Source organism: Oryzias latipes, chromosome 6, assembly GCF_002234675.1.
Source record: "Oryzias latipes chromosome 6, ASM223467v1".
Lineage (NCBI taxonomy): Eukaryota > Metazoa > Chordata > Actinopteri > Beloniformes > Adrianichthyidae > Oryzias > Oryzias latipes.
In genome coordinates this window covers 2,467,666-2,539,754 of record NC_019864.2, presented here as the reverse complement: position 1 = coordinate 2,539,754, position 72,089 = coordinate 2,467,666, and the positions used below count along the sequence as shown (strand labels likewise).

Sequence of the window (72,089 nt, the reverse complement as noted above, 5' to 3'; positions counted from 1 at the left end):
AAACTAAAAACAAAAACTTACTGTGGCATGGCAAGGGACATGGACGCCAGACAAGAAGACGTGATCAACATGAGCAGAAGTTAATGGACCAGCACAGGAGGAAGGCAGAGACAAGACTTATATACAGACAGGGCAGACAAGACACAGGTGAACACGATTAGGGCAGATGGGGACCAAAGGAAGTAAAACTCAAGAAACATGACAAGACAGGAAACCTTTCAAAATAAAACAGAACCAAACAAGACAGAACAAGAACTAAAGCGAAAAAAAAGACAACAAACTGAAACCATGACAATAGAAAGGAAAAGAAGTTCAAACATTGATTATAAAAAAGGATATAAGAGATAAAAAAAAAGAAAAAGGAAAAGAAAAAAGATAAAATATTGATTTAATTGCATTTTGAATGAATAAAAAACAATGATTAATAGAATCAGAATCAGAATCAGAAATCAGAAAAAGTTTTATTGCCAGGTTCAGTAGAGCGCACTTTACAAAACGAAGAATTTGACTTGGTGTATAGTGCAATTAAGAATAAGTTAAAAATTAAGTTAACAACAACAACACACTATATACAGTAGTGTAAGGTGAATTAAAGTGGGAGCACAGATGGGCTGGGATGGTGGGGCCTGTAAGTGGCACCGACAGTCCTTTGGTGGGCGGGGGGGGGGGTCACCTGGGGGAGTTGGGGTACTGTTCAGCAGGCTGACTGCAGTGGGGAAGAAGCTGTTCTTGTGGCGCGAGGTCCTGATGGACCGGAGCCTCTTGCCAGAAGGGAGGGGCCGAAAGAGATTATGTCCTGGATGAGAGGGGTTGGCTACAATCCTGGCTGCCCGCCTCCAGGTCCTGGAGATGTGCAGCTCCTGGAGAGACGGGAGGTGGCAGCCGATCACCTTCTCTGCTGAGTGGATGACGCGTTGCAGCTTGGCCTTGTCTCTGGCCGTGGCCGCAGCGAACCAGACTGTGATGGAGGACGTGAGGGTGGATTCGATGATGGCGGTGTAAAAGTCTACCAGCATCTTTTCAGGGAGGTGAAACTTCTTCAGCTGCCTCAGGAAGTACATCCTCTGCTGGACCTTCTTAGTGATGGAGCTGATGTTCTGCTCCCACTTGAGGTCCTGGCTGATGATGGTTCCCAGGAAGCAGAAGGACTCCACAGAGGTCACCGGGGAGTCACAGAGGATGACAGGGGGGAGGGGGGCTGGGGCCTTCCTGAAGTCCACTGTCATCTCCACTGTCTTCAGAGCATTAAGCTCCAGGTTGTTAGCGCTGCACTATGACACCAGCCTGGCTATTTCACTCCTGTAGGCCGACTCATCTCCGTCAGAGATGAGGCCGATGAGTGTGGTGTCGTCAGCAAACTTCAGGAGTTTGACAGACAGGTGACCAGCTGTGCAGCTGTTTGTGTACAGGGAGAGTAACAGGGGTGAAAGGACACAGCCCTGGGGGGATCCGGTGCTTGTGGTCCGAGTATCTGAGACGAGCTTCCCCAGCCTCACATACTGCTGTCTGTCCGTCAGGAAGTCTGTGATCCACCTGCAGGTGGAGTCAGGCACATTCATCTTGGAGAGTTTTTAATACTAAAGATGTATGAAAGACATACCGAAAAAATATGTCTTTCAGTGTTTAACTGGCTGTCTTTGGATTATGCATGCCTGAGTAATGGCCATTCTTACTCCTCATCTCTCTGTTCACTGCTTGCTAATTTACATAGCAGGGGTCCCAGCAGGAGGGGGCGGGGTTGTAACACGACTCCTTCAGCAGAGCCAGGCTGAGAGAGGCTTTGACATGTAAGATGTTAGATGTTAGAATGCCAGATGTTAGAATGACCAGTTCATTTTATATCTATGAAAATATTCAGGGAGCTATGGGACATGTTCAGCTATAGGTCTGTGAAAATTGGTGTCGATTGTTGAAACATAAGTTACCATAAAAAAATGTTTGTTTGGAGTCTAGACAGATTTAACACAGGTTTTTGGATGAAAAAGGATTTTTTATAAATCATCTGTTACACTTTTAAGTCTGAAAAAAATATGGAAGGCAGCAAACACAGATCCCTACCGTTTGTAATTTTTTTGTGCTGATATTTGAAAGATAAGTTATGCAAAAAAATAGGTGTTTGCAGTTTTGCCTAAAAAGACGTTTTCGGACCTTTTTGGATCAAATGTTGTCTAAAAGTTCACCTGTAACTTCAATCATTCTGAATTTTTTTAGGAAAACTAAACCACTTCAACTGTGATCTGCAAGGCAATGGTAAAACTATATTTTTTATGGAACAGCCTGCAGTGTTTCTTGTGGGGATCTTTTCTGCCAGGGCTTGCCGGCTTGGTCGGTGGTTGTTGCTGTTACCAATCCAGTTGATATGGTTCTCCATCTGTGTCTAAGTGATAAAATCAGAATCAGAATCGTTTATTGTCATTGTACATGGGGATACAATGAAATTGCAGCAGCCTTGGAGTGAAGGAGTTACATAAAATAAAAATAAAAATAGAATAGAAAAAGAAATACTGTATTTACAACTCTTAACAAAAAATGAACAATATGGACAGAAACTGTTAAATATTAAATATTTGTGAATAAAATAGAATGGAATTACATGAGTTGCTGTGAGCACAGCTTAATAAATATCAAGTTATTGCACAGTGACCCGGTTAGACAGTCAGGATATTGCACGCATTGTAGTAAAATTAGAGTGAGGTGTGGTTGGTGGACGTATGTGCATTCCGTATGATAATTGCCTATGGAAAAAAGCTGTTTCTTAGTCTGTTTGTCCTGGTTCTGATGGACCTGTACCTCCTTCCAGAGGGCAGCAGTTCAAACAGAGGGAAAGCAGAATGGGTGGAGTTAGTGGTGATGCTAGTCACTCTGCTGATGCAGCGAGACTGGTAAATGTCCTTCAGTGAGGGGAGGGGGCAGCCGATGATCCTCTGCGCTGTCTTTACCACTCTCTGGAGACTCTGCCGTTCTGCTTCAGTGCAGTGGGAAAACCACACTGTGATGCCATAGGACAGGATGCTCTCAATGGTTGAGCGGTAGAACGTTACCAGCAGCTCCTGGCTGACGTCGTTCCTCCTAAGTTTTCTCAGGAAGTGCAGGCGTTGCTGGGCCTTCCTGATGACAGTCATGGTGTTGTTAGACCATGTGAGGTCAGCAGAGATGGTGGTGCCCAGGAGGGTGAAGCTGTGGACCCTCTCCACACAGTTTCCATCGATGTAGAGTGGGGGTGGATCTGTTCTGTTTTTTCTGAAGTCCAGGATGATCTCCTTGGTCTTGGTGGTGTTCAGGATGAGGTTATTAGCCTGACACCACCTTGAGAGTTTCAGGACTTCGTCTCTGTAGGCCGTCTCGTCGTCCCCAGAGATCAGCCCCACCACAGTAGTGTCGTCTGCAAACTTCACCACGGTGTTGCTGGTGTGGGCTGGTCTGCAGTCTGCTGTGTACAGTGTGTACAGCAGAGGACTCAGCACACATCCCTGTGTGGAGCCTGTGCTCAGCGTCCGGGTGGAGGAGAGGTGGGGGTCAAGTTTGACTGTCTGTGGTCTGTTTGTCAGGAAGTCCTTGATCCACGTGCAGGTGAGTGGGTGGAGTCCTAGTTCAGACAGTTTGTTGACCAGAATGTCAGGAATGATTGTGTTAAAGGCTGAGCTATAGTCCACAAAGAGCATCCTGGCGTAGGTGTCTCTGTGTTCCAGGTGGCTCAGCGCAGTGTGGAGGGTGATGGAAATGGCATCATCCGTTGATCTGTTTGCTTTGTAAGCAAACTGGTGGGGGACGAAGATTGGAGGGAGGGAGTCTTTGATGTGTCCCAGGAGCAGCCGCTCCAGACACTTTGTGATGACAGCAGTGAGTGCAACTGGGCGGAAGTCCGTGAGGAAGGCTGTGGATGAGGACTTTTTGGGTATCGGGATGATAGTGGATGACTTCAGGCAAGCAGGGATGAAAGCCTGAGCTAGCGACAGGTTGAAGATTTTTTTGAAGACCTGGGAGAGTTGATCGGCGCAGGCCCGCAGAACCTTTCCGGGAACTCCATCAGGTCCCGCCGCTTTCCTGGGGTTTACCCTGCTGAACATCCGTGCCACGTCCATAAAGGCATTGTTTTTATATTTAGAGCTTTAAGCAACCAAACAGTTGTCTATATAAAAGAGCTTTTACAATTGTGCACTTTTAGCAGGCTGAAAAAATTATCTTTTTAAAATTGCCATTTCAAATTTGGGTTTTAAATTTTGTGTTCCATTTTTCTGTGCTTGTATTGGAAGGATTTGTTATTATTTTGTTTAAAAGTGCTACATATTGTATATACACATAATTTATTTAGAGAAATTTGCTATAGGTTGTGTTTTTTGGTTTTGTAGTTTAATTTCATTGGATTTATATTAAGGAAAAGAAGTTGCAGCATTGATTAAAAAAGGATAAAAGAGACATTTACTGTCTAAGTCTTATGTTACATCTGTAGAACTGTACTGAGAGTTGGGTTTTGTTTTGGAGCACATTCATATGTTTTGTTTGTAAAAAAAAAAAGATAAAATATTAAGTTAATTGCATTTTACATGACTAGAAAAGCAATGATTATTCATAAAAATCTATGAAAGACATACAAAACAAATGAAAAAGCAGTCTGCCCTCCCTCTTGTGTCTAAACTATTGTCACCTCACTTCTGGGTTAGTTAGCATATGAACAGGCAGCTGGTGTGTGTGTGTGTGGTGGGGGGGGGGGTGAAATTTGACTCCAGCAACAGGGGAGATTGAGGAGCAGGCTGCAGCATGAGGAAAAGACTGAAGCATGTAAGAGGAAATGACATCCTACAGTTGACCAGTTCATTTTATATCTGTAAAGAATATTCAAGAAGCATTTAGACATGTTCAGCTATATGCGTGTGAAACTTGGTGTGGATATTTGAAGCATAAGTAATTTTAAAACACACTTGTTTGGAGTCCAGACGGAAAAAGCACAGGTTTTGGGATGAAAAAGGATTTTTTTAAAATCATCTGTTTCACCTGGACTTCTGAAAAAAATATGGAAGGCAGCAAACACAGATCCCTACATTTAAAAAAATAAATGGTGTTGATATATGATGATTAAGTTATGAAAAAAAATAGGTGTTTGCAGTTTTGCCTAAAAAGACGTTTTCGGACCTTTTTGGATGAAATGCTGTCTAAAAGTTCACCTGTAACTTCAATCATTCTGAATTTTTTTAGGAAGCAGTAGCACATAAATGCCTATGAAAGTTGAATTCTTGGTGCTGATAACCTAAACAGAATTTATGCTAAAAATCTTTGTTCAGTCCAAAATTGCATAGGAAAAACACCGGTATGAAGTTTCTCGTAGACCCTATAGTGCTATCTATCAAAGTTGGAGATTTGTAAGAGGCATCTAACTCTGAAATCTCAGCTTCCTGAGACAAACGGCTGATTTGCTATGAAGCTTTGTTTTATGAGTAAGTGCAATTGACCACTTCCTGTTTGGGGGGGCCTTATGAAGGCACAGTCAGATGTACACCCATGAAATTTTAGATGATGAGAGAGGACCTTTCTGAGTATCTCCAGTTTTAATTTCATGCACGTCGGACGAAGCGCAGAGAAAAGATAGGTCAGAATGTGACATAAAATGTATTTGTCAATATCTAGGTGGCGCTGTGGAGTTCGTCCAAGATTGTCATATCCATTGGTTCAGAATGGAAGCCTCATTACCTCCATTGAATTTCAGTGAGATTGGACAAGGAATGTGCACGTGAGAGCAACTTTTGTGTGCACGGCGAGACGCCCAACTTCGCCGCTCTGTCACGACCACACCCCTGCGTTGAAAGTTATGGCTTTTTATCAGAGTAAACTTCAATGGCTTTTCAACAGGTGGACATCATTTTGAGGTGTGTCGGCTCATCCTACTTGGAGCAGTGATGCTCCAAGTCAAACATGTCATTTCCTGCTGCCAGCAGGTGGCGCTACACTTGTTCCAGATTCTTCCACTGCAGATGTGTTCAGAGTCAGACTACAATCATGCATATCAACTTTGGATCAGATTGGATTTTGCATGGCTGAGTAATGGCCATTTTTCTTTTCATGGCGTGTTTTCAAAATGACCTCCAAGTTCGACGCGCCGCCACGGTCACAAACATCCGTAATACCTTTAAAGCTTCACAATTTAACATCGGACATGGGTCTAGTTTACAAAACCAAAGTTTGGAGTCATTATTCATAAATCTCTAGGAGGAGTTCGTTCTAGAAGGAGGCCTACAAATGTCCAAAATAGAGCAAAAATGACATATTGACACCAATATAGCAGACTTCCTGTGCGACTGACAGCTTGGTACCAAGAGACTTTTTTGTAGGTTTCCATCTGATGAACATGTCCTGAAAAAATCAAGCTTGTATGTTAAAGCATATGCGGGGGCTCGGGACAAATGTCACTGTAGGTGGCGCTGTCGAGCCGTTTTTGTGCGCCCATGCCAATCTCCTGTAAAATACGAAATTTTTCGCGACTCCTGATGTGTGTGCCAAATTTGGTGAGTTTTGGGGTATGTTAAAGGCCTCAAAAAGGCGACTCTTCCGTCGGAAGAAAAAGAATAATAATAATAACTCTTACAGATACAATAGGGTCCTTGCACTCCGTGCTCGGGCCCTAATAATAATAATAATAAACATTCGAATTACAATAGGGTCCTTGCACTCCGTGCTCGGGCCCTAAATACCAAACAATAATTTAGTATCATCAAGTACATTTTTGACATTTTTATCAATGACTGTTTATCCCTTGTGCTATCCTAGGCACTTTAACATTGAGAGTTGGGTCATCTAGACCCACTAGACAGTGCTCTGAACCTTTTTTCTTCAATGATTTGTGATCTTCACTGGTGTCCATGGATTACAAGAAATCTTTCCACCTTTATCCACCTTTGTCATGGTAGGAAGAACACGTCAATGTAAGGGTGGGGTCATCTAAGATAGCACAAGGGTTATAGAGCAATGTGTTAAATGTTAAAGGATCGATGACTTAAAAAAAATTGCCATTCAGTGATAAAAAACAACCAAAAAACACCTTTTCTTTCAACTTTAAATAATTTCTAAATGTATTTTTCTTAATGTTTGAAATTTTTTTTTTTATCGAGACTACAATATTCAAACTACTTCACATATGCTTTCTAACTGGTCTAGTTCTTTTGTGATGTAAAAAACCTACACTTTCAAAACTTTTTGTACAGATTTAGCATCCACCTTCTTTAGCTGTTTACCCCTGTGCAGAGCCAGGGGGTCTTGGTGAACCTTGGACAGTGGTCCATCAGATGTCCACACATGCTCACACCTGAGCGAAAAATAGTTTAACACCAATCAACAAATAAGACATGTTTCTGGACAGAGGGTGGAAGCTGGAGAGCCTGGAAAAAGAAAAAAAACTTGCATGCAAGGCAAGTCCAGAGGGCCTTCTTGCTGTAAGGCATTACACTACGCCAGGCAGCCCACTAAATGGACACCTCTCACCAGAAACAATGAAATAGTGTAACAGTCACCTTGAGGCTGTTTTTTTAAAACCCAAAAGTAAGGTCAGAAATGGTGGTGGAGACTTTCTTATTGGGCAGCAGTGGCTCAGGCGGTTGAGCAGGTCGATGATCGGCAGTTCGATCCCCGCTCCCCCCAGCCAACTGGTGTTGTATCCTTGGGCAAGACACTTCACCCTCACTGCCTCCAGTGTGGCTCCACTGGTGTGTGAATGTGCATGAATGTCCCGATGTGATAGTCAGAGGGGAACTGGCAGCCATGCCCCTGTCATCAGCAAGTATGAATGAGGAGGGAATGAATAATGGACACATTGTAAGCGCTTTGAGCGTCTGGAAAAGCGCTGAAAAATATTGTAAGAATACTGTCAGAATCACAGGTATGCTGCCTACACTAGACATAGAAAGATTCAATAACACTTGCGATAGATCAAACAACTGGAACAATTGGACTTGCTAAACGTGCTGTAATGAAGCTGGAGTTCGTCCAGACTGCTGCTGCTCTGGTACAACCATATCAGTCCTGTCTCACGCTAGGTGTGCATTTGAGTGTGGCAAACTGGCAAGTTGTTCAGGGTGCACCCCGCCTTGGCCCAACAGTAGCTGGGATGGGCTTCAGAAACCCTGTGACCCCAAAAGGGATTCAGTGGGTTCTGAAAATGGATGAATGAATGCATGATCCCATGACAGGGAGGTTGATATGATATGCTATTGATCATGTCAGTACAAACATGATCGAGGAACTTCTGTACTAGTCAACTTTGCTGATTAATGTCAGGTGTAGTCAAATGTTTTTCAATAAGACAAGAGCTCAAGAGTAAAAGCTACTGTTGGAATACTATAAATCAAAAAAACGGACTTAAATTGTATAAATAAGCTTTAGCTTTGACAGACCTCCAGACCAGATTGTTTTTTACATCCCAAGGCAGATTCTGTAATGGCTCATATGAAATGTTTTTTCATCTGATGTAACATCTTCTAGAGTTCTGGGCCAGATAAACATCGCACACAGCAGTTGTTGAACAGTTGGCTGTGAGTTTCTCTTTATGTTGAAAATGGGGTGAGTTGAACACAGTACATGATGTCATCAGTACAGTTATTGGCAAGCCACAAAAATAACCCCCAATGCACCAATGGGATATCAACCACACCTCTCTCCTGCTGTGCTTTCCAGCAAGTATTATTTAGTCCAACTTAACATCAACTAGGAGTGTGATGCATCCAGTAAAAACATGTTTCTCTGGTTGCTTCTTACCAAACAGATGGATGTCTACAGAAGAAGATGCATGGAAAAAACCCATTGTGGAATATTTCTAAGAGTTAGTAACGGTCAAACTGACTGCTGAACATAAGGCATTTCTCCTTGTTAATTTGAAACTTAGTTAATGGCATATTTCAACAAACTCAGGTGAAAAAATGTAACTCACACTGAGATATAAATGTAGTGAGTATTGTTTTCTTCAAAGTTAAAGTGCAATTTTATTGCTGTTTTAAGGAGCTGGTTTTGATCTGCCACAAACCACTGGCTTTGATTCAGCAGCCAAGCAAAACTGAGCTCCCAAAGCTCAATTGATAAGATGAGATGAGATGGGATGAGAAAAAACTGCATTCATACCTGAAAAGGAGAAATAAATGTTAAAATAAATGTTAATTTCAGTCAATAAGTTTCCAGATACATTATAAAAGATAAATACAACCGTCCATGACACTGTACATGCACAGTCCATAAAATATTAGATATATAGTTAAAACAGCATCTTAAGTAAGGTCACTCCTCCGTCCTTAGGCTTTAGTCGCATTTACCAATATCAGTGAATAGGGGCTGTATGCAGGGAAGAAATAGTCAAACCTGTATTGGAAATGCAGGTTTCCCATAGGAAATATCATGGTCGTAGACTACTCAGTGAGCATGTAGAGATCTAAGTAAAGGAGAAGTAGCATGTATGAATCTTTCATTTTTTTAGCCCCTCCAACCCCTGCAGATTGTGCAAGAGGCCCGTTAGAATGCCTTTAGTGTCACTATACACATGTACAATTCGCATCACACGCGCATACAGTGAAATGAGACATACAGTGCTGTTCAAGTGATACATGTGTGCTCCTTACATGTGGCCTGCCTGACAGAAATGTCCTACGGACACTTATGTATTACGTGCACATCCCGTGAATGCAGCTTTGGCACGCAATCCGTAAGGAGCCAACTCACACCTTATTAACGACTAAAGAGTGGCGTAAGGACGCTACATGACAGCATCCCCTGCATGTTATAAGTCGACATTTACGATACATTTGCCACAAGCAGGACAATGGTACACTCCATTTTCATGACATCTCTTAAGGTGGCCACAGGGAAACTGTAAGACACACCTGCACTCCCTTTAACTCCTCTCTGAGCCTCGATGGGCCTGGATGACCCAACCCATAGCTCAGCATACAGGTCCATGTGACTAAGGCATTAGGTTGCCACATTCCACAGCCTAACTGCAGCAGAAGACCTCCTAAAACATTTCTACATCTCAAAGAAAGGAGATACTCTCTCCTCACTTTTCTGAGCAGTAACTGTCCCAAACATGTAGTTGTGGAGTTAGATAAGTTAAGTCTTCTCTAGGCGTTCTTGTACATCGCCTGTCCATTCAGGGAGAGGATTTCTCCTTCATTCGGATATCCCTGAGGTTTCTTCTTTTCTTTCCTGGAATCTGGGTTTTTTTCCTTACAGAGAAGGAGCGTCTAAGGGCAGGGATGCCCAGTTTAGCTTAGTCTGTTTAGTTTTGTTTAGTTGAGCAATCAGCTGTTATATTTCATAACTGAAATTTATGTTTTGTAATTGTGAAGCCTGTTGGGACCACTGTATTGTAACATTGGTCTGTATAAATAAAATTGAATTGAATTTAAAGAATGGTCCCTGTTGGTAATGATGACCTGCATTTTTTTGTTTTATAAACCTCTCCAGTACAGTCCGTTTAGAGTCCACATTAAGTAGACAGCACATTAAGTATTTTTATTAGTGTAGTGTAGTCCTCTCCCGGGATGGACAGGTGATGCAGCAGGACTGTTAACTGTGTTTTCAGGACAAATTAAGTGATCTCAGTTTAGTTCTTGAAAAGAAATGTTTAAAATGGAATTTTCAAAGCACAGTTAAAATTGAAGTAGTTTTCACACACCTTGATATGTCAAACTGGTTCACTGCATTTGACCCATCTGTTGGGGTAGTAGTAAGATGCAGAAACAGCCACACTTGGTATTCATCTGGTGGTTTAACCCCCCAAATCCAAGCATCTTGGCGTCTTGGGTTTGACCTAACCACAGTTTTGAACCCACAACCTACCAGTCTCAGGGCACTGTTCCACTAGGCCACTGAAAGTTTAAATTGCTCAAATCCCGCTGATTGGTTAGATTACATTGTATTCATCTTTTAACCTAACAACATAACCAATTTCTTTAGAGATTTTCAAGCTTCATTGCTTCACTAATGAGAATTTTGAGCAATAGATACGTGTTATCATAAGGTTGTTATTCATTTTAGACAAAAGCAATCTGTTTGCTTGCAATCCCAGCTCAGCCTTTAAATCCTTAAAACCTGTACAAAGGAGTTGAACTTAACCTTTATGGCCTCTCCATTTAAACGGATCTCAACTGAAAGGTTCATGAACTCAAAGTTCATGACCCTAAAATGTGGTCGTCGCATACCCAACCCCACTTGCAGCAACGTACTGCTGCTCCAATGGTAATCTCCCCAATGACCCTCTGACAAAGGGTTAAAATAAAGCTCAAATTCTTTCAACGTAGGGGAAACATAAGGTCCTCTACTGTTCTGTCAATGATATTTTCAGTCTTTACAATTATTCAAAATTCATTACTTCTTTGGCTGTTCCCTCTCCTACAGTGATTGACAGGTGGGTAGAAGGGACAAACCAACTTTACCACATGACAAACCAAAAAAGTTTATTTACACTTAAACCTTTTTTTTATTGTATTTGAATCATGCATTTTTTTTCTTGGATAAAGTTGAGACAGAAGAGGACGTGGATGCAGGTGGAGTTGGCAGACGCTTGCGGTCAATTAGAGTCCAAGTTGGAATTGGTGAGCGGGTATAAAGTAGGTGATGATCAGTGCAGAAGGTCATTTGGAGCTTAATTTAGTTGGCAGAGAGTTAGTCATTAGGCTACAGAAGAGACAGAGCTGGCAGGCCGGCTGGTGAGCTAAAAACAGGTCACTTCTCAGCAGTAACTAGCAACTAATGAGCAACATTCAAGCCCTTCTGTAGAATCTTCTCAACAAAACTAATGTAAACAATGGGATTCTGGCAACACGTGTTTGTTTTGTCAGTTTTTTCAACATTTTAAAGAATTCTACATTTTCCATCCAGGTTTCTGTGTAACATGTAATACCAGAATGTGCAATAACTCTCTTAGCAAACATGATGAAACTATTTAAACATATGAAAGTGGCACTTTTGTCACTCTAGCACCTCAGTTTAGCTGAGATATTGGAGAGAAGAAAGGGCACTTTGTCTGTTAAATATAAGCATTCTAGACATAGGTCATCTAAATAACAGTTGATCAACCCTCAGTGATACCCTCCACCTGCTTTATTAAAAAAAATATGGTAAATGGCATGGCATGTTACTACCTTAGAAGGCCCAAAGTGCTTTATAGTCAGTCCCATTCACCTATACACACATACAGTGGTGGACAAAATTGTGGGTACCCTTCAGTTAAAGAAAGAAAGCCCACAATGCTCACTGAAATTACTTGAAACGTTCAAAAGTAAAAATAAATTAAAATTTATTGAAATTAAATAATCAAAATCAGCCATTACTTTTGATTTTTTGATTAACAGAATTATTTCAAAAAACAAACTAATGAAATAGGGCTGGACTAAAATGATGGTACCCATAACTAAATATTTTATTACACAACCTTTTAAGGCAATCACTCCAGTCTGTCTTTTTTAGGATTTCCTTTCAACAGTGGTGTCCTCCTTGGTCGTCTCCCATGAAGTCCACTCTGACTCAAACAACCACGAATGGTGCGATCTGACACTGATGTACCTTGATCTAGGAGTTCACCTTTAATGTCTTTGGAGGTTGTTCTGGGCTCTTTGGATTCAGTTCCAACTATCTGTCTCCTCAGTTTGTCATCAATGTTCCTCTTCCATCGTCCAGGGAGGTTGGCTACTGTCCCGTGGGTCTTAAACTTCTGAATAATATCTGCCACTGTCGTCACAGGAACTTCAAGCTGCTTAGAGATGGTTTTACAGCCTTTACCTTTACGATGTTTGTCTATAATTTTGTTTCTAATGTCCTGGGACAATTCTCTCCTTGGCTTTCTGTTGTCCATGTTCAGTGTGGTTCACACCTTTTCACCAAACAGCAGCATGACTATTTGTCTCCCTTTAAATAGGCAGACTGACTGATTATGGGTTTGAAAAAAGCTGTGATGTCAATTAAAGGATGTACCTGAGTTCATCATGACCCTCTGGGCAACTAGTTCTCAGTCTTTTATGGAGGTACCATGATTTTTGTCCAGCCCTATTTCGTTCATTTTTTTTTTTTAATAATTCTTTTAAGCAACAACTCAAAAGTAATGGCTGATTTTGATTATTTAATTTTCAATACATTTTTATTGATTGTTACTTTTGAACGTTTCAAGTCATTTCAGTGAGCATTGTGGAGTTTCTTTCTTTAATTGAGGGGTACCGACAATTTTGTCCACCACTGTACAATTAAACAATGATGGTGCCTGCTCATGTGTCAAAGTGTCTTTGGGCAAAACAGTGAACCCCACAGTGCTCCTGTTGGTCATAGGTTGGTGTCGGTGTTGGGCAGTGGAACCTCAGTCAGTGTGTGTGTGTGTATGTGTGAATGGGACTGTGATTGGACTGCACCTAAGGCTTATGAGGAAGGTAGTAAAGCATTATTTAAGTTTTACTATTTAATATGTGTTGTGTTAATCTGCTCTTTCCAGAAAACTACAGGGGTTTACTGCTAATAAACAGTGTTTTTTATTTATTTTCTGCAAAAAATGATAGAAGGGGGCTTTGCCTCACAGCGAGAATCCCAGCTGTGACCCTTCTGTGTGGAGTTTGCATGTTCTACTTGTGCATGCGTGGATTTTCTTCGGGTACCCCGGCTTCCTCTCGCAGGTGTACCCTGCCTTTACCCAACAGTAGCCAAGTCAGTTTATGGCAGCCCAGTGACCCCGACAGGAATAAAGTGGGTTAAGAAAATGGATGGATGGATAGATGGAATGATAAAAGTGGTATGAGGTTTCCATGTTATGACTCATTTATAATTATAAGTACAGAATGTTGATTTTAAGTTTTGTCCCAATGCGACTTTCCAATTAACCCTTGTGCTATCTTAGATGACCCCCCCCCCCCCCCGTACATTGACGTGTTCTCCCTACCATGACAAAGGTGGATAAAGGTGGAAAGATTTCATGTAATCCATGGACACCAGTGAAGATCACAAATCATTGAAGAAAAAAGGTTCAGAGCACTGTCTAGTGGGTCTAGATGACCCAACTCCCAATGTTAAAGTGCCTAGCACAAGGGTTACACTTAATTTATTGACCCTGTTAGTATTTGCTGCCCAATGACTCTCTTTAATTCACTTTGTCCTGGTCTCCTGGTTACTCTGAACTTCAGAACCATTTCCAGCTTTTTTATTGCAACAAAAATAAAGAAAATAGTATTTTGGCAAAATTTCAAAAGACTTAACACAAACTAGGCCTGTCAGGTTTTTGTTCTCATCAAACATTATTTAGCAAAGTATTAATTGAAGGGGTAACTAGTAATCAAATTCTTTATCTCATATTTTGTGGAACAACAAACAGAAGTCTGGATTTGCAAGGGCTACTTATTTGCAATCTAAGAACAAATCCAACATAGAAAAGCAGACATCCTTAGATTTCTTAGGCTTGACACAGTAGTTACCAAAGTTGCATGTGAAAAACCTAAAGCCAAATAATTTTATATAAAAGTATCTCTCTTTTGTGTGTTCTTTTAAAATCAAACTCCCGAATAAAAAGTTAAGGGAGCAGGAAATTCTAATAAATTAAAGACATAACGGGCGGGATAATGTTTTTTTTCTGTAAGCCCTTCTGGGTCAGAAGAGGAAAGTCTAAATACACCCCCCACCCCCATTTAAAGGACCACACATTTTTCTAAAACTTTTAATAGAGATTCATGAGACCACTTTCAATCTGTTACATAACACTAACACTGGTGGTATAAAAGGTGTTAAGTTTTTGGTAGTTCATTGATAAAAATAAAAATAAATATAAAATACTGCTTGATTATAGGTTTCATACATTAAAAAAACTGCATTTTTGAGTCTTAATTGTTTAAGGTTTTATTTTCAGAATTAAACAAAAACCTCCAAAAATGGCTTCTGTCAATGAATATAAATTGGGGTTCATATGAAAAAAAAACACAAAACAAAACCAATCAATATTGCTCTTGCACTATCAAACATTCTTGTAAACAACTAACTGTAACCATCGGCGTATGAACCGGGGTGAGACGTCAGATCAAAACAATGATAGGAAGCCTGATCCAAAAAAAGCAAAAAAAATAGTTGGACTTGTGCATAACATGTGCATAACATCTGTTTTATGTGAGTTGTTTTCTTGGTAAACCTGGAAAAGGTTACTTCTCAAAGGATTAAGATGATTATCTGTTTTTAGCTTGAAAAATTCTATTCAAATTAAATTTAACCTTCTTGATCCTTCAGGGGGAACATTAAGCAAATTAAGACATTGCAGTCACTGTCTGGCAGACAGTGACTGCATTGAATTATGGCTGAAGAAAGAAAAAAACCTCCTCTACCAGTCTTTGTTGTCTGCAGAAGTCTATAAGACTCTCTCCGGTCTTACCCGCACATTATAAAAGACATGGCTATCAACCTGCATTCTTCAAAACTGTTTGTACAATTAGCTCTAGAGTTTAGAGAGGTTCTACAGCACAATGTCAGCCTGGCCATCTCTCTTGCCTCTGTTTGAAAACCCTTATTTATGATTGTAGTAGGTTTAGGGGTTGTCTTTTGGACTTAGTTTTTAAAGTTAGAAGACGTTTCACCTCTTATCCAAAAGGCTTTGTCAATTATTTATTATTTATTTATGATGTGACACTTTCATGATTCAGCTGGCAGCTGCACCCTCCTCCTCCTCCTTCTGTGCGTTCACCTGTTTTTCTCAGCTGTTTTTAGTTTCCTGATTATGTGGTTAGGTATTTAAGTTTCTGTGCTTGTCGTTTTTTAGTGTCGCAGAGTCCTGTTTGTTTGTACAACTGGATGTTTGACTTCCTTGAGTATTCGAGTAAACCTGTGAAGTTCTACTTTGAGTTTCGAGTCCTTCCTTCCTGCGTTTGGGTTCCTTCGGTCACGAGTCATTACAGACACAAGGACAGCACTGCAAACTGTAACTACGCTGAACTTTATTTACTTTCACCTAAGACAAAAAATTAGTTGTAGGTATCTCTGATAATAGGGTCGTAGGGTCAGTTTCCAGTATGCCCGCCCATGTATCAAAGGGTCTGTGCAAGACACTGAACCCCACATGAATCCAAATGCTCCGCCAAGCGCACGGCTGCCATCAGTGTGTGAATGGTTGGACAAAGGGTTATGGGACATGTGATTATGAAGCCTTTTGGGCCCTTATAAGGATAGAAAAGCACAATAAAAATAAATGCCAACAGTCCATCTCACTGTCGGATGTATTCGTTGCTAAAAATAGATGGTAAATGGCAAGAAAATTGTTAGGTTTTAATAAAGTAGTTCCAGTGCCGATTTCTTTAAGCTATTAAAACAACACTGTTAGGATTGAAAAGATCATTTAGGAAAAAGCCTGCCAGCCTTTGGTTTTGGTTTTAAACCTAGATTAAAGTGCTCTATCTAAGGCAATGGGCAGCAGTTCGCAGAATTTTTTATTTGATGTTTTTTCTTCTTTTTCTCTTTTTTATTTAGACACAGCTCTTTCCAAGGACACTCACTGTTTACACTGATGATGGCCTACTTTGTGGAAGCCAATTACAGCAACAGTAAGGACCATTCAGTAGATTAAAAAAAATGTTTGTGACAGACATAATTAACACTTTAACAATAATATTTAATGTAGAAGTTATTATGTAACACTCCCCCTCTAAATCATGCATTCTTCTCTTTGTATTTTAGGGCATGGAAGAAGTTTTATTGTCAGTTGTTTGTAAAGATACATTGCACCAAATCCTGCTGTTAAAAATGAGTTATATGCTAGCTTTAGGTTACATCTGAAGGGCTTCCCTCCCCTATGACTACTTATTGCTCCAAATTTAGGAGTATTTAAAGCTGTAGTGGTGTCCAAAGGTGTTTTTTAATAAGCGGTCGTAGCAACTGTGGGCTGGCTATCCCTCCACTAGTAGTGTGATCCACGTCACGCTGGCACAGAGGAGAAAAACATCACTTCTTGTGGGTGTGCTCTGAAGCGCAGAAGTTTAAATTTAAATTTAAGCATTTATTTTTACATGACTTTTTAAAGATATAAAACCAATGTTATACATTTTCTGAACGCCCGGAAGCTACGTGCTAACATAGTTGACTGGCGACTATTGATGACATCATCAAGTGGTTAGTGACATCCAAATTTGAGGACGCTATTCTCTCCACATCTAACCGCTTGAAGGGTAAAATATAGGGATAGGGAGATGCCGTAAGGGTATGGAAGCAATTTGGATTCAGCCTTAGTGTTTAGCTGGGTTTGGCCAAAATGGCATAAAAGATAGAAAAAAGACAAATGATTTTGGTTTTAGTTGCCCAGTTTGGCTGCATTTCATCAGAAGTCTGTGGAAGTGACTGACACAAAAATTACAATGGCATCCCCAATCACCACAACCTTCAGGAAGCCATTTTTGAAAAAAAAAAATCCCTGTTCATTTTAAAATGGCTTCCATTAGTCCAAATTTGTTGCAGTACGACTGGTTCAGTTTCACAGCAAAACTGAACCTGTGTCAAAAAGGAAATGTTTGAGTCTGAAAGACAAACAGAGATTTCGAAACACAGCAAGGATTATAAACTTTAAAGGTTCTAGCCCCCTATTTTATCATTAGAAATGCTGGGAACCACAAGATATTCTGAAAACTGGTAAGAAAAATGCTCAGCTTAAACCTTCTACCAGTTCTGATCAAAACCTTGACTGCAGCCCAAGGCTTTTTTTTATTTTAAAAGTTTGGAATGAAAGGTAAAACAGTTTGATTACTGTGTGAGCAACAAATTCAATTAATTTAGTTCAGCGATAAAGCACCAGTTCACAAGAAATGTTTTCTCAAGGCGCAATAGAAAAGAAACAAAGAAGAAAAAAATGTAATAGTGCACGCTAGTGCTGTGTAGGGTCAATGTCATTTAAGGATATTGCTATGAAATTGATATTCACAATAACATCATAAACAGAGGCCAGAACCCACAGTTTTGTCGTTGCAGCTTAGATGACACCTTCAAAATGCTGATGTCAGGATCAGTCTGAAGAAATTAGATTCTATTTTTTCACTGCTGAAAAACTCAGACAAGACTCCGAAACACTGTCTGAGAGTGCAGTGGCATGGGATTGAATAGGAAGAAAGGTGCAGGGAGGAAGAAGATGAGGAGCGGATTGAGCGCCCAAGGTAAACTTCTGACATCTGCAAAAGAAAAACTATTAGGTCCACCTTGCTAGTACCGGGTTGACCCCCTTTTGCTTTCAGAACTGCCTTAATCCTTGGTTCAATAGATTTAAAAAGGTACTAGAAACATTCCTGAGAGAGTTTGGTCCATATTAACCTGATAGCATTGCTGCAGATTTGTCGGCCCGTTCCACCACATCCCATTTGAGTCCAGAGAACTCATGTCATGTTCAAGAAACCAGTCTGACATGATTCCAGCTTTATGACATGGTGATTATCCTGCTAGAAGTATCCATTAGAAGATGGTACACTGTGGTCATAAAGGGATGGATATGGTTAGCAGCAAAGCTCAAGTAGGCTGTGGCGTTTGAACCATGCTCAATTGGTACTAAGAGGCCCAAAGTGTGCCAAGAAAATATCCCCCACACCATGACACCACCACCAGCCTGAAACGTTGATACCAGGCAGGACGACAAATTCTGACCCTGCCATCCAAATGTGGTAGCAGAAATGGAGACTCGTCAGACCAGACAATGTTTTTTCAAAACAAATATAAAAGAAACAAAGGTGACATATCGGACAAGGAGGGGCAGGCAATTAAAATTGTTCAATGTAGACATGTTAGTTGTCATATGAACCAGTTTTTTTAGTGCTTTTTAAACAGAGTGTATGTGGTGAGGTCTCTAAAAATGTCATGAATATGAAACGTACCATTGTTGTGCGAGTGGTAAGTGTATTGTGTAGTATTTGTAAGGATATCCTAAGTTGCACGCACTTATGACGTATGAGTGTGGCTGCCGTGTGGTGGTCTTACACCACACTCAAGTCTTTAGAAAGGTGTGAGTACTGGCTCCTTACTGAATGCCGCCCACACAGGTAGAGCATGTGATACATAAGTGCCTGTAGGACTGTCTAATTTCCTCATTTCTAACAGTCAGGCTGCATGCAAGAAGCGTATCTTTTACAAATGATCAGCACTAAAGGGGTCTTTGTTAAGTCTATAGGATTTGGGAAAGTTGAAAAAATGAAAAATTAGAACGACACACCTGCATCTCGCCTTCTTCACTCTTGCTTACCCTTGTGAGTTGTATGAGTTTTCACTATGACCCATTTTCCGGAGCATTCCCGTAGAAAAATTTTGCATGAATACTTTTACTCTATAGGCTCACCGAGCTTTGTTATTTTTGTTATGGACCACCAGCATGCTCCGCACAGATTTGTCCATTTTTCCCCCATATCCATTCATAAGGGCAGTTGTGACGTAGGCCTCTGCTTTTCAAAGGTTTGTCCTTTTCTTGTTCAAAAAATTTCTCCATGCCCTGAGTTAAGATTTGGAGGTCTGGACTTGATTGATTGAAATATAGGAGACACCTTTTTGCCAGAGGAAAATGCTTTTGCAGCAGTTGTAGAACTGTACTGATTAATGACAGCCGTTTACAAGTTTAGCTTTCTAAATTCTTGCCATTGCGGTTTAGATTGCATGTTTAGATTTTCTCTTAAAGTTCTGTAACCCCACCTTCTTTTTTTGTTGTTGTTTTTAGTGAAGTACTAAAACTGATGACATACTGAAGTTATAGCAAAATACAATAAGTGAAATATGGTTCCCTCTGAGCACAGACATAAGAGTAGCTGGGGCGGCCGTGTTTCAGAGGCAGAGCAGATGACCTCTGATCGGAAGGTCGTAGATTTGGTTCCTGCCCTGCCAGCCCATGTGTCGAAGTGTCCTTGGACAAGACACTGAACCCCACATTGCTCCTGGTTGGCACCAGTATTATGTAGCAGTGCCACCGTCAGTGTGTATGGATGAATGGGACTGTCCCTGTAAAGCACCTTTGACTTCTAAGAAAGTGGCAAAGCGTTCAATACGTATAAGCCATTTACCATTCAGCTGAGTTTCAGCCACAGAAAACTTGTCACCATAGCTCATGAAATAATATTTAGAAAATCAATTAATGCATAAGCCTATGTTTGCGTTATTTTATTTTAATTGAACTTTCATCAATTCTCTGCTCTTGACTTATCATTTGGATTTTGGGGTATATTATTTTACCACTTTCTGCATTTTTACTTCTCTGCCTTCATCCATGCATTGATGGCCAGAGGCACTTAGTCCTTGTTCTGCATTCTTTGACTCTGCTGAATCCTAAATAGTGCTTCTTCCTGCTCCTGGTGCTCAGATCGGTTTTCGTTAAAAAAAAAAAATTGATGTAGTCACGTTCATTTCCTCTTATGACATTCCACTGAAAAGCCTTAAACCACCAAAAGCAATTGCTCAACATAAAAAAGTGGGTAGAAGCATATTGACGCCCACACTTTGTCAATGGAAGAAAGTGATTCTTACTCCTGTTAAAACAAATAAAGTCACAAACGATAAATAGAGTAATGACAGGTAGAACACATGAGAACCGGCTTTTTTCTTGGGAAAAAAAAAACAACATTCTCTCTCTCCTGAGGCAAGTCAGTACATTGCTACTGGAATTTCTGAAGCGTGAACTGTTTTTACTACAGTTCAACAGTTTTCTAGATTACTCATAAGGGAAAGCACCTGAAGCATTTCCGTCTAGCACCAGTGTCACAGCATAGACACCCATTAGACCTGAAAAGTTTAAACTCAGCACATCGTAGAAGTGCTGAGTTATGATGTTTATTTTATGAGTAATGATGATTATTTTATCAAAAATTTTAAAAACATTGTGCTCACAGTTTTTCATTTTCTTCTGCATCTTATCTAAAACGTTCCACTCTGTAAAACTGAAACATCATTTTACACCTTTTCCCATGCTTGGAAAGCTTTACATTTGGTCAAAATAACCACAAATTATGGAAGTACATATAATCAAAGTGGGATCTACATTAGACTGTGAGGTATGAGATACCATTTACTGCTATCAGTTATGAAGGAAACTCCAGGAAAGGACTAGTTTTCCTTTAGGGTTTTTGATTACTGATTACATAAATAACTGAGACTATATTGAGACTAGTGAAAATGCTGACCTGTACAGAAAACATTAAGGGGCAAACATGGTGTTCAGCTTTATGTTTTTGTTGGATCTCTACGCTCAAGCCACATTTTTCAGCTTCCTCATTTAATTGAATAAAATAAATTACTTGTTAAAATCTAGAAGCATCTCATCAAGTCGTCAAGCTATTTTGAGAAGATATTCTTTGACGTTTCTAGCACTAGAACCATCACAAGCCATACTAAAACGGACAAAATCTTTATAGAACATCTTTTGAAAATAATCGACAAACATTTAACTTTAAAGTGTTTCTTGTTGTTTTTGTGTGTTGTGGTACTTGTACATCTGTAAATTCTTACGTATGGTTCATTCAAGCAGCTCAGAGTCTCTCTGGACTTCAGGGGTCTTGACTGGAACAGGACTGAGGATAGGGAGAAAGAGATTTTTTAATGCATTTCATTCACTAACATTTCTGAATGCAATTCAGTGAGATGTTCTTGTTCACCTTTCAGCACATCCCCTCAGGGGTCACTACCACGAATCAGCATTCACCGATCCACAGATTTGGTTTGGCAGACAGTTTTACGCAAGATGCCCTTCCTGACAGCTGGGGACCAGCACTGGGAGACCCAGACTTGCCTCGTTTTTTTTTTATACCTGCTTATTTCTGTTTATTGTCACAGGGAGGCTACTGTCTGGATAAAGGTGGTCCACACCTCAGACAGTTTGCCAGTCCGTTTTTCAGAGGGAGCTGGAGTTCTCGAATAAAACGCATCCATGCACAGGGAGAACATGCAAACTCCGCACAGAAAGAACCCAGCCAGGATTTGAACCAGAACCTTAATACTGTGAGGCTAGAGGGCTTGCCGCCGCAGCACCGTGCAACCCAAATGGATGTTAAATTATTTAAGGTTCTGGTCGGAGTCAAAATTCTTATGTGAGCTTTGTGATTTACTAAGCTTAAACAGCCAAATAAAGATATTAATAATCTATTTTATGAATAGGATGCCTTTGAAAACTCACTACAGTAAATAGGACACTGAGCATTCACTCACCGAAAGGTAAAAGGTACTATGCAGAGCTGTTCATAAAACAGAGGCAGCTAAGACAGTACAGTACAAGTTTTCACATACCATCTGTATTTCACTCTCTGTAGCGGAGGAATTATTAACCCAGGCCAAAGTGCCCAAGGCTTGGGGGAGGTCAGAGCAGATAATAAATCTTGGTGGCATTTTCTGTCAGCCAGCCATGTCCTTGACTGACAGACTCTTTGAGACGCTCAGTGACATACTTAGCAATTTGTTGTTCACCTGGGGCCCTCTGCAGCGGTTGTATATATTTTTTTTTGTTCTTAACTATAGGGTAAAATGTCAAAAAACTTCCTTACTGATTAACTTTTAGACAACATCAATGTCAAGAATCCAAATGTATTGATTATTAGAATTTAAAAACAGAAATCACATTTCAATATCATAGAAATGCATTTTATTTTATATCCATTACTTTTACTTGGAAAAACAATAAATGTATTAAATGCAAGAATTTGGTAATCCCTCACTTCCTAAAAGGAACAAATAATGATTTTCTACCTGTTCTTTACATTGTTAAGTTTTACTAAAGAAGCAAAAGAAACTGAGTTTTTTATAGAGTTTTTCTGTTCTGTTGTTGATTATTATGTTTTATCTGTCTTCCAGCACTTTTGGAAGTTTGCCATCAAACATCTTGCTTTCTCTTTGCTTTTGCGCAACACCAACAGTAAAAATCCTCCCAAAAACGTATATCTGCATTCATAAAATAAATGATGTATTGTTTTTATGAATATAACAAATATCTCAGTTGTTTTTCTGCCTCATTCTGTCTTTTCAGTGCAGCTTCACATTAGATCTGAAGTGAAATATATGGACTATCATATAGAAAGGAACGACATGGAATAAAAATGTCTAGAATGCAAAATAATAATAAGCTTTACATTTTTAGCAGACGCTAAGTAAACTAAAGTTTCAATCAACATGACTTCCCTCAAAATTGCGTAATCTCTTGTCAGTTTGCCAGTCGGCGTTTTGGGGGATGGGGCACCTGGGCTGAGGAGACCTGGGGGGGTTTGGGGGGCTGTTTCACCACCAGGGGACAGTCTACCAGCTGTCCCCAACTTACCCTCTTCCTCATATAATCACTTATTAGGGTGGGGGGTCGGGGGGTGCCAGCCTGCGATGCACCTTGGGGGGAAGAGCTACTTGGCAGTGGTCCCTCCTCCCATGGTTGCCATATGAAAACCCCCTTGTCCAAAGTTCCAACAGTGAGTGAGCCTGGTCGGACCATGTTTACATCACTCCTTGTGGACCCCCACCACTCTTGGGCATCCTCCTCCTGAGCAGGGGTGGCTGGCCCCTACCTCTCTCTCCTGGACCAACCTGGGTGGGTGGATGACTGGAGCATGGGGCGGGTCTCCCTTGGGGCGCCCGTGCATGGGGTCAGGGTGGGGGGATGCTCAGAACTCCTAGGTGGTAATGGGCTGCTCGTCTAGGGCTGGGGGTGCTCTCCCGGGGCAGAGCCAATTCGTTGGGCCCTCCTGGCGTGGGGGGGGGGGGGGGGGGTTCCCCTGGTTGGGCTGGAGCTTGCACTCTCTGTCCCCTCATGCCTCCCTGCTCTCTGGCATTGGGGGCCCCGTTGCAGTCCTGCTGGCCCTGACCTGGGTGGCGGATGCAATTACTCGGCGGGCGGTTGTTCTCTATTTGCTACTGTGTGGGTTCTGGCTGCCGCTGATGCTGCAGGGGAGGTCTTGGTGTGGGGATGACTGGGTACTCTCCCTCCTGCCTTTTAAATTCCATAATCCACCTCAGAAGAACAGAAACACTCACTCGAGCACAAGTGCTATCTCACCTTTCCACAAATAGTTTGGGTGACTGAATGAAATGTTTCACATGTGTTGGTCTGAAGGCATAAGTATGCGTGTGTGAACATGAGTTGTTTTGTGTACATGTTGACATGTTTGTATGTGAACATTTTTGGAGCCAACAGGTATGTTTATAACATTTGAGTGTCTGTGCAGACAGGCTCCGCCCCTTCTAGATTTGTATTATTTGTAAACATGACTGTTATGACTATAAACATCCAGCAACTTGTTGGTTTATGCTGCTTCATGGTTTTAACACCCCCCCTTTAATCATCCCCCTCTAACATCCCTCTCTCTTCCTTCCTCCTTTTCTTTTCTGTCCCGTCCAACAAATATAAGTAAGATTAATAAAGTCTATCCTAATTTACAAAAGGGGTTAATTCAAATATACACCTAGTGTATCAAATGTTTCATAACCCCTATTGTAACAGTGAAATATGTCCAACACAAGGCGCTTTCAGCTCTGATCTATCTGCCCAGCTGTTGGACACGACAAGTTAAAAAAAAAACTGGAAATACGCAAAATAAAATAAAAATTATAAAAAATAAATCTTCAACAGACTGGCAACCTGTCCAGAGTGTCCCCTGCCTTCACCCACAAGTGGCCGGGATAGGCTCTGGCAGCCCCGTGACCCCGAAAGGGACAAAACAGTTAAGGTTTGTGTGAACACATATTTAATTTCTTATCAGTAGGCTTTACATCTCATTACTACAGGTGAGGAACATGACAGGTGAAACGCTCCCTGGTATCTGCCTCTCCTGAGACCACACTTCCCTGCTTGAAACGTGTGTCAGGAAATAAACCCGCCCAAATTATGTCCATCCACCTGAAGCAATTTTTGCCCAAAGTCAGAATTGAGCAGGAAACCTCCCAGACTGGATGAACACAGAGCTGATATCCTGGACATGGTAATCGCTTTTCAATCAGGGAAAATGGGCCATTTCCCACGGCACACCTGACCACATCTCGTGCCGTGGCACACCAGTTGAAAAACACTACTCTAGATATATCACTGTACACATTGTTTCAAGCTGTCCTCGCCCCACTTAATGTTGATTAGTTGAATCAAGTAATTCATGGTTTTGTTTCACTCATCTTACATTTTCTTAGTAAAAAGCAGGACGTAGAACATGGTTGTTTGAAAGACAAGCAGATATTAAGAGACATGGTTGTAAACCTACTGATGGCTTTGTTGCTCCCAGCAGAAATGACTAAAGTGTCCTGCACACATATCTTATGTAAAGTCTGCCTGTAATCTTCACTTGTTTTTAAAACAATGAACCCATTGTTTCAAAGGAGAGAAACATCCATATAATTTAGAAGACAGAATGCTTTAGCGGAGATAATAAATATTTTTTGAACAGCAAAAGGAACACTGGGTTTTACAAGAGAAAGCCCACCATTTCCTGTAGTAAAGAAAAAATGAAGTATTGGAAAGCCTTTCCTTAGCGATTTGATTTAATCACAGCTGCCGTCTACTTATGGGTCATTTAATGCAGTTAGGATCTCTTCAAAGAAAAAGCTGCCATCTGGACGGACCTGTGTCTTTGACTTCTTTTTTGTGTCTGGCCCCTGGCGGCCAACAAATAATTACAACAGCAACTACTAGGAGGGCCACTTTAGACTCCCATACTACACTTCAGACATGCTCAAAGTGTTAAGTCAAGGAAATCCAGAAAAGCTGGAGCACATCCATCAACCATGAATGCCTAGTATTTGCAGAACAACCACATTGTGCAATTATGCCTGCTAGACAGATGCCTTAGACGAGAGGTACATGGGTGCTTTGTTTCTCAATTAAGGCAGTGGTCACTCTGCAAACAGCTCCACTTTGTAATCCGATTTTCTCATGTGCTCAAGCCAAAGCCTTTAAAATTCAACAATCACACCAAAGGCCTGTGAAAGGCTGGAATGAGATACATGACACCTGAAGTCAGACGTCTCACATCCTCTTCCTTTGGATTCGGTACGTTCTTGACAACCAGGCAGTCAGACAAGTTTCCTCAAAATATAAAAATACTGTATACTGAAAATGCAAATTGCAATGGTATTTAATTGCTTGAAGGGCAACTGCTGTTTAGTTTGATGCAGGAAATAATAAATGCATGTGTCTGCAATGAAATGTAGACCCTTAAAAAAAACATCTATCTTAGATGACCCCACCCTTCCATTGATGTGTTCTCCCTACCATGACAAAGGTGGATAAAGGTGGAAAGATTTCATGTAATCCATGGACACCAGTGAAGATCACAAATCATTGAAGAAAAAAGGTTCAGAGCACTGTCTAGTGGGTCTAGATGACCCAACTCCCAATGGTAAAGTGCCTAGGATAGCACAAGGGTTACACATTGTTTTATTGGCAGTGAAAGCATGTGCATGCAATTTTTATGACAACCCATATTGTAACATTTAGAAGATTTTGTACCATTAATAACTCTGCTCTGTTATCTGCTGTCATCTTTTTTACTGAAGCTTAACTGACTGTTTTATTACACTCAACATCTCAGATCATAAGCAGACAGACATTTATAAACTCTGCAGGAAATTCTGAAGAACAACTGAATTTTTAGCACCTCTGATGTGGTCAAACCTCCCAAAATGTCTTTTTTTTTAAGATTTACATATGAAAAGCGGATTACTAAAACATCTAATACAAGGTATTAGTGCATTTTGTTGTTATTAAAGAACAGAGTGAGATCACATGACTGGCTGGGTTTACCTTGTTTTCTTTTTTTTTTGTTTGTTTGACAAAACTTTTTTTATTCCTGTGTTTTCCACACAGGCTCAATCCCTCAAATTCCGTGACAAACGCTTTGACTCACAAAAATGAGTCATTTGCTCTGTGAGCCTCCATAGCAGCACAGAAAACCTCGCCATCTGCGATGTTGTACAATGCGTCTTTATTAAAAAAAAAGGAAAAAAACATGATCACAGGCCGAAACATCAAACTTGAAGCCTTTTTTTGTCTTTGTCTGAAAGAAGCTCTGTTGAAGCACTGGACCTGTGTCTCCCCTGAGATCTGTTTGTACTGGCAGCAGTGGTGTCAGAGGAAACCTTTTCACACTCTCCAGCCCGTCAGAGGGCGGCTCTTTGACTGCTTTTTACGCATCATTATAAAGGCTTAACTCCCTCCCTCTGCGCGCTGTCCCGCTCCTCCGCTGCCAGCCCTCAGTGTCTGGATCCATGTTGTAGCCTAGATTGACGGGTTGACATAACAGCCTATAAAGATTGAACGTTTGTTTACTTTTTACCTCCTTTTGGGTGCTTTTTCCCCCTTTTTATTCACCTGCATTTGGATACCTCTGACTCACTTAGGCATTGGATATGTGCACACAGGATGATGACAACCCCTTTCCTCCCCGTAGAAGTAAAATAAAATAGGCTTTCGCACACACTGGATTTAGGCTACTCCTGTCGTTCCATATGAAGAAGTCAAAAGTAAGTGTCAGCCTTTGCTGTTTTGCTGTCCTCTTCCTTGCTTGAGCCTGGGGATTAGCCGTTTGGGGCTGCAGCGCGTCACGCTCCTGCTGCGCTCCAGGAACCGGGAAGACGTTTGAATCAGAAACGGGGGTCTTTTTTGCGCCTTCCGTGAGAGCAAGAGCAGCGCTTTGGGGGACTTCAGGTGGACTCGAACGCGTCAGGGATCACAGCCAGCGGCATGGAGGCTTCCCTCCATAGTGCCACGCTTACCAAAGGGTTTCGCGTGTTCGCGCGGCGTGCAGCTCTGTGGAGTTTGTGATAATTCTAACTGCGCCAGTCTGGAGTCCCACCGGACTCTCACTTTTATTCATGAACGAGATTGTGGTCTAAAGTCACTTTTGATGCGCTGCAGTTATCCATCCAATGTGATGGAACAAAACCCAAATCGGGGCAACAGCGTACGATGGGGTTCGTTACGGTTGCCCCCCCCCCCCCCCCCCCTCGTTAAAGCTACAGTTCTGAGGTGAGAATTCGGCGTCAGGTGAGTCCTGAAGCTGATCTGGACAAAAGCTGAGCTCCGGCGGCTTGACCCGCTGCGCGCCACCGCAGCCCTGACCAGCCTGCAGACTTTTAGCTTAGGTTAAAACTCTGCAAGCCTTGACCCCGTAATCTGTGGCCTATGACGTCCCTGTCCTAAAATGTTTAAACACTAGACTACAGACTTATTTTCAGATCGATGTTACTGTTCAACAGTGCATTTTTCTTGTCCACCATAAAAGCAAACGGACTGGCTTTGCGGTGAAGGAATAAGTGAAAACGTCATGTCCTTTAAGTGAAAACATATTTCTCTCCTGCTCATTGGGACCTGAAGGCTTTTTGAGGAGGAGCTGGTAGATTATTTCTTAAATTGGTTACCATGCCAAAACTACATTAAGTTACATGGATTTATTCTGTGGAGAGGAAAAAGGCGTTGTTTAAACTGAACATAATGTAGGTTTAATCCTCTTGTGTTATCCCCAGGCTGTTTATCTAAAACCAGCGCATTTCAGGGTTTTCTCTGCTGCAGTCTGTGCGATATCTTAAGCTGCTTAAACCAGATTTTAAAATAAAAGGACATAAAGCACATTAATATGGTTCTAATAGGGTGTGTACGTGGGTGCATGCAGGGGTAACACGCCTTTGAAGTTCCTGGAAACTGTGTGGGCATCTGATGTGAGACAGACTATCTACAGTTTCTTTGATGCCTTTTTTGAATCAAGTTCAACTGCATTAACAAAAATGTTGTCATTTATTAATGTGTGGACATGAATGAAGTGATCGATTCTTGTAAATCCGTTAGTGGCTGTCTGAATTCCACTCCCAAGAAAGGCCCAACTCCTTCTAAGCTTTAGAATTTTTTGTGATCTTCCTACAAAATATATTTTCTGGAGAAAATGGAAGAATTATTGCAAACTGAAGATGATTTATCTTCTGCAAAGTCTTTCTGAGAGCAGGTTTTTCATTGGGTTTTGACAATTGTGCTGAAGTGAAGGATTTATTGAAAATTCTGGAAAGTTCTTTTTGTTCTTTTCAAGAATCAAGTCATATTTTGAGGCAATCCAGGCAGCCGGAGGTGCAGAAGGTGATTGACAGAGAAAGCGAGAGCCTGCTCATGTTTTGACACCTTCACCAAACACTTGGCACCAGTAGGGAGCGCTAGTATTCCTATGCCAGCTGCACAGGGCTTTGAGTTGTGGAGGTTTAGAAAGGCGTCACAAAACAGGCCTCTGTCATTCCTGCTACTAAAAGGGATTTATCTTTATGTGTGGAGAAGTTGGTTGGCCTTGCCTTTCCTCAGACGGGGTCAGAAAGTGTCCATGAATCTAAAGACATGTCTTCCTTCTCAAATCTGTCTGCGATAGGCAGAGGGGGATCTCTAAAATTTGACGTGTAGCAGGTGAAATGATGCAAAGCAGGTGAAGAGGCGTTAGGAGGTTTTTGGCAGGCGGGACGGCGGAGACCTGGATGTGGACTGTGCAGAAGAGCCAGGCCTGAACGGAGGCAGGCTGTAAATCTGCTGGCCTGTTGCTCACGCAAGCAGGCTCAGTTTACCTCCTCTTTATTGTTATGGCTTCTCGCCTGCTGGGGGACCAAGAGGCTTCATCAGAACCCCTCAGGATAACTAGGTCAGCTTCCAGAGCCTCAGGAGTTGTATTTTAAGTTTTTGTCAAGAAAGTGCAAGCGAAAAAGAAAAGAAAAAGGGGGGTGACAAGTAATCAGCAATGCATCATGAGATTTATTTTGTCACATGTTCCACGGAAGCAAACAGGAGGTCAGCATTGTGGCTAGAAGGGTGTTACTGTGTAGGAGTTAGACCTCCAATAATCACTGCCGAATGAATTTGCTAAGTTGTTAACCAGATTATTCTTACAGCAGGAAACTATATAACAGTAAATCTGAACCGGTGTGACAGGTTGTGGTCAGGCGCTCAAACTGCAGAGAGGTGCAGCTGCTGCCGTAGAAAGGACATGTTTACCCCCCTCAAGTTAATTCCATGACTTCAACATGCACTTTGAAGTGCTGTTCGAGCTTTGCCATGCATTACCACTGCCATGCACATCAGCTCCAGCAGACAATTTATGTCATGTCACAGAGCACCTTGTGGAATCTGTAAATAATTGCTATCAGTTGTGGATTTTTTTTCAACGGAGGTGCAGGTTGTGCTAGCAAAGGATGTTTGTCGGATCAAAAAGCCACCAACGATACAGGTTTTGTTCATTCCTCTGCCTTGCCTGCACGCCGGTCTTCATGTTCTTGGCCAAACCTATCCCTTTTTGCATCTTTTCTGCCTTACTGTTGCACATTTTCCATTGTAGACATGTTTCGATCAACCTCAAAATTTATTGATGTAGCACAATGTTTTATTTTTGACTGCAGTGTAGACTTCTTTGGGTTGAAGAGTGAATGTTCCAGGAAACAAAAAAACATTCATCGCGTCTCCTCACCTTTTCCTGCAGCTCTGCTTGTCCTTAAACTGTTGTGAAACTCAATGAAAAGAAATAAAGGAAAATAAAACATGACAATATGCTTTTTTTAAGACTTGGCTAAGCTTTTCAGAACCTTCACAATACGTTTCCCACTCACTTAGTCATCACAGTGCCCAGTGTCTTACACAAGGACACATTCACATGTGCAGGAAGAAAAGGAAGAAGTGTAATGCGACATCTAGTAAGGGGACATGTATATGAAGGTATTAATGTTCCAAAATGGACGAGCTTGTGGATTTGATTTGAGAACTTATAATACAGAATGTGAAAACTTGTGCATCAAAAATCTGCATCTGTGTGTAAAAATCTTCTGCTGTGAACTGACAAATTTCCATTTGCATGTGTTTATTTAGAGTTACAACTTCAAATCTGTGATTACAACTGCTCAAATGTGCTTCTGCGTGTGCTCGAATCTGCTGGCGCAAATCACAAGTGCGCTACAGCTGCACTCTCCGTGTTAATACAAAATGATTGAGATTCTCTGTCACATTTTAACGATTATCGGAAGAGTTATTAAAGCAGGAAGTCCGAATCTGTGAAGATCTTTCTAACTTTACCAAGTCCTCTAAGTCCTGCACTCTGATTGGTTGACTCCGCCTCCTCTAACCCTCCCTCCCCCCCTTGTTCCATTATCGGACACAGATCACTTTTGACACAAATTTCTCGCAAGGAATGTATCAGAATTCAGGGCGCAGTTGTAGCGCACTTGTGATTTGCGCCAGCAGATTCGAGCACACGCAGAAGCACATTTGAGCAGTTGTAATCACAGATTTGAAGTTGTAACTCTAAATAAACACATGCAAATGGAAATTTGTCAGTTCACAGCAGAAGATTTTTACACACAGATGCAGATTTTTGATGCACAAGTATTCACATTCTGTATTACAAGTTCTTAAATCAAATCTACAAGTGCGTTCTTTTTGGAGCATTTTTACCTTCATACATGTAAGTCACTTGTGGATTTTGTGACTCTGTGCTGATTCAAGACCTATTCCTGTAGAATACGAAAACATGGAGCGTTTTAAGGTTGAATTCATTAAACAGGGAAAAGACAGTTTACTGAAAAGACGGTTATCTAATTCATGTAAGTGTGCTGAGGTTTAATGCATGATTTTATAGTAAAAACAAAAAAGAGACTATGTTTATATTACAGAGAAAATTATGTATTTTTAAAGAAAGTTAGTTTAAAATAAGAAAAGTTTAAAGTAAGAAAATTATGCAGTATATACCAGTATAAAGGGAAATGTTTAATTTTACAATATCTTTGTGAACAACAATAAACCTTTTAGGTCATATTGCTTTAATCCATCCTCAGTGGTTTTCTTAGCTAATTTGTTCTAATTCAAATTCAGATAGTTTGAATGATATATGCACACAACTTAGCCGTAAATCAGCTTAACAGCAAGAAATATGCATCAGAAAAAAACTGCTTTGAAAAAGGCCTCACTTTGAGCTTTACATCTATCTGAAATATAAACCCTAAACCCAGAAAATCCCAACATGAAGCCATTTATCAAAGTGTGTCAGATAACCAATAGGGTGTTTGTCTTCATATAGGAGCGCAGCTTTCAAGCTAATGAAGCCTTCCAGGAAGCTAGAAATCTCACCGGAGGAGCTGGAATCCATATATCACTGCACACTGAGATGTGTCAGTCAGGAATTCACTTTAAAAGTATCATGCAAGCAGGACATTTCAGATGGAGTCATTTGATCGCACCTGGTTTGGGGCTTGAGTCTCTGCAGGAAGAAACGTCTTTAGTTGGGACTGGCAGGGTCTTTAGCTATCGTGTGAATGCGAACATTAATTAGGAAATAAGTGCCATATGGAAGCAGCGCCGCATCAGATACAAGTGTTTCATCAATTGGCAGGAAGTCAGAACCAGAGGCCAGAGTTTTGTTTTTTTCCTAGAGGCAGCAGACTTAACATTTCAACTTTTAACTGGGAGGTCCAAATGTGTGTAACAAACATGCCATAAATTTGATGCTGACAACAGCCTTACTCAGTGTCTGTTGGCTGGGGCCTTGCATTATTGATAAGTCTCGGCTAATTTCCCCATTCCAGTTCTATTATTCATAACTATATACAGTATGCACTAAATCATTGTGTACGTATTTAGAGTTATGGAGGGGTTGTCTGGGGCTACATCACTCTTTATGAGCAACTCATTTGAAGGCATGACTAATAGAGATCATTTAGTAAGAAACAAAAAATAATAAAAACAGCCACAAATAAATGGGTTCCCTTTCCGAAGTGTCCAACTAGATTTTCCAGTTTGCATTTGTTCCATCGGGATCCTAAAATGAAAAGTCACTGAAAGAACCAAGAAACTTGGCCATTTCCTATACATCCACTCTGACGAAAATTGTGTTTTTGGTGTTTTTAACATGTTCATGTAGCATTTTCTTGATGATCAATCAGGAGCAGACAAAAAACTGCCATTGAAAAAAGCTTGTAGGTGTGACATAGAAGCTTCTTGTGGCGGCCACAAGCTTCCCATTCGGATGCTTCCACTTGTAGACGACTAGATCCATGTACGTCTTTGTTTTCCTCATTTGAGCTGGAATCTGGATCTAAACTGTACGGCTGGATAACTCCAGGCCTTAGGCTAGCAGGAGAGAGTGCAAACAGATGGATGATGGGAAGGGTGCGGGAAGGAACTCCTGCTTCTCTGAAGAAACCATGTCCTAAAAGATGACACAAGTTGTTGATTTTAGCTAAAAACAGCATCAATATAAGTAAAAGACCACTAGGAACACTTGGAAAATAGATAAAAAGATAATCAGAGTGGGACTTTATGACATTTGGAGACGCTTCATAGTTTACGGCAGTTAGAGATTCCATGAGGCTGATGAAAGGAGCCTTAACAAAGACATTAAAAAGTAATATGAGGGAGAACCTTCAGAATCTTCTGGCCACGTGTGATTGTCAAGGTTTTGTTTTATTAGAAGGTCTGCAGACAATGAACAGAACAGACTCTGTCCTGAAGTTGACTGTTTATCAAAGGGTTTCTCCTTTTGTCTCAGAGCAGGTGCTTCTCCCAAAATCTGATTAACTGAAAGTGTGGAGAAAAGAGGCAGCGTCTACTTCAATTATTTTCTCCCATGTGTTTTAAAGCACATGCAAATCTTCCACTGGTCTTTCTGTTTTAGCCAAGTTACACAAGCACAGTGTGAACAAATGCTGAACTTACAGCTCTCCTTTAATCTCAACGTCTCTGCTCCCTTCCTTTTCCTGTCTCATCTGATCACTTTTGTCAGCATTACGAGAACATCAAGGCAGTTTCTTGTTGTTGCGTGGAGATTCATGGCTCACGTTTGGCAGGTGAAACCCCTTTTTAAATCCTAGACTCACTGTGGAAGTCAGTATCAGCCAAGCAGCAAAGTCAAACAAGTCTGTTTAAGTTGGTCTATGGATTGTTGACTCTTAGTGGATACTGGGTTTTTGTAATAGCCATAACATGCAATTAAACATATAGGGAGATTTGAATTTAACCCTACAGTTGGCTTATACCATGCAAAACAATTTTTTAAAGTGTATTTAATGTTCATACCAAAAATAATACAAATATGAATATTTAGAACCGTTTCTGAGTATTTCTCTAAAAACCTGCGCTCTGAGCACCAGCCCCTCCCAACCCACAAAAACAAGTGGGTTCTCACAATCTGGGATAGACCATTAAGATCAGCCCCTTCCATCTTTGCAAAAGTTCAGATGCTGTTTGTTTTCGTGGGCGAAACGCAGACACGCTGCCGAGGTCGACTCTAGGTTGCCGTCATGAAACGGGGTACTCTTTTGTGTGCCAACGATTATGTGTTATCATATACATGGATATTGTTTACTATAAAAGGCTTAAGAATAGCATGATATAGGTCCTTTAAACTCAATTGTGTTTTTAGTATACAATCTGAAAAAAATGATAATTCAAAACTTGGCTTCTGATAAACCAGATGAGAATTTTCCCATAAGACCTAAAGACCCAGTCCAATCATATTTTAATCCATTGTAAAAGCATTCCCAGCGGTCTTTTCATTCTGATCATGCTTTTTTTAGCCAAAACCAAACAACCTGTCATTTTCTTGGACATAGTTTATGCAGAGTGGCAGGAGTTCATTAGAAATTCTCCTCTGAGTTGGGAGCTGTTGGTGTGGGGCAAATTCACCCTCAGAGCAGAGATCTTGCAGTCAGACCAACAGACATTTTACGTCACAACTTAGCTCCTTTTCAAACTGCATTTCGTCTTCTGCTCCTGATTCACAGTGATTAAAATAAAGAAATACTCTGAAAAACAATTTCAAGCTTTATTTTCTTAATACATGTAGTCCACTATCAGTTACTTTTACGTGTAGCATTCATTATCAGTCACTATTAGTAAAATTTAAGAACATCCTAAAAACGCCAAAGTGGGACTTCAATTACATCTACTTTCAAATAGACCTGGAAAATTCACAGTGCATGGCACTTTATCTCCTACTTGGTAATGTCTTTGGTCTTTATTCAGCAGTTTATTGCTCAGACGTTTTAAGACGATAATCATGGAAGTGTATTCAGTTCCACTTTTTTCTCTTTGGAGCAGTACGATCCTCATGCCACAGTTGCCTGAAACATTTCCTCCTTCGGGGGTTTTTCTGTCCTTAACATGTCACATCAAGTTACATCATAGCTACGGTTTCTTAGTCGTGACAAATCTTTAGATATTTTTACAAGCGCACATTCACGTTTTGCAATTATTTTCCAGTTCTGAGTAATACCACGCACATCCGTCTTAGAGCACATGCCAGAGGGAATCTTCCCTTTCTGGGCATTTCTTTCAACTCAGAAATTACTATTTCCACATGGTCCACGTGCTTTCAAGACTGAAAAAGGACAGTTAATCGGGATTTGTTATGATTATATCCCTTTCTGTGTGGAGAAAATGCTGATAGTTGTTTTTGGAAGTTTTTAAAGCATGATACGCTGTGGGTTTGGAGGCTGTCAGGTTTCATTACCACCTATAAAATAGAGAAAATGCAGTTCCTGCACCCCCCCCCCCATCTCATTTTAAACGATGAAAAAACTTAAATGCTGACATTAAAAGCTCTTCATCTATGATGACAATTGCCATGTAGCTAAAAGGTAATTGTAGTGCAGCCTACCCTGTTGAAAACGGTTAATTACAACGTAAAAATCAGTTTTGCCGCAATAACTTGGTGCATGCTACAGTAACGGCATGCACAGTAAAATGCCCCCCTCACCTCGCAACACTGACAGATTTGGTTTAAGTGAAATTTCTCTAGATCATTGCCCATACGTTTTAGCTGCAACAACACCAGGTGGCCCCTTTACTTCAGCGCTTGGCTGAGCCTCTTTACAGTGACCTGTGGGGTGAACAGTGGCAACAAAACAACTTAGGCTCAGTTACTTGATTGCACAAGCCAACATTTCAACACTGCAGTTTACTTTAAGAGTTTAAAGCAGTATTTTTCAACCTTTTTTGAGCCACTGCACACTTTAACCTTCACAAAAATCCTGTGGCACAACAGCATCCCCCCCCCCAAAAAAGGAGAAAGTCATAGTCTGTATTGATCTACAGCCCCTCCACAATCTCACATGCATTTTTGTGATAATTGTGGCAGAAAAAGCTGGAAACTGCAGCTGTTTTTTCTAAAAGATGCAATAAAAGTTAAGTTAGAAGATTGAAAAACTGTTTGATGTGTGTTTGTTGTGGTTTCAAGACGTTAAACAACGAATGTTCATTGTGCGCTGAGACGCTGTCACTTTAACCCAATGCATCATGGGAGATGTAGTGATGGCAGACAGACTCTCTTCTCTGAGCTTCATGGTTTTGTTCACTTGTTCCACGGTCTGACACCGGATTCTGTGGAAAGCTACACCGCTAAAGACGAGCTTTAGCTGGAATTTTTGTTAGAACTGAGAGACTTTAGGAGCTAAATCAGAACAAGGAAGTGAAGACTTTATCCACTTCTGATTGGTCAGACTGATGACATGTGATTAAGCCTCCAAGAATGATTGGTGGAGACAGTTAAGGGGCGGGACCTTTCCTAAAACAGAGCTGAAGCTGCAGCTAAATCGCGGTACTGTCATTCTTATCAAAATGTCTTTAATAGAATCAAATAAAAACAAATAAAAAAGTATTTTATGATCTTTTATATTCCCAACTACTCAGTGTTTTATCAGGACCTGTTTGGATGAACACAGAGCTGAAATCCTGGAGATGGAAAATGTTTTTAGATCAGTTAATTAGAGCATTTTCCCACGGCACACCTGGCCATTTCCCGTGGCACACTAGTGTGCCACAGCACACTGGTTGAAAAACACTGGTTTAAAGCACTACATTTAAAAATGGGCTTGTAATTAAATGTGACGGTTTAATCCAAAAATAAGGTGCCAAAAAAGAAAAACATAATTATTTAGTTTAGTACAACTCTCTCTTTTTTTTTTGTATGTTAAAAATCACTTCCTTGTACTTTCCCAAATTCCCCCTTCCTGCATTTATCTAGTCATGCTTGAGATTAAAGGCAACTAAAAACAAGTAAAATTCCACTGCAGCACCAAGCACCGGTTGAAGTCTGGATCAGACAACATGCCTTCAGAGATCAATGTCAGGCTGACACAATCTCAATCAATGATTAAAACTGCTTTTCTGAGGTTTCCTTCCCAGGAGCAAGATTTTCCTTTTAGAAGAATCTGAATGGGAGTTGCCTCTGTGTCTCAAAGTATTGCCATTTAGTGTGAGATCTCCTTTCTAATGGAAAAAAGAAAAGAGACACATCCAGCCAGGCGGTGAGGTGAGAACTTGTGAAGGTAAAAGTTTGGCGAAGTGTGTCTGCAGGGAATCTGATAACAAGCACAATTGCACAACTCAGCTCTCTTCCTTGTTGGCCAAGACAAATTCCCTAACTGCAGTTAGTGCATATTAACTAGATCTGTCCTGTCCTTGGTTTGTTGACATTGTAAATAATGCGGCTATATAAAGGGGTTGTAAGAGGATTATAAAACATTACGTTTCCTGTCCAAGGAAAACAAGACAAAGCACGCTGTCATCACACACATTTTATGATCATATTCCCCTGTAAGCTTTTCTCTCTGTAGTCAGATCAAGTTTCTTTCTTGACATGGAAAGGACAAAGTGGTTGTAGCTTGAGCATCAGTAGTTCAAGTCAAAATGTACTCTAATAAAGCAGCAAATTATTTGGATAAATTATGGCCAGGTTCATTTTGGGGTTGCGCATGTGTATCCATCTCTGTATCAGATGCATTAAAAATTACAGCTCTGAGAGAGAAAGACAAACATACAGAAACTTGACATAACAAGGACCATAAGTCTTCAATCACATGCTGGGCAAATCTACTGTAATCAGATTAAGCTGTTGCTTCATCTTCTCAAATAACAAATATGCAGAGAAATTCTTTACAAGAAAAGTAGCAGAACAAGATCTCAACAAGTCAGCAGACCATGACTTCTAACCAAAAGCCTCAATGGAGAACTTTCCTCTTTTTGTTTTCACTGTTAAAACATAAATGTTGCATTTAATTTCTGCTCAGTTTCTTTGATATTTTATTCATGATTTGCATTTTTTTTGGTTAAGAAATTCAATCATGGCTGCTGAAATATACATCTAATTTTTATACAAAAACTCACATATTTGACCTTGTTTAACATATATAAACATGTTAGTTATGCTGATTAGACCTACCAAAGCTATGGAGCAAACAAGCCTCAGTAAGGCAGCATTTAGCAGGTCGTGGGTTTGAGTTCTGGTACAGTCACAGCCGTCACCATGGAAAGCCATAAACATTGCTTTTACTGTGGCTGCCATCATGAAGCAGCGGGTAATTAAATGAAAGTAGTGAACATTTCAGGGAAACTTGCCTGTGAGCTCAATGTATCAGCAGTACCAGTTTCAAAGTGGTCCAATTTTCATTAATCCCACTGCAAAATGTATCAAAGATTAGACTGCTCTGTAGTCAAGGTGGAAAATCTAGTAATATTCAGAAAAATCTGCACATTGACACAAAGTACTATGGGTTCAAGATATATTTAGTAAACTTTAAACTAATCTAAAGCAACTACATTTTAGATATTTGGGACTTTTGGTTCCCGTTTTCTTGGAAATGACAGGATTGTCCTGAATGTCTTAATGTAGTAACCATTTCTTGTGTTCATGAGTGACTTTTTGCGCCTTAAGAGGAAAGGGTGTAAGTTTTTTTTTATGAGAGAGAGAAAAGAAAAATTGAAATCTGCTTATATTGTCTCAATTTAGAGCATTGGGACAACACTTGTTAGAACAGAACAATCAGAGGAAGGATGATGGATGTGAAAACATGACTTGTCCTGTTTGAACAAATGCTTTGACATGTTCTCTAGACCCTAAAGAAGATCAATTAACAACTGATGCATTTACTCCACTTCTATATCACTAGTTTATACAACATTAGTGGAACAACATAGAGAAGGCAAATTCAGTAATTTCTGCATAGAAGAGGTGACAGGGAAGCAGAAGGCAATAATCCCTTGGTCAAGAAAATAACTTTGTACCAACCAGGGACCAACCAGGAAATTAAAAAGAACTTAAGAGTTGATGGTTGAAAACGTGATATCATCAAAAACTGGCCCTAGAAACTAGTGTCTGTGTATTTTACATATTATAACTGTTACAAAGAGTACTCCATCTGTGTTATTCAGTTTTCATAGGTTACTGTAGGATTGGGGGTCAGGCTGTAGTTGTGTTTCCAGTTTTTGTTGTTACCTTCTGTTACCGGCTCCTCTCGTCTCAAGGTTTCTTTTCCTGTCTCTTAAGGCCCGTACACACCGGGACGAATATTCGCCAGGCGTTATTCGCCAGCGTTTTTCGCCACGTCTTTTGTGTTCACACCCAGGCGATTTTCGCTGACGATGAGCCGAGCGAACATGCAATTTCATTCCCTGACATTAGATGGCGCTTAATGTAAACAGAAATACTCCTGTACACAAGGTGGCGCTGCGCAACTTTACGATTCTTAAAGTCGCTTTTCACTCAGAAGAAGAGAGCAAGTATTTACGCGCTTGTCAGAATCAAACAAAGAAAACATGAATATTTCAAGCATCAGTAGCTCCAACTGGTACTTGGTAAGGGGATATTTAAGAATGTCCGTCATTATTTCTTCGCGGCAGTGTAGACGCTACTTGGCGTCTAACTTCTTCGCTGGTATGTGTGCTTAGCAAGGCAGTTTTGTGTTTGAGCGCCCCCAAGTTGTGTTTTACTGTAACTTCAGAAGCTCCAGACACGTGTGCAAAAGCGCCATTCTCATTGGTCGAATAGATTTCGACGCGACGCGTCGAAAAAAAAAAACGAACCCGAGGCGTTTTTTTTTTTTGACGCTTTGGCGCTTGGCGTTTTTTCGCCTCGGTGTGCACACTCTCATTGGTGCCCTTTGTTTAGTCACGAGGCGTTAAACGTCGGCGAAAATCGCCGGCGAAATTCGTCCCGGTGTGAACAGGCCTTTACTCTCTCTCCCTTAAATCCCCTGTCATCTTAACCCTTCTGCTATCTTAGATGACCCCCCCCCCCCATTACATTGACGTGTTCTCCCTACCATGACAAAGGTGGATAAAGGTGGAAAGATTTCATGTAATCCATGGACACCAGTGAAGATCACAAATCATTGAAGAACAAAGGTTCAGAGCACTGTCTAGTGGGTCTAGATGACCCAACTCCCAATGTTAAAGTGCCTAGGATAGCACAAGGGTAGATGACTGCTTGATTGTTTCATCCTTCCTGCTGTTATAATCAAGATCATTTTGTGTGCCTTTCTCAAGTGCCACGAGCCTTCTGGCCTTGTTTCCAGTGTTCTGTACTGAATATAGGAGATCTCTTTTTGTTGGAACTTCCTGCATCTTGCGTTTGTGTCTGCACCTGGATCCTGATATTTACAGACTTCTATAGGTTTTTATGGTATAGAGAAGCTTTTGGAGTGGAAATACATTTTCAGATCATCAGGACAACTATTTTGTTTTGTCTTTTGTTTCCACCTTGTTTTTTTGATCACTAGCAAAATTGTAACCTATAGTAAAACCTTAGAAAAAGCCTCAGATCCAATTTTTGTCTCTCATTTTGTGGCTAACGCTTAGCTCAAAAGAAACGTGTTACATAAGGACAGCTGGAACTGTCTGTAAAGCACCCAAAGGATTTTCTAATTGTAGTTGCAGCTCACACTGGAATGTTTCTGCTTTCATTAAAATTAAAGAAATTAGTTTTAAAACTTGCATTTTTATTATAAGATTCTAAGATTATTGGAACCATCTTTGAAAAACTGTCAGCTGCTGCTTCAGCTTAAATTTTGCTGAAGCAGCAGCTTCTTTGTTAGCAGATTTTCAGCTCAACCGACTTCTGTGCAGCCTTTGTCCCAGAGTCAGAGGTCCCAGTAGAGGGAGTCTGGCTGTTTGGGATAGTTTTAGAGGTCATTTTTGTATCACATGCATTGGTCTTTCAGTCAGTCAGTGTCACCTCACAATATTCCCACTTTCATCAGAATGTTTTAAGCTTTTCTTGTAATTTTTGGTTTTAAGATGAACGTAAAGGTGGCAAAAGACTTTCTTGATTTAGTTTGATTGAAACTAACTTTGGTGCATTTGGTAGAGTTGTCCATCAGACTGATCTGGAGATGGGACCTGTTGGAAAGAAATAAAAGCAAAAAGCCAAACGTGCTCAATCTAAGTTTGGAACCCAACATTTCCCTCATTTGTACACTATTTTTGTCTGGTAAATGTTTCCTACTAAATCCGGTGTTCTTTTTAACCCACAAGAGAGCTTTAACAGACTGAATCTAGTTGGTTTTGTCATAATTTAGTTCAACTGTTTATAGAAACATTTTTGAAGAGTCAAAATAAGCCAATTTCCAACCAAGACTGTATTTGACTGAGGAAGAGCTTCCAGATTTTTCAAAAGTGGTTTTAAAATAAAAAAAAAATTTTAATCCACGTGTATTTTCTGCAGCATTGCATCCATAGATAGCACAGAGCTTTGGCACATTCGAGCTCTTATAAAATTCTGACAGAAGAGGGTGACTTGTACAAGTTTCCTCGAGGTTGTCCTTTAGATGTCCTAAGGCCACAGTCTGGCTAATGTCCTTTGCTGAACTGTTTATTGTGTTAGTGTTAGCAGCCTTAAGTGCCCAAAGTGAATATTCTTAGCTCCTTATTTGATTTCTACTTGAAGTAAATCACGTAAGTGAGTTCTAGTCACTTGAAAAATTGAATTGTGGTTCCTCATTCTCCCCGAATTCATGTGTTGTGTTCTTGTACCTCTGCTTAACTGTCAATTCAAATTACTTTTACACATGAATGTGGTAATTGATGCAACTGGTTTCTCTTGCTGAAAGCTCAGCAGGCTGAAAACATGTTTTGATAGGAAGCATTGGGTTTCTTTGCACAGCAAACTCTCTCTAAACGCTGACATGTGAAAGTGACAAAGACACTGCCTTGTGATCTTGTTTGAGTATTTGTTAGAGTGACAATCAAGAAGAACATCTGGACAACAAGCCCTGTGTTTTTTCTTCATCTTCCCTCCTTTAATCCCTATTATGAAACCTGGGATCTGAGGTCTTGTGGAAAAAATTGAAAACAGTGGTGTGGTGAGACAGCAGATTAAGATAAAATACCCATCTGTTTAACAAAGCAGGATAGTCGTTGCTATGGTGCACTTATATCATGCAAGGTCTTGTGTTCTGCATTTATAAGATTATGCGGATAGGAGGTGTCACAAGACTGTTGATCTGGAGAGCTCACTCAGCCAATGATGTCTTGGGTTCAAAGTAATGATGTGAAATGAGGCGAGGATAATCGTCTTCTGCCTCGGTTTGATGAAATAGAGCAGGCCTTCAGCAGACCTGGAGAGCTGTGATGTTCCTGACAATCTGGCTACTGTCACAATCCCATGAGCCTCTTGTGTTCCTTTGATAATTACACTCCCTGATGTTGCCGCTTTTATTATTCTATAAAGAATGGGTCACCATCCGGCTAAACACTTCAGTTTAGTGTCAGGCTGTAAATTGAATCTCCTAAACTGAATGAAAGAGCTTTATGATGTTTAGTCAAGATGCTTTTCTCACCTTCATTTGGTTGCTTCCAAATGAAGAAAAAACAGTTTGTTTCCTTGTTGACATCAGATACTGTCCAATCAGATAAGAGTTTATGAAATTAAAATTGTGTTTTGCAACACTGGCACAAAACTATGGATTTTGGGTCTATGTCTGTATATAGCATTATGTATTTTGTCTGGCATATGTTCTTTTAAAATAAAGACAATAACTCTTCAGAAAAAGCCGAAAGTAGTGTTTAGACGTTTATAAAGGCCAGGCCACATTTTTGTGAATGTTCTAATTTCACAGTCATCATACGTACACATAGTTGCTGGATCACTTGTATTTTTTTCTATACTGTGCATTATTTTTAAAGCCAGGGCAAAGAAAACCAGTTTTATTTTTCATAAAAGACAATAATAATACTAGATAATAATTATTTCTGTTGGTAGATAGTTTTTGTAAATAAATAGTGGGTGTCAAATCTCCACTGGTCAAGAACATTACTGGTCCAGCACCAAATTAATTATTGGTGTTTGATTTGTGTCGGTCAAGCAAGCATGTAATAACCTAGATGCAGGAAAGAAAACCTCACCACAGACCAGTGGCGGTTCTACACTAACTTACTCCCTGGGCGAGTAACCCCACCAGTGCCCCCCCCCCTGCACACATACAAAATTTGACAACATCCTGTTGTGTTCCCTATCCTCTATTTAGCCATTTTACTCAAAAAATGCATGAATTTTCTAGACTCGTATTACAGGGGGGTCAAACTCAGTCACACAGGGGGCCTAAGTTAAAAACACGCTTAAGGTTTTGGGCCGAAGAAGATAAACATTTACTGAACACACTAAAGCTAAACTTTTAAACCTTTTAAACTGAAATTTTTGAACATAAATATGAATAAAAACAGGAACATTAATCCAGAATAACTCAAGTTAAACCTTAAATAACTTGTAATATTTTGTTCTCCATAGAAATATATTCTGTCAAAATTATACAAATATGAACATGCTGCAGGACAAAACAAAGAAAACCTGGAAATATTAATAAGAAATTACATATCAAATAATTCCATTTTTGTTGCTCTTTCATCATTTTTTTGAGCATTTTTTTTTAGAGCTGGACTCCTGCTTCATTTTTAGCAATAATTTCTTAATGTGTGACGTCCTGTGTGTGTCTTTGTGAAACATATCAGAGGGATTAGATCTAAAAAATAAAACTTATTGTGATTAATATGTTTAGGTCTTATAAAACATTAAAGACTAAATCATAGAACTCATCAGTGGGATTACTCCAAAAATATTTGGCATTTCCCTAAATTTGTGCAACACCAACAGTAGAAATCCTCCAAAAAAACTGAATCCTAAAAAAATGGTCTGATCTCATCCCCCCTCCCCCTCCCCCTCCCCTTCCCTCTGACACACGCGGCTCCGTCTCTATGACGGGAGGCGCAGCTGCGGCTCAGAGTTGATTGGGAGTCCTTTTCTATCTGACAATCCCCTGTTAGTGTGATTCAGCCAGCCACCGGCGAGCTGCGCTCCCCTCTCGAGTTTTTTGACTTATGTTCCAAAGACTACCGCAAAGAGGTGTGGCCGCAAGCGTCTTGCAGCAGAGGGCGGTGGTCACGTGCGCATCGGGTCTGCTGTGTCGGAGCAAAGAATTGTGGGAAATAATCTCCATTGCCTGCTTTCTTCGAAATTGGGTTGAGCACGGATGTTTGTTCTGCCTAATTCCTTTTCATGTGCCTGTTTTACGTTGTTTCACTCTGAGGTATTCTTTTTTTTTTTTGTTTTTTTTTTGCACCATAAGTGTGAAGAGCAAATAGGAGGAAGACATTCTTAAAAGTCTGATGTGTCAAACTAACAGCATCAAGCGTCGGTTGCTGAAGCATTTTCAAATTAAAAGCTCTAAGCTTCCTCTTTGAATATAGTATGTAGCACATTATGTGTAACGCCTCAGGCACGGCCCCCTATGTATTGCCGCCCTGGGCGACCGCCCACATCGCCCATATCAAAAACCGCCACTGCCACAGACAGTGGGAAAAAGACAAGAAACTTATACCCTTCAAACAATTATGCACAGAGAACTTAAGCTAAAGCAAGACGAGCCAACACTGAAGACAAAAACAGAGTTCCTTAATGATTCAGAGGAAAATGGTGATTCTGGTATTTGTAACATGTTCATGCTGAATTTTTCTGATGATGTAGGACACATTGGAAAAAGTTGCCTTAAAACTGCCTTTGAAAAGTGTTTCTAAATCTAAATTGTTGTGAATCAGGAGCAGACCAAAACATGCAGTTTAAAAAAAGATCTTATTTGTGGAAAATGGCTGTGTGTCACAAGTTCTCTGCTCCGTTCAGATGGACTAGCAGACAAATAGATCCATGGACGTCTTTGTTTTCCTCGTCTGAGCTGGAATCTAAACTGTATGGCTGGATAGCTCTAATATTGATCACCGGTACATGGTACAGTAGGTTGAGGGTGTGAGTGTGTAAACAGAGAGCTCTCAGCAACTGTGAGGCAATTACGGGGATGGGGTTGCTCTGCACCAATAGTCCCAGCCTCAACTTAGACGTGAATTTCTAATGGTCTACTGCTTTGCTGCAGAAACTATGTCCTAGACGACACAGGTTTTTTTTTTTTAGGCTAAAAGCAACATAATAATAATTAAAATACCACTGGGAATACTTTGAAAATAGATCAAAAAAAGATTGCAGTGGGACTTAATATACAGTGTGGGTCAACAGCACCGTGCAGGCAGCTGTGACTGCTCAACAGGATCCACAGATGAATGGATGGAGGCACAGCAGCCTGTCCAGAAACCCTTAGAAATACCTAATGAGGAAAAAGATACATATTTAAACAAGAAAATCATGACAGGATTTCACAGCAACTCATATTCATTAAGAATTCAATTCTATTAATAGTGTTATCACAAAGTTTGAATTTGTTACAGACTCAACTTCATGATTTTTGTATTGGAGTGTGAGCGCTGGTCTCACCGGTCATTGATGGAAGTTGGAGTAGTAATGTTTTAGCGTCTTTTAGTCTATTGTGCCTGGTGTAAGTGTCCGTCGCCCTCAGCTAACATTTTCTACAGTAAGAGTTTCCAGTTGTCACCACAAGTCACTTATGCATTCCTGTCAACTTTCACAATTACATAATTGTTCCATGATTGTTACTGTTACCAGCTTGTTTCATTTTCAAAATAAATAGACAATTTTGTCTGAACTTGTAAATCTTAGGCCGACTGTTTTACAGTTCAGAACAAACCTGCATGGTAGAACTGCAGATGAACTGAGCCTGGATGAGGGCCGACGAACATGTTACATATGGCTGTGGGACATTTTATAAAGATTTTTTTAAAAACTGACAGAAAGGTTAAAGACTGAGTCCAGAGAAGTCTGTCTGTCTCCTGTGTTGAATAGGTTTGCATTGGTAAGTCATGAATAACAGTTTATTAGTTTGTAGCAAAATAGATCTCTGGTATTTTTACATTCAGTCTTTTCAAGCTAAACATTCTTAGCCTGATGGAAAACTGGAGAGCTCTTGAAGAGTGTTAACCTGTGCTAATGTTACAGAAACGTAAGAACTTTACCGCCATCAAATCATGCACTTCTCCTCAGAACTCATCTGCCCACCAGATTCTGTAAAAATATGTTTTCGATAGCGGCCTCATAACTTGTCAGCACCAGGAGGTACAGCGAGATCTGAACCTCTGGCTTGTAGTCAGACCTTGAAGCTCCCGTAATATTACATTTCATCCTGCTGTTTTCATGTGCTGTGAATCTGTTCCATGAAACCTGGGGAATGGCAGCTAATATCCCTGTCTTCACTTATCACACATTTCACATCCTTATGCAAATTCTGATGTCAAAAGTGGAAAAGATTATGGTCATTATCAATCTAATTTTATGAAAAGCTCTGTAAAACAGCAAAACATAAATTTATATCATATAAATTGGTAAACCTAGAAGATGTAATGAGGTTTCCACCTGACTAGTTTACTTGTGACCAAAATGACGCCGTTTTCAGCTTAAGGCAGAGCTGAGCAGACATTCGCAGGCACTTTTTCACAGTTTTCTCAAACAAAACTTTAGTCCCAATGCAGCACCCAGTTTTAGTGTTAACTTTACTTTACAATCACATGTGACAGCTCAGTTTTCAGTATTAGGAGAACCCTCATTCACTGGCAACAGCAAAGAAAAGGCAAAATGTTTTAGTTTGTGAAAGAAAACAATTCATCTTGTACATTTCTAGCTTGACAGACTTTTGTTCAAACGTCTAAAAGAAAATATTTGAATCGTCTAAGATGGCAACAGTAGTATAAAAGAGTATCTCCTGTTTAATCTATGTCCACACAATGATAGCTTCAGTTTCTCAGCGGCATTTCTGAAAGCTTCTGCATTTGAGGACATCAAAGACTGTCAAAATATTTATCGCATTTCTTGTCAGCAGATTAGGCACGAACTTTTATCAAAAATTTTGATAAAAGTGTAAATTATGTCATAAGTAAATATTTAAAATGCACAGGCATTTTACTTAGTATAATTCATCAGTATAATTTCAAAATAGCGCCTGGTATCACTGCTAAAAAAATTGAATAAATTTACATATACAATTTTTAATTTCATTGTTTGTCAGTTTATTGTTTGATTTTTTTTAAATTGTGTTTTATGTTTTAGTATAAAATATATGCTAAAAAAAGTCAAATGTGAGCATTCAAATTTGCGTTAATAAATGTATGAATTCTTACATTAAAAACTAAATGAAAGCTTTTGGCCTAAATAACTAAATCTGAAGAAAAAAATCATTAGAAGTTTGATTAGATGTTTATAAATGTTTTTTTATTATTATTTTCTTTTTTTGGAGAGGGAGAAGCCCTTGCTCAAAGGCTTAATGTGTCATGAAGTAAGCCCCACTCTCAGACCCACAGTGACCAGACTACAACCATTAACTGCACTGGAAACGGCCCATCGTCACTCACAGGGAGTCACTTCTAAACTCTAATACATTACAGATTACTTGTCATTCAATATACTGAACCCACTGTCTCCGTTTTGGGGTCAGAAAGGGATTTGCTGTTGGGACTGCTGTCCCAGCTACTGTTGAGCAAAGGCAGTGTACACCCTGGAGGGGGTTGCCAGTCTCTTTCAGGGCCAGGCCACCACACACCTAGGAACAATGTAGATCTTTTAATCAACCTATGAAGCATGTTTTTAGAGAGGAGGAGAACCTGCAAACTATAGATTTGAACCAGGGCCTTCTTGCTGTGAGGTGAGCATTGTAACCACTGCACCATGCTACTTATTTAAGTTTAATCTTTTACCCTACAAAGTTACTGTTTCAGAAATATTATGGGTTATTGTATTACTTTAAGTTACTTTCTGTGTAACAACCTGAAGATGCTAAATAAAAAGTAACTTAATATAAAGTGATTAATACAAGGTTGGAAATGTGGTTTAAAAAGGACTGCTAATAATATTGTATAATTATATTGTATATTTTGGGGTAGATTTGAAGCCCCAGACAAAGAACTGGATGACCAACCAGCTGTATCCAGTGTAGTCCATAAAAAAACAAAAAAAGGCCATCCACTTTGAAAATAGAAACCAGAGACCACATTAAAAAGGACAGATTAGGACTGGGTATCACCAATAATTCCCAGAATCAATTGGATTCAATTCCCGATTCTTTTGATAAATTCGATTCAATTCAATTTAGACAGTTTACACTTTTAGACATATCTGTATAGAAAAAAAATAATAATCTATATATGTTTTGAAGATATTCATATTAATTTGATGCAGTTTACATACTATGAAATGTATTATTGAAATAATAGTCCAATGAGATTGTTGACAACATCCAGTTTACATGGTTTCTCAAACAGAGAAGCTCCAACAAAAATGTGCGGATCATTAACATTGTAAAGGCTCCAAACGATCTCATATTGCACAAATAAATGCTCTGCCTCTCCTGGAAGGCATTTCAGTTAGGCCTCTTGGTGGAGCTGGTGCTTTTGCTCAAATCTTCCTTAGAGTTTGATTTATTGAGCTTGGATTGATTAAGATTGATTAATCGTTTTTATCAATCCAGCCCCAAGACAGATAGCTAATGACTCAACCAAGAAACAGCAACAACACTAAAGGGGAACACAAACAAATAAATGAAAAAGCGTTTGGGCCCATGAGGCTTAAGAGAACATTTTTATTAATAACTTAGGCTACAATGAATTCTAAAAAAGCTTTAAGCGACTGACCACAAGCAGAAAAATAAATGTTTTATTGCCTTTTTGTCATTTTATTTGTTTACACCTTGTGGTCACCTTTTCTGAAAAATTACATTTAAGCCATCTAGTTTGTTGTAAAACGTAAGTTAATAAACTAAAATATCACCAAAAATAGTACTCCATTACATTTCTTAGTTAAATTATAAAGTAAAATGTTACAGTTCCCCTTTGTAATGAATTACAGTGCTCCAAACAATGCCTGAAGGACATGAAGTCAAGTTAGAGTTTCGCTGAAATCCACCCACTTACCACAGAAAAAGCATTTGTCTCAAACAAGCTACCACTTTCTTTCGTTATTCTCTCTTCTCTAACCGTTCACATCAGGAACATCTCAAAAGGACAGGAATCTAGCCATCCCAGTTTCTATTGATATAATTAGTATTTGTTTCCAATTTAGAGATTATTGCCAATGCTGCAATTTAAGCTTGATAATTACAAGTGCTGTGTTAAAAAAGAGTTAAGGACACTGTGAGGGAACAAAATCAGCAGAAAAGTATATGAAAAAACCACCCAACGAATCAAAGCCTCGAAGGTTTGAAATTGATCAAATACACTAGCAAACTTTTGGCAAAGATGTGGGGGAGAACATGAAGTATCAGTCAAAACAAGTCAGCATGTCTCATTTGAATAAGCCCTGTGACTACATTTGTTGTAGGAAGTCTACAACAAACTCAGAGGGGATTTTTTTGTTAGAAACACTAAAGCTTGTTTATTAAAGAGTAAGCTGGAAAGCAGGGTTGGTGACCTGACTGACCTGAATTGGTTCAGGCAGGGATCCGACAGTTTCTAGTCTATATTAAGAGGAGAATTTTAGGTCCCTTGCATAATATGGCCTGATTGGCACAGACAGCAGGAAAGAGATTAGCCAAACAAATTGCAACAGAGTTTATTAGTCTGTGAAGTAAATGTAGGGAAATTTCACTTACAACACATACAATCCCATTGGTAATAAAATACCTTTGTTGTAATATTTAAACTGTTTAAGTCTTTAGATCCTTGTATTTATCTCAAGTCTCAAAAATTAAGAGGATCGTATTTATTTTTTTGCTCTCTATTTTCACCTGCCAGAAGGTTCTGTTTTATATTCTCTGGCAGTCTTTTAATCTATGTTTAAAAATCCTTAATGTTAGCATGAAGTACTAATCTACAAACGTCACCAAAAAGCTTTTCCACTTTGGGTTCAGGATTTCATGAGTTGCCCCTCAAGGTACTGTTGAAATTCCTGAAACCTGTTTTTGGAATGAAAAAAAGAAAAGAATTCAACAATAAGCCCAGCAACTGCCCCTGGTTTATTGTTTAATATCAGTCTGTGTCTGTCACTCACTGAAAGATTGAAGGTTTCTATCAAATTAACAAGAGACACTGATACAATCCAACTGCCATCTTTCACAGTTCCCATCAATATCACGACACATAATGACTTTAAAGGTGAGCGACCGTTAATATGACTCACCCTCTCATGCCGATTGTAGACAAACAAACTCAGACTTGTCGAAACGTGAACATAATACAAATCAACTGTTGTGTTGACTTGATCTATTCAAGATAATTATTAAAAGGTGTTTCTAAGCATCATTCCAAACCTTTCACTGGGATTAATGTGTTATGTGCCATTACCTTCAGGATGTTTCTACGTAGCCATTCAGAAACGTGATGTCATTTTATACCCTCTTCTTACTAACCTGCTTGTTACGACAGTAAATACTCTATTTAATCCAAGTTTCTTTTTCTCACAGTCGGGAAACTTGGCAGATGATCAACTTGTTGGCAGCTTTCTTGTCTGGAAAATGCCAGTCAGACCAATTAAAAAAGAATGAAAGCTATTAGTCTGCAAACTGCAAACAGCTTCTGTAATTTTTATGAAAGGGGACTCTGTTCAGTTGAAAAATAATGTTTATTATTCCATAACTAAGAATAACTAGGTATAAAGGCAACGCATTGTATCAGAAGAAAATAGATTTGGTTCCTAGTTTGATTGTCTTCCTTTTGAGATTGGTATTTACTCAGTCATCCGGTCATTGTTTTAATATCAGAAATTCTTCATCTTAGTCACCGTCAAAGATGGAGGAATCGACACACATAAGTGAATAGTGTAGATGAAGGATAGATTTCCAGTGTTACAACTCACTTTCTTTTATTTCATTTTTTCCATTCCCTTTTCTGTTCACTAGACCAAACATCATCTTTAACTCTTCATGCTATCTAAAGAGCCCCAACTAGCACAGACATCAAAAAGCAACTCCCCAACAAAGTAACACAATGATAACAGATCATACAAAAGGGTTTGTTCCCATAGGTTGTATCAGGCGATAACTAATACAATACCATCAGAAATAACATTTTTATCAACACTATATCTCTTTTTACAGCTTCAGCTGGAACCACGGTAAACTCACACATGAAGGAAACTGTCTAGAAGTCAAAGAGGAGAAAGCTGGGGAGATGATGGCAGACTTCCATGAAATAAAAGTAAAAAAAAAAAAAAATCATTGTGTAGTATGAAACAGCCATTGATGTGCAAAAACAATTACTATTTACCAATGGTCATTCCCTCTGCAGTGATAATATTGGTTTGGTCAATCATGAATTGATTGGTAAAATAACCTTTATTCCCAACTATACTGGTAACAGGAAGGTACCAAGACGAATGAACCTCCTGACTGTTATTTGATCTCTTCAAGCATATTTTGTGAGACCCACTGCTTACTCTTGATGTAAGACTGATACTTAAAGTTGGCGATCTCGCCTCACAGTGAGAAGGTCCTGTTTCTAGTCTCTGCTGGGTCCTTTCTGTGTGGAGAATGCATGCATGTTCTCGTTCATACGTTTGTTTTCTCCTGGCTTTCTGAGTACCTCCCATAGTCCAGAATGTGCATCAATAGTCAACTGAAAAGTTGAGCTAAACCTTTGCCTAACAATGGCTGGGATAGGCTCCATGACCCCAAAACGGACTCGGTGGTATTGGTAGATGGATGGATAGAGGATGCTAGAAGGCTGGTTCTTCTTCCAGAACACTGGAATTTGATAGATAGATTAGTTCTTTAATGTTGTTGGTCAAAAAAACTGCAATAGATTGGTGTTTGTGTCAAATAAAAAAGCTTTTTTTTAAATAAATTTTGACTTGTTTCTATTCATTTTAATTTCCTGCTTTTTGATAGTTTCTGAAGTAGTAGAATGTTTAGACAGTTGTTTAACAGTTGTTCAGACAGACATTGTGTGTCACTAGGTTTTGATCATTTTCGGGGTACATTGAAATAAATATTGTTTTCCAAATACAAAAATTTCAGGCCCATGACCGGTGTTTCTTTTATGATCTTAGTCATGTTTTTGAGCCATTATTATAATATAATACTGTATGTGTTAGCGGAGAGATGGGACGGAGGGCATGGGGGGGGGGATTTTAATTTGAAAAATTTAGTTTATGTTTGTCTGTTGGTTTATTATAACTATACAGCACTTGACCAGCTTAAAGCATATACATAAAACTTGATTCGATTTGATCTGAGATGTGACTTTTTGTCCTGCAGAGTTGGATACGCGTCTGTGTCCGTTTCCTGCTGCTTATCACGCTTGGGGTACCTTCATGTACTTTTGGTTCCTTCCAAATCACAGATGACATCTCAAAACTTTCTGTTTTGGTAAGGACACATTTTGAATTTTGTTCTTCTAATTCATTGTTCTGGCTGTATTAAATAACCTCTTATAGCATTTTTTTCTGTGTAACTTTGTAAAGAGAAGATTATTCTCATGACCTTAAGATTTAGCATTTCTAGCCACTAAACATAAAATTTTTCTTGTCAAAGACACAGTATAAGCTGTAAAGCAATTTTACCATTGAATATAACCAAACACTGATGTGATCTGTGTTGGCATAGAGTTGTAATACACAACAACAGCTTTAATTTGCAATGAAAAGTTTGTATGTCTAAAACAAGATAGATACAAGAGGAAAAAAAACATTTTTGCAAAATTTTCCAAAAACAATGAAGCAAAAAAGAAACATAAATGTTAAGGACTTATATAACATGAAAATTCATCAGTAAACCTATAATATGCCTCCATCTGCACGGGACTCAAACACAAACCCTCGCAGATTCTTAAAAGATCCTTTGTTTAGATGTTCCAAGTCATTGTTGAAATAAAAAAGCTTAACATAGATTAATTCTGTTGCACTTTTTTCACAGAAACAAAATATTCCAAGAGATTATAATATTTCTGTGCGCTACATTCCAAAAGAACTGGTAAGAATGTGTTATGTTTCCTCTCATAAAGTTTACATTTGAAATTAAATCATCTCAAAAGCATCCATCTTTTTTAAATGTTGTTTTCCTTCTTACATATCTTTTCTTTTCTTCTAGGCAGGGATGTGTTGGGTAAAATTAAACATCTTTTTTATGGAGGAAAGTTTAAACGAACTGGCAAAAAAATTTGGAAATGTTTCATCCAATAAAAATGACATTAAAATATTCATTGACATGCTTCAATATATGCGATTGCCACTAGGTAATCTGGTAAGTTTGTCTTTTTTTTCTTCCTACACCTTCAACACTAACTTGCCAACAAAAAAGCAGCACATGGACTTATTCCCCTCTTTGTAAAAATTAAAAACATGTTTGAGTTTGAAATGTATGCATGAGGATTTTTAGTTCTGTAGCTCTTATTTAACGATAAAAACATATAACCATGCCAAACCGTATTAGGCAGTAATTTATTCATCTGTGGAATTTGAAAAAAATGTTGCAAGCCATTGATTCTAGTACTATGTCTGTCATGCTTTAAACTCATGGAGGATCATTTTTTTGTTATGATACAGGCACGTGGCAAGCTTAGCTTACCTAATTATCCCAGTGAGGGACCCCTGTTTAACTAACTGCTCACAAATGTTCCTATTAGCTTTCAAACTGTTCCAAAAGAGGTTTTAATGTTTTATTTTTTTGTGTGTGTTCTACTTTCTTGTTTTTGCAGGAACCATTAATGTATGACTTTGAGTGCCACTTCAGAAATGAGCAGTGGCAAACAGAGCAATACTTTGACTATGTCAAAGACCTCCTCAAAGCTGCAGAAGACAACATTTCAGATGACTGTGATCCCCCCCCCTGTCCTACCAGTCTTCCTACAGGTAAAGGTTTTAATGTTATTTCAACCTGTTGTGTTTTTGCTAGATCAAAGTTCATTCAGGTGAGAAATGTTAGATAGTTGGTGAATGAATCTATCTGCAAGTTAAAAAAAAGATTACTCGCGTATTTATTGATTATTATTTAAAGTACATCACTTAATTCTACTTAGTTGAAGAGGACAGTGGTTATAGATTCACCAGAATTGGGACATTTATTACTGTTGTGAGTGACTGTTGCTTCTGTTTTTGCAGGAAATTTATGACGGCAACAAAATGACAAATAATCTGTTTCTTTGTTAGAGGGACAAAAGACTCATTTAAATTACCGGTACCTAGGAACTGACTGCTGCTCATGGTGTAACCCTGCATGTCTTACTCGTCATGTCTCTCTAAGCAATTCATTCAGACAAGTGAAGTGTTACCACTAAACACAGTAGGCCTAGAAAGCTACCTTGAATGTAGTGGATCTTTGCTCCACACAAATGCAACCATAGATAAAAAATATTATGTGACTTTTACACTGTGCTTTTGTTTTTTGTCAAAAAGCCAACGCTAATAAGAAAAGTCACATTCCAGGAACATTTAATACTGTTTTATTGCTTTAAAAAGGTAAACTGCATTCTTTTCTGCAGACCCTCTCAATAAGCTTTTCAATTTCTGACTCTTCTGCCCTGCAGTATCTGCTTTCAATACAGTAGTGCCTCTCTAAATCTGCAAAAGCCAAAAATAGGTGTTACATGGGACAATTTTTGAAGCACAGCAGCTAATGTTCCTCAGAATAAGTAGTAAAAAGAGATATCAGCCTTGTCAAAATGCAACACTGCAACCTTTAAAGTGCTGCACACAATACTCACACTACTACATTACTCACAATAAGTATGGGATATTGTTATTTGAGTGAGTGCTTCTCCTATTTGGCCTCAATTTTAATAATACATAATACATTAAAGTTGCCTTTGATATTACTATTGATCAATGAGAGAAAACACTATTTTTATTAGTTTTATTCCCCCAAAATGTAAGGCAACAATAAATATAGCCTCAAACAAACAAACATTGTCATTAATGTGGAATTTCCCCCATTTGCTGCAATGGCAGCTTGACAGGGACGTCTCGTGCTCCTCACTAGCTTAATGGTGTTGTTCTGAGGCGTTCCACTCTTCCACAAGTGCTACATGCAGTTCTGCAGGTCACTTGGGGGTGGACCATTATCCACTCTCTGCTTTAGATGGTCCTAGAAATGCTCTTTGGGGTTTAGGTCAGAGTGTTCTGGCCTTACCATATGACGCACTGCCATTTCTTGAAGTTGAGTTGTGACAATTGTGGCACCATGTGGTGGAGCATTATCATCCATGAACAGAAAGTTGGAAGTGTGCTGGTGGACTTGGGGGATGATGTTAGGTTCTATGATATCTCTGAGGTAAGAACGTGCTGTTATTGGACCGTCTACAATAATCAAATTGGTTTTGCGCTGACAGGTGATATCAACCTAGACTGTTGCCCTTGCTTCACCAATGTGAACACTGGAGAGCATGTTGACCTCAGCGTATCACTCACCTCGCCATCACCAGCAACGCCGGTGACCCAAATTTCTGTAAAAGGTGACCTGGCACTCATCAGGGAAGAGGATAGTAGACCATTGCTGCATTGTCCAGGTCACATGGTCTTGTGTCCACTGCAAACATTCCAGGTGGTGTCTTGGTGTCAGTGGAATCACCTACGATGGTCGTCTGTCATTCAAGTAAAAGCGGTGGAGTTGGTTGTTAATGGTTTGTCTGGAAACACCAGTACCCCTCATTAAATGCCACACATCTTGCAGCTGTGTGGCATTTGCTGAACCATGTCTGAGATCGAAGGTCCTTTAGCACTGATCATGATTGACATCTGACTGTCTACTACCAACCTGAAGGTGCTATGGCCAGGTGGTGCTGCTGTTCTGTTAAGCAAGGTCATGTTTTCATGGATGTTGGAATGATGAACTTGGGCTTGCTTGCATAATCAGTTTATGATACCTACAGAATGTTGAGATTGATGCCATATGGGAAAGGTTTTTATTTCAGAATTGTTTTAATTTGGCCCCAATAAGACACACTGTACATAGTGAGACTATTATGTGTAAAACACACAACGAGGCATGTCTATCACCCCAATACAATTGCCTCCGTATCCCAAAAATCTGTAAAGTGAAGCAAACACTTTGCACATGTCTTCACTGAGTTATTCACCATATCCCTACCTTTTTGTGAGTGGTGTCAATGGGCAAAACTGTCAATCAGGCTAAATAATTTGATGGAGATGAAGGAGCCAGATTTACTCCACAAAGACATCCAACTAACAAAAGCCATTCCGATCAGGGCTTCTTCCAGATTTAGCTGCTCCAAGTGATTTTGGTTTTGTCCTTGTTAAATAAAAACTGCCACTATGAAAAGGCTATGTGCTCTACTACTAATGGGAAAAGTCAGTTGGTGTTGCTACCATGTGAGTTTGGACTCTGCAGTCACAAAAGACCAAAAAACACTGGTTTTCATCTCTGTGCAGCTGTTTTGCCTTTAATACGGGCCTGGAAAAGAAAAAAAAATCAAAATTGCACTGGCAACCCCAATAAATGACTCAGGAGGCAGTAAGCTAAGGGAAATATAAAGTTTAAGGAAGAAAAAAAACTGGTCAAAAACTGTTGTAAGCGTAAGTGCAGGGCAAAGCATTCTAAAAGGGAAACAAAAAGCTGTGGGACTTTAGTTGACATGCTGCTGATGTCTTCAATTCAACACAACAGAATTGTCCCTCCCAAAAAAAATGATTTGTACTCTCTTATAGAAGAGCAACGAGCAAAAGCAGGATGTTGAGAGTAAACAGGGCAGTGTTCCAGTCTTTAATTTAGAACTTCTTATCTTTATCATAGCTGGAGTTTCCCACATCATGTTCCAGGAATCCTTAGGTTCCAGCATAAGCTGAGCATAGTTGGACCTGCAGAGATGGGCACGCTCTCACATTCATGCATCACACAGCAATAATATCACTTTTGGCACTGACCACTGTGTGCCATGGCAACAGTGACAGCCATAAACCATCCTCATTCAGGATATTGCAGAACTCAGGACATAGTTCTCTACATGTACTATAAATCCTGCCACTTGTGATGTCTGCAATTGTTTGATCTTCTTATTTCGCTCAGCAGTGGCTAAAAATTCCTGTCAGAAGAAGTTTGTTTTCATTGAGCAAAGGGCTATGCATGATGTAAATCTTTCATCTGGTGGACGTACAAACAAAAAAGAGAAAGGAAGAAGGAAAGCAAAGCACACACACACACACACACACACATACAGTTACAATAAATCAGAAGCAGCTGTGACTTCTGCCTCTTATGGAGAAAATCTCAAGTTATAAATTGTTTGGACTGACATCTCAAGCGTTATTCTTTTTGGAAAAATGGTTGTAACATCTCCACAGCCCAATGTCATCCCATCTGTTGTGTTATACTTTAAGCCAAAGAACACCACGATAAAATGATGAGACTGGCCAGAGATCTAACAATCTGTCCAGCTGTCTCAAAACCAAACTGATCATTACTGAATGCTTAAATGCCATGGTGAATTCTGATTCATTTCCGTCTGCTGTATAAGAAGAGTCAAGAAATTTAAACCGGCAAGCTTCTGAGTTTCCACATAGATATTTCTTGAATCGGTGGGGTGCTGGAATGCATTATGTGGCGGATAAGGTTGTGGTATTTTCCCAATTATCTGCAGCTTCAAAGGTGGGGGCGTTAGCGGCTGTTATTGGGTAAAGACACATTCTCTTTTCCTGCTCAGATTAGTTTGTATTCAATCCTGCTCATGATTGTGTCAGGAGAAAGATAATACAGTGAAAGAGACGTCCAAATTGAAATTGATTGTGTGATTTGTTTTGTTTTTTCTAAATTTGCCCAAAATTCTACTTTCTCTTGCTTTATTCCCGTTTGCTAAGATACAAATACTCCCCAGAAATGATAAACAAAAGTGTGCTTACAGTACCAATCACTTTTTCTTCCCAATCCTGTCGCATTCCTTCACAGTGCTATTGATCTTTTTAATGCATACATGGTCTTATCCCCTTGATGCTTACATTTATTTCCAACTTTATATATTCAAAAAATTGTTAATGTTTCTGCTTTCAAGTAAATGCAAAATTAAGATAACTTTGACGTGGTTTGGTGCATATTTGCATCAATAGACGTCAATAGATGTGGGGTTAAGACATAGGCTCACTGGTTCAGATTTATACTACTCACGTTTTCTGAAACCGCTTTACACACTTTAATCTAAAACTATGGAGCTCGCCTCACTCTGTGTACTATTGTGTAGCAGCTCTATGTAGGCCAGATCTCCTGTGACCGTTGGGAAAAGCTTTTAATGTGGAATCTTTGTTTCTTAACAAGAACATTGCAAGATAAAAACGGTTTCAGTGTGTAGACAGCCCATTCAGAACAGCTGAGTCACAGGACTGAGGGAAGATGTCCCAAGGTAGCTGAAGTGAAAAGGTAGAAAAGGAATGAAGCCCCATTGTGTAGATGTTGATTGCATTGCAATCTTCTAATCTTCCCAAGCGGCCTTCTTTTTGTTTGCAGGAATAGTTGGATCAAGTCCTTTGTGCATTTGTGCATTTGTGTATGCATGTCTGTTTGAGGGAGGTAGAAAAGGTGGCATTGAAGTGACTTTTTAGCACCTGACAATGAAATGTTTTCATCATCAGACAGTGATGTTCCCACTTTTTCTGCACTTTTTTCTTCTTTTGGAAAGCGGTTCCTCCTAACACTGGACTTTCTGTTGTGTCTGTTCTTTCCCCAGAGACATTCTCTACCTACAGTATATGCACAGGATGTTCTCCCCGGACAGCAAGTTAGTATGCGCCTTTGAATATGTCTGGTAAACGTTTTAAAGCAAGTTGCAAAAGCAGACAAAAAAGTTCCTCAGCACTTGTATTTTTACACATATGATTGGCTCCTTAAGGAACATGTTTGATTTTATTGAAATTTGTTAGGCGATATGTGAAACCCACAAAGTAGTCAACATTATTCTTTACAATTCTTACAGATTGTTTAAGGCTGTAAAGCTACCTCACTACACGCTTTATAAACTTTTCTCAGGGGGACATTAGGTTTCCACAGCCCTCAAAGTTCATAGAAAAATAAGTCCAGTATTATAGAAACATTTGATCACAATCAAATATTTATGCAGATTTAGGAAACTAAATGCATTCTGTACAGGAGGAGACGTAGCATTAAGAGTGATTGACAATGTCAATAGCCAATCAGGGTGCAGAACACAATTTCCTGTCTTAAAAAAATCCAATATTGCCATAAAATATCTGCAAACCAGTGAATAGCAATAGGTGAATCGCGATATATTGAGGTGACACTGTCTTGTCTTTCTTAATTTTATTTTGGTTTGTTTATGTCTGTCCAAAGATCAATATATTTTAAATATTCCTTTTCATTCTAGTGTCTACAGTTTTATAGTTAAAAACAGATGCTTTTTATTTAATTAATTTATTTACATACACATTCTAGCAACAGTTATTTGTACACGAAATATGGATAATGTTATTTAGATTATAGAGGAAACATGGTGGAATAGCAATATCCATGAAAAATAGCTCTAAGAACACAGCAAATAAATACTGTATTTTCTTTTTATTTATCTTTTTTATTTTTTGCTAAATTGTTTATATAGGCAAAAACGTTAGGATTTTATACACATTTAATGTTCTCCAAATGAAAGTAAATTGTGACTTTTATTGGATGTTGAAGCTTTTTTCTATCCTAAATTAGCTGCCATTGGGGCCTTTAACTCTGCTAAATTCTGTAGAAACCAGAAATACTGAGGAGTCACAAACTGGTGTGAGCACTTCCTTAAGCAGATGAAAAGGCTGAGATAAACTGCAAAAAGAACATGTTGATGATAATCTTTTAGATTATGTATGTGATCACAATTTGCAGTAAATGTACAATCTCTGTTTTTGTCTCCTGTTTAGCGTACTATGGTACTCCTGAGAAGTTGCTACAAAGCCTTCCCATACTCTTTATTCCCCTTCTTGCCCTTGTTTTCCTGCTGGTGTGGAAGGTGAGTCAGTCTGCAACCCCTGACACAGTCTGACATAACTTCATGTCCGGATGGAAGGATAATCTGCACCTTTATGGTTTTGTCGGCAGATAGGGCTTTCTTCTTTTGAATTTATGATAGCGGGGGGTAACTTTGAACTCTGCACAGATTGTGTGTGATATTGCTGGAGCTGAGATGTGTTGACATGAGCTTTGAAACTGAAAGCCCTTTTCTAACCTAACACAGCTCCAATCAAAAAGGAACGAGGAGATTTCTCAACAGTACCCTTTAGATGGACTCTTCACTAGAACAGAAGGGACACAACCTCCTCAAGATGAAGCATCTGAAACGTAAGTCCTTTTAAAAAATTGTTCTTCTTTTCTTTTTTTTTCATTGCACAGCCTGCTTTGCAAATAAGTAAAGAGTGTTCATACAATAATTATATTAGGCTTAATAATTTAATGAAAAAAATACAAAAGCTATAGTATCTTTCTGCTTTTTAAGACATTGATGTTTTCTATGACTTTTTTTGTTGTGACATGAAAGAATGTTTGTCAAATTACTCTCCTCTAAAAATTGTTGGCCCTTTACTATTAGCTGGACTTTTCATAAGACTCAAATCAACAGAGAAAAGAAAGGGGGAAAAAGATAAAAAGAAAGATTTAACTATTAGTAGTTGATAAAAAGCAGGTGTGCTTTGGTATGACAGGCATGCAGTGTAAAAACGGTGGTAGTGTGGATTTTCGGAGAAGTTGGGATTTAGTAGATTGTAGAAGCTATTCGGTTACATTTGTACCATAAAAGGGCCCACAAATCTGGATCTCCAAGCCCCAGCTGCTTCAGTTCTGACAAATTTTTATGAGTTCCTCCACTTCCTCACTGGAGGTGTGATTTTAAATCACTGTTGTATCCCTTTAAAAAGGGCCCCGGGAAAATGTTGCTTCATGGCCAATTACAAACTCGCAAGGGTGTAGGCTGGAGGAAAATATACGGTAGTTAAACTACATAAAACATAACTATGAAAACACAGGTTACTATGGCTTCAGCTGTTCAAAACATGAGACTTTGTTTTTTAGTAGTCCTTTGATCCCTGGCAAAAAACAACTGTATTCCTAATGTGAACCTTTGACAAGGGATATGTATCTATATGGTAAACATTTCAGGGGGAAAACAAATGGTCAAAATGCAGTTGTCCCTCAACCTCTGACAAACCCTGTATCGTCACACCAGCTTTTTCTGACTCTTGTCGCGCATTTTGTCAAAGCTTTTTATGTGACAATGTAAGATGTGAAAAAATGAGACGTTTTTTTTAAACATGTTCTTCTTCCCAGTTCCTGCTCTTACTTGAATTTAACCCTTTAACACCAGAGCGTTAGCTCCAGAGATGTTTTTTATCTGAATTACTTAAACTTTTCAACCATTTACACAATTAACGCTATTCCAACGGATTCTGATGCAGAGAAAAGCAACTTTGCGCCGTTATGCAACACTTTATGTTAGCAATGAGTTGCATAACAGCGACGTTGATCGTGTAAACAGTGGAAGGGTAACGGTATGTCAAAGAGTGTGTTAGATGTCGTCTGCAACATTTCTGGTGTTGAAAGGTTAAAAACCACAAGGTGTGATGATGTGTAAAGTGGAGAATGTGTGTAGGCAACAGTATGATGACACGGCACAGTTGTGTCTATAGATAATGCTAACAAACAGCCAGTAAATACTTATCGACATGAGCTGTGTGGTCTTTCAATACATGAGGAATTATTACAATCCTGGTATCAATATAATTTTTTATTATTTAGACTTACATCATGAATACAATTTCAAGACAAAAAACAAAGGTTGAAAATGTTAAATTAGTTGATTGTTTAACTACAAAATTGAATACATAAATTGATTTTCCTGGCCCATAAACCAATATACCCTCTACTCGACCTCCTCCGCGTGCCTCTAGAGGTGCTGTCTCCCTGAGATAGGATGAAAAGGGCCCCCAGTGTCCCAGGACTTACAGTAATGGTGAAGTAAACATTAAATTGGGGCCCCGTGATGTACAGCTTTCTTCTGATGCTATACCTGCAGTTACACCACGTAAAATGCTAAGCAAGAGGGCAGTTAGATTGCCCAATCAAAGAAATCTAGCTCACATCCTCTGCAAGAAGGCCATGACCAGTCCCACTGAAACTAGTCTCAAATTTGCTGCCCGTAACCCTTGTGCTATCCTAGGCAATTTACCATTGGGAGTTGGGTCATCTAGACCCACTAGACAGTGCTCTGAACCTTTTTTCTTCAATGATTTGTGATCTTCACTGGTGTCCATGGATTACATGAAATCTTTCCACCTTTATCCACCTTTGTTATGGTAGGGAGAACACGTCAATGTAAGGGTGGGTCATCTAAGATAACACAAGGGTTAATATCAGATCTTTATGTAACAAATCATTTTTAATCAATAATTTTATCTCTTCTTATAATCTTGATTCTATGTTGTTAACTGAAACATGGCTTGACAAAAACACAGGAAACATCGCTCTAGTCGAATCATCTCCCCCAACTACAAATATGAATCTGAAATACGAGAAAGTAAAAAGGGTGGAGGTGTTTCTGCACTGTTAAGAGATAATATTGTACCCCACAGATTATCATTGGGTGCGTTTTCATCATTTGAGGATGTTTCCCATAAAATAGTGTTAAAACAAACTTATTCCTTAGTCTGCATAGTTATGTACAAGCCTCCTCAGCACAGCCAAAGTTTCATTGATGATTTCACTGAAATGCTCTCAGTTGTGTGCACAGTCTTCGAGGGTTTAATCATTACAAGTGACTTTAATGTTCATGTTGATAATGTCAATGACAGAAATGTAAAAGAGCTCAACGCTGTTCTTGAAACCTTTTTTCATATTCAACATGTGAGTGACCCCACCCATAGCAGAGGACACACTCTGGACCTGCTCATCACAAGGGAGTTATCATTTCCAATGTCAGTGAGGTTGATGTCTCCCTGTCTGATCATTTCTGTGTGTTCATTGACCTGTCCGTTGCTCCTAGACCACCACCTGGTCCTGCAGTTGTCCGAAGGAGACATAAATGACAACACTAGGGCACAGTTTGCAGAAATGATAAACTTTGAAAACGCCTCTGGTGCTAATGTTAATGAATTAGTGAACTCTGTTACTATTTTAAATGTCCTGGATGCCATTGCCCCTATGAAGATGAAAATCAGAAAAAGTAGACAGAAAGCTCCCTGGATGAACGATGATTTGGTCAAGGCACAGAAAAGGTGTGTCGCAGAGCTGAGCGGAAGTGGCGCAAATCAAAACTCCAGATTCATCATGAAATGTATGAGGGGGGGGTTGTACACCTAGAACCAAATCTTAAGCAGAACAAGGGTAAGGTACTTTTCGGAAATCATTGCAAGTTGCAGCAGCAACTCTCATGTCTTGTTTGCAACAGTAAACAAATTAACAAACCCTCCAGCTCAGCTGCCATTGGAACTGGTTTGCACATCTAAATGTAATGAGTTTGCTGTATTTTTCAATGACAAGGTTCAGGGCATTAAAAAAAGCCATAAACTCCACAACACAAATAACTAATAAATAATTCATTTGATGTTTTCCAGTGTGGCTTTAGACCCCATCATAGCACAGAAACTGCTCTTATAAAGGTAACTAACGCTGGCAAAGTCTCTGTCTTAATCCTGTTAGACCTGAGCGCTGGTTTTGACACTGTTGATCATAGGATCCTTTTACACAGATGCCAAGACTGGGTTGGAATTTCTGGCTCTGCTCTTAGTTGGTTCAAGTCCTATCTAGAATACAGGAAATATTTTGTTGAAATTGGGGGTTGTGTAACAGACTATATGGCCTTGAACTGTGGTGTGCCTCAGGGATCAATCCTGGGACCCCTTTTGTTCAACCTCTACATGCTGCCACTAGGTCAGTTAATTCGCAGTAATAACATATCTTGTCACAACTATGCAGATGCTACTCATATCTATGTGTCACTGACAGCAGGTGAATAGCAGTTGTTGCATTCAACAGATCAGTGCTTGGATGCAAAACAACTTTCTACAACTAAATTCAGACAAGACTGAAGTCATCGTCTTTGGCCCACAGAAACAAAGAGAAAGTGTCAGCAGTTACCTTCACTCTCTGTCTCTAAAAGCTTCAAATCAAGCCAGAAACCTGGGGGTAATCATGGACTCTGACCTGAACTTTAACAGCCATATCAAGTCAGTAACATCAGCAGCATTTTACCATCTAAAAAACATTCCCAAAATCAAAAACATAGTGTCAAAGCCAGACTTGGAGATACTTATTCATGCATTTGTCTCCAGTAGGTTGGACTATTGAAACGGCCTGCTAACCGGCCTCCCCAACCGAGCTGTTAAACAGCTTCAGTACATCCAGAATGCTGTAGTCCTGACTACAACCAGGAAGTACCATTACATCAGTCTTGTGCTCAGGTCTCTGCACTGGCTTCCTGTAGCTCAAAGAATAGACTTTAACCCTTGTGCTATCTTAGATGACCCCACCCTTACATTGACGTGTTCTCCCTACCATGACAAAGGTGGATAAAGGTGGAAAGATTTCATGTAATCCATGGACACCAGTGAAGATCACAAATCATTGAAGAAAAAAGGTTCAGAGCACTGTCTAGTGGGTCTAGATGACCCATCTCCCAATGTTAAAGTGCCTAGGATAGCACAAGGGTTACAGCAGCTCTGCCTGTTTCCAAGTCTCTCCTCCATGGCCGCGCACCAAAGTACATCTCTGACATGTTAGCGCCATATGAACCATCTCGGACTCTGAGGACCTCAGGGACCGGCCTCCTGCGGGTGCCCAGAGTCAGGACTAAACAAGGTTGTATCAGCGTTTCAGTCTTATGGAGCTAAAAGCTGGAACAGTCTCCCTGAGGTTGTGAGAAAGGCCTCTACTGCTGTGCTAAGGTTCAAATCAAGACTTAAAACATTCCTGTTCAGAAGGGTCCTTTTTGACACCTCTTTTCTTTTTTTTTCCTTCTTTTAAAGTAAATTTTATTATGATTATGTTTGTTTTTAATCTTTGCACTGTTATGTATTGTGATTTTAATGCATTTTCCTGTTTTGTGAAGCACTTTCAATTACTTCCTGTACGAATTGTGCAATACAAATAAACTTTCCTTGCCTTGACTTGTAGAAGAAACAATACTTCAGATAGATTTGGAGCCATACAGTAGCCTATGTATCAGGATTTGTTATCAAATCAAATCAATCTTTACTTTTATTTCACATTTCTTATAGAAAAAAGTGCTTTACACCAGAACAAACACATAAAACGAGCACAACAATATAAAATTAAAAATAATGCCCCCATCCCCACACAGAACCCCTAATCCCATTTAGCCTCCCACCCACTTAAATTATGGATATAAACATTTAGAAAGAGGCTAAGCACGGAAACAGTTTGTTGTTGTCAATTTTAATATTTGGAACCTCCATCTCTGTAGATAGCTGCATAGACAGCCAGATGCAGCATCACAGACCCTCTGGGTCGGCTGAACAGCAGCCGACCCAGAGGGAGAGGATCCAACTGAGGAAGCTCTGGAAGAAAAAATGAAAATAAAAGTGGAAAAAAAAAATTAATTAATAAAAGAAAGAAATAATTAACCATGCTGGCCCCCACGTCGTAGGCTCGTAACGTTCGACATATTCTGCTGATTTCTCTTTCAGCGGAAGGAGTGTGGACTTCTAACTAGCTTACTCCTGATTGACCACAGTATTTGTACTGCTGACTGACATCCTCTGGCTCCAACAGGGCGGAGGCCACATTATGAAAAAATGGCTACTGAATTGACTTCATGTCCTTGAAGCTGGAATTAAGCTTTTTTTATGGGTGACGTCACAATCACTCAGTCCAGGTCTCTTATACAGTCAATAAGTACAACATGATGCGCATAGCTAAGTTAACACATGAGTGCATTTATGTTCACCGTGCTTTAAGCCTAAAACTCCCAACATTCAGAGAGAAATGTGTTAATAAATATACAGAAATTAAAGGACCTCAAAAAACAGAATCTCAGTCCAAAGAGACAAGGACCATGGACTCATGTTCTGTCATTGGCCACTGTACAACAGATGGGATGAGTATTCATATCCATGCTGCTCATTAATGTGTATTGTGATATCAATGGGACAAAATTGTTGGGAAAGGAGGTAAAATAGCAGACTTTATTCTGTCTGAACAACAAGACTTTGGCTGCATTTACTCACTGTGTCAGTGTGTAGGCAATATATATACCTGTTAGGTGTCACAGACTTTTCAGTGCAATGTAACTTTAGTGGAATTTTGTGATTTTCAAAACTCAGCACAGCTATTTGATGCGCTCGCACTGTGTGCTACTGCTTAAGAACCAAACTCTCCCAGTGGAAAAAGAAAACAACGTTGTCTTGATCTCATGCTGTAGATTTTGCCATAATTCTGCCGTGAACAGAGTCATGAGGAGGCCTTGCTGAGATGTGATAACAGAAGCCAGCAGACTCAGTGGAATGTGCATGGATGCACCACCAAAGTGGATAAATGAGTGTGAAGATAATAGCAAATGTCAGTGAAAAATAAACCTTTTCTCTAAATTAAAATGATCAGATTTTAGATAAAAGTGTTTTAACAAAAAATGTTAAAAAAGAAAGGTAATACAGACAAAATGTATTATGTGAAAAACTGTGTTTCTATCTGACAAGGATCAATGCATTTGAACATAACTCACTGCATGTACAACTAGCCACTAATGAAGTCCTGCTGCAGAAGAGCGTTCCAGAAAAATCTCAGATGCCAAGATGGTTCCAAACAAGTATTTAAAACTGAGACATCAACTGACTTCCTGAAGGTGTAATAGGCGGAACCTGAAATGATCTTGTGTAGCTGCTCAGCTGCATCTACTGCTTGACTCCTGTCATGTGGATGGCATTTCTCTTGGTGAAGAATGCTTTTTGTGTGGAGGATCGTGTCTAATGCTTTTCTCTGTGCTCCATTACAGACTGAACATCACTGAAACAGTGTAAAGTTCTGATTGTTGATGTAATCCAGCGTTAAATGGTGAGATTTTTCACATCTCATATGTCAAATATGAATGAAAAACAGATTTAACAACAGATTTCTTGCATTAGCATTCATGTTTCAAACGTTTCACACTCCTCTCCTGCAGGACTCTGCTCTTTTCCCTGTGTTGGTGTCCAAAGGTGGAAGAACAAACAGGAAAGTAAATACTCTAATGAGATCACTGAAGTGGAAGTCCTTTTTTTGACCTCTTTTCTGATCCTGAGTGGCAATTTGCCACAAACAGAAAGCATCTGGTTAAATCACGGCTGACACTGTTTGGATGATTGCCTTTTACTATAAGACTGCATTTAGCCTGTTATTTGGAAAATCATAAAAAGACTCTTTACACCCTTCCGGCCCCTCGACCGCAAGCCCTGGATTCTCCGGCTCCCATTTTATCATTCACCAGAACCTGCAGCAGCCTCTTCAACTGCTTTCTTTTTGTTTTGAAGCATGTTTCTTCAGACTGCCCATGATTGTGGCCATCACGAAGAAAAAAGAGGAGAGACTGACTCTGGTGATGCTTTATTTGAACTGAGGCATGAATTACTACCTCTGATGACCCACAAGTTAACCACATCCTCAACAGCTCCCTAGCTCTCCTTCAAGTCCGGGGTTACCCAAACAATAATAATGTTAAGTGTGGTAGTTCCAAAGTGTAGTCCTGTTGTCTGGTTTTAGGTTTGTACCCATTTGGGTGAACAATGTATTTATTTATTGATGGTGACTTTTAGCTTCTGCTTTTCTTTCAGTTGAAGTGTTTCAAACAGTCATTTAAGAGCACCTTTACTAATGGGCCGGATTTAAAAAAAACTGTCTGTACTAACTCTTGTAACCCTCACTTTCCTCCTGAAAAAATTCTATTTCGGCGATTGATGTTGTTTATATGACCTGGGCAACTTTGAAAATGTAAATGAGTTACACAAACAAAAAAACATGTGTGAAAGAAGAACCCATGTCTCGAGTTTGTAATGTTAAAAACCTTTAAATGCAATTCTTTAATGAACATCAAGTAGGGTTTTAGTGGTTCCTCCTAGAACAATGTGAATTCCTCAGAGTTTCAGGCTCAGAGAAAAGAACGCAGTCTCCCCTTCATGCCTGCACCGGCTCTGCTTTTCATACCATGGTGTACTTCAGGAAGCATTCAGTAACAGTACTCTCTTTGCTCCAAAATAGGCCCAAATCGAAAACTTAGACAAATAATTGGATAGATACCTAAATTATTTGAATGGTATATTGAGTGTTCATTTCTGGACCAGTCATGAGTCGAACAAGATCATGTTCAATCTGTTCTGTCTGGCCTCACCTTGTCCAGTGATTCTGCTTTCCTTGCATAACAAGTCAGTCTCAGAGTGCATTTGAGGTATTGAAAAGAAAAAATAAATGCTATTTTTAATGTTTTTAAATTACTTAGAAAATGCACTTTACTGTGTTCCATTCCCTCCAAAACTCCCAAAGGCAGAAAGAAATATAAATGAAGCATATTTTTGCCTTGACGTTTTGACAAACAAACACATTTCCGTCCTACTTCCATTTGGCGCAACTTTAAAGTTGCAAACTTTAAAGTCTAATAGGCTAAAATTGTGGAAAATGAGGTATTGCGATTCAAAATTTAATCCACAACAGTGCTTTATAGAACTCATTCCTATAGAGGTTTTGAGAGGAGTGGCACATCTATACATTTCAGAGATATGAGACTGCAGAAGCTAGATGTGCATCCTGCAACAGTTCCAGCCCATCTGTTGAGGAAATACAGGCAAAGTGCTCCCTTGTGAGTAAAAAACAGTTTTTATGTTGAATCTACATGGAAGTATGCTAAGTTCAATGGCTTTTTCTTTAAATGCTTTTGTAAAAGCTAGTGCTCACACTTCAATACTGTTAAGCCAGTACCATCCGTTTTGATCATGTTTTATCTTTCTATAACTCCTCTGCATAAACCTGAAAATCATGTTTTCCAAGCAACGAATAGAAAGCAGCTGAGTCAAATATACATGTCTGTGGTTTTCTTTTTCTTTTTTTTGAATACGGTGGGTGACTGGCAAAAATCCTCGACCAGGAAGGAACCTAGTAGGTCAGTGACAGATGCTAGAATTTCAAATCAGTGTGAAAATTACAAATAAAACTCAGTGAAAAGGTAGGAGTGTGAACAGGACACGCTGGCTGTGACCTTTCCCATCAGTCAAATAACTGAAATTAATAGAAGTGACAGGAGAAAAAAAGCTGTTTCTGTATCTTGTTTGAGTATTTCTATCATGTCTGTGGTCTTACTTTGTACCGCTTTTGCTTTTGTGCCTTGTTTGACTAGTGTGAGTGACTCATGTGTAAATGTGTAAAAGCCTGTATGTATTTTTTTGTGGTAGCAGAAAGTTTAAACCAACCCACCTATTCCCCAGTCTCCCATGGCTGTTAAACAAGAATTTAGTCACAACCTTTATTGAGTTATGATATGGTACAACATTCCCTTCTTATGGAAAGCGTGATAATTGACAAATATATCAGCTGGATAAATGTATGTGCTTGTTACATTTCTCTTCATATTTGTACATTTTAGAAGCCACTTCAGCAAACTGCTGCTTACCCATGTATTTGGAGCTATATATGTTGAGGGAGTTTTCTTATAAAAGGCAAGAGTATACTGTGCAACAGGGAGCCAACTTAAAAAGAATAGATAAAAAACAAAAGAAATGAGCGTATACCACATTGGTGTCCATATAAATGAACAGTACCTTTCAGCATTAATAGCTGGAGGTTATTCTTGTTTGTTTTTTTAAGATAAAGTTTATTGTGTTGAAGAAGATCATGTGAGTTCCAAATTGTTGAGAACAACCAATGGCAACACACTATCTGTGCCATATTCTTTATGGCAGTTTAGAGCTGAGTATGTGTTAGAGAAGTGCACATCTGCATCGTTAGTCCTTCAAGAAGAACATCAGTGGAATGGTGAAGTGCTATGATGTAGAAATCTTTAGACAGTTTTATCTATTTGACGATGCATTCTGATCTATATCAGTGTACCTCCTATGACGGTTTAGACCTGACTTTCTCTTGCACCACCCTTAAGTGGGACCATCTCAAGCAGTATCCAGTATTCTGACAGAGACACAATCTGGTCTATCCACAAACTAACCATGAGACATACCATTATATTTGAAAGTTGCTTTTTATACATAGTCTTTGAATATAATGAGCTATAACAGTTCTAAGCTGTGAAGAAACATAAATAAATAACATGGTTTCCCATTTTCCTGACTTTGTGAGAGCCAGAAAAAGTTGGTGTGTCTGATGCTTCGGCATGAGAAACCATGCATTGGTCGAAAGAATGACTGCCCCGAAATGCTGTTCCTTTGTAGGTCTATGTGAGGTCTGGGAGGGAGCAGAGTTGCATCCGTAACAGTGCTTTAGGGCACGAGTGTCCCATCCTGTCCCACTAAAGTGGGCGATTCAAATGGCTCTAGGCAGGAAATAAGTCTGGGTGCCAAAAGTAAATATAATAGATACCCAGTTGATACTCTGGGTGAAATCTCTACTGTATTCTGTATTTTTGTATAAATGTAAACAAACATATATGAAATATTGAATAAAGTACATGTATCCAAATGTCATCTGACTTCTCATTTAGTTGCATAGATAATCACTAGTAGTTCAAGCAGTAGTACTTTGTATTTTAAACTTTTCCACACTGTTATACAGTCAATAAAAAGCCTGATTATGCTATTCTTCCATTTTCTTCCATTCATTGTGTCGCTTGGGCAGAGGTCTAGGCAAAGTTTCTTAGACTTCCCTTTCCCAGTCCACTTCTTCCAGCTCCTTTGCATGTGTCCCCAGACCACCTGAGAGACGTAGTCTCTCCAGTGTGTCCAGGGTCTTTCCAGGGAGGCATCCTTCCCAGATGCCCAAGCCACCTCAACGTGCTCAGACAATATGGAGGAGCAGCTGTATTACTACTACCTCTTTCCGGGTGACCAAGCTCCTCCCCTTATATCTAATGGAGCACCCAGCCACCCTACAGAGGAAGCTCATTTTGGCAACTTGTCTCAAGATACTTCAACTCCTCCACCTGAGGGATAAGCACTCCACCCACCCAGGGAGGACAAATTCCCTTTTTCCAGCCAAATACCATGGCTTCAGACTCAGCGGGGCTGACCCTTATCCCAGCCGCTTCACACTCGGACACAAACCGCCCCAATGCATGGCAAAGGGCTGGGTTCGATTAAGTCAACAAGGACACCATGACTGACGCGGTCAAACGGCTTCTCCAAATCCACAAAGTACATATGGACTGGATGAGAAAATTTCCACAAACCCTCCAATGCCTGAAGGAGGTGTGGAGCTGGTTCACTGTCTCTCAGCCAAGACAGAAAACCGTTCTGTTGTTCCTGGATCTGAAGCTTAACTATCGACCAACCTAACTCTCCAGATTAATCTATCTGATTAAATGACAAAAAAGTTTACTTTTTCAAAATGTGGCAGTTATTTGGCATTCAGAGTTCTATTTGCAGTTCCATCACAGTTGCTATAATGTCTCTTAGATTAGAATGAATTAGCATGAAGTTTCCCAATGCTTTTATGAAGCATTTTGTTAATTAATGGCAGGCAAATATTTATTTAGGTAATGATACAAAAAAATAAAAAATTGAAAATCCTTATCCTGGGATTTTCAAGCAAAAAAACAGTTTCCTTTTAAAGAGCTTGGGGAGGAACATTTTCTTCAGTAAACAGTGCAGTGTGGTTTGTTTAATTCCATTAGCTCTTTCTACAAGAGAATTTAAGAGGGTAATTTCTGGAAGCTACATTTCTTGTAGTTTACAGAGACTTGGCTTTGCAAATTTTGTTTAATGCTGCTGGCAACCAATCATGAGGCCTTGGCTTAGAGAAAAACAAATGAACTCAAAAGTTGTTTATCTCCACAAGGTCTGTTTCAGGTAGCGCTTCTGAAAATGAAAAAAAGCTGGCAAATGTAATTGCAACCCATAATTTGTGTATTGACAGGTGTAAAGGACCATACTTGCTCTCTTAACTTTAAGTCGGTGATGGTACTAAAGAGCCACTGCTTGTTTCTT

The 72,089-nt window shown here is 39.5% G+C and overlaps 1 protein-coding gene across 1 annotated transcript; it reads left to right on the top strand.

Moving 5' to 3' along the window:
- Positions 1-27,044: 27,044 nt before the first annotated feature.
- On the top strand, positions 27,045-70,631 carry kitlg (KIT ligand). The gene is made up of 10 exons (XM_011472884.3): positions 27,045-27,408; positions 52,297-52,407; positions 52,954-53,010; positions 53,128-53,280; positions 53,735-53,888; positions 58,706-58,756; positions 59,892-59,980; positions 60,206-60,309; positions 66,968-67,026; positions 67,136-70,631. Exons 1-9 carry the CDS (start codon positions 27,394-27,396, stop codon positions 66,990-66,992), a joined length of 759 nt encoding a protein of 252 aa, XP_011471186.1. The 5' UTR covers positions 27,045-27,393; the 3' UTR covers positions 66,993-67,026; positions 67,136-70,631.
- Positions 70,632-72,089: the final 1,458 nt, after the last annotated feature.

What these genes read in the sequence shown, in the direction of transcription:
- kitlg (XM_011472884.3), top strand. An exon ending in TCCTACCAGTCTTCCTACAG is followed by an intron (nt 53,889 to 58,705) that starts GTAAAGGTTTTA and finishes TTCTTTCCCCAG; the next exon opens with AGACATTCTCTACCTACAGT. An exon ending in ATGTTCTCCCCGGACAGCAA is followed by an intron (nt 58,757 to 59,891) that starts GTTAGTATGCGC and finishes TCTCCTGTTTAG; the next exon opens with CGTACTATGGTACTCCTGAG.